The sequence below is a fragment of the Crocuta crocuta genome, unplaced genomic scaffold (assembly GCF_008692635.1).
Source record: "Crocuta crocuta isolate KB4526 unplaced genomic scaffold, BGI_CrCroc_1.0 scaffold64, whole genome shotgun sequence".
Taxonomy (NCBI): domain Eukaryota; kingdom Metazoa; phylum Chordata; class Mammalia; order Carnivora; family Hyaenidae; genus Crocuta; species Crocuta crocuta.
In genome coordinates, this window is record NW_027530640.1 from 13,994,007 (window position 1) to 14,066,095 (window position 72,089).

Sequence of the window (72,089 nt, forward strand, 5' to 3'; positions counted from 1 at the left end):
AAATATTCCAGTGAGAAAGCCCAGTATTTATATTATGTTCATATGCGAGGAGGGTACAGCTATTGAGGGAGAAAGTAATTTAGGAAAGAAGGAGACTGGAAGGGTAGCAACATCTTTTTCCACGAATGTCACCACGCTGTAGACATGCATAAAGATGGCAGCTGTTGCTCCAAAAGCCATATGCGGCAGCACAGACTTCTTTTTTATTCCCTCTTACACGTAAATTGAGATAATCTGGGCAAGGAAATCTGGATTTCTCCTTTTTCTTGGTGAGATTTTAATTCATTTCAAATGAGATGTTTTTTCCTTATATAAGACCACGAGATAGGACATTATGTGTGGAGTGATTCATGGTACCTTATTACATTTAAAGGTTGTTTTTCTGGATTAAAAACAAGGGACAGATTAGGGAGGGTACCACTTTGAGACTCTCAGATTGGCAGGTTGCTGGATTTGTTCACTCCCCCCAGGGTGTAAATATGTGAGGCTAACACTTGGGTATTGGGACAGCCATGCAGGAGTTTGGAAACTGGTAGAGAACTCAAAGTGAGGAAGATAAAAATCTAGAGTTTTTATTGATTACAATCAGCTCGGATATGCAGAACCCTCAGGGTAGGTTCAAACACAGCTATGTTTAAAAGTATGTAGTTAACTCAACTTGAAAATTAGAAGCTAAAACAATGGTCATACTAATGCCAACCCTAGACTACTGACTTGGAAAGGCAATCAAGAAGAAATGGGAATTGCAACAAGCTTCAAAGATGCAGGGTTTTTTTTGTTTTTTGTTTTTTCTGTGTTGGATTCCTGGGTAGAAGGAATTCCAGATGGCTGGGTAGGACAGAAACAGCAGACCTCAAATGCCTGGTATATTGCTATACTGTGGTAGGCGCTATAGGAGATAGAAAAATATTTAAAAGATACAGGGGCGCCTGGGGGGCTCAGTGGCTCAGTCGGTTGAGCAGCCGACTTGGCTCAGGTCATGATCTCACCGTTTGTGGGTTTGAGCCCCACGTCAGGCTCTGTGCTGACAGCCAGCTCAGAGCTTGGAGCCTGTTTCAGATTCTGGGTCTCCCCCTCTCTCTGACCCTCCTCTGCTCACGCTGTCTCTCTCTCTCAGAAATAAATAAAACATTAAAAAAAGAGAGCAAAATATTTAAAAGACACATGCTTTCACCTTCACAGAGTTTATAATTTAGTTGCAGGATAATGGTTAAGAATGCTGGTTTAATGGGTTTACATTCCAGCTTTACCTCTCACTGGCTCTGTGTTCTTGGGTAAGATATTTAAGTTCTTCAAGTCTAATTTCCTCATCTGGAAAACACTGATAATTGTATCTCCTAAATGGCAGTTCTGCCTGCTTCCTTTCAGTTCTTCCACGAGGCAAACTCTTGCTGCCTTCACTGCCTTTGCAAATATAACTGTTACTCGGAAAGCTCTCAGCATGGCTGAATCTTGAGTTTGGCCATTCATGTCACCTCAGAGAGCTCTGGTTCAGAAAAATAGCATGTCTATATCCACAAATGAGGCTGTTACAATACTAAAGGACTCCATAAAAACGAGTATGCTATTATTATTTGTTTAAATGTTTATTCATTATTGACAGAGACAGCACGTGAGTGGGGAGGGGCAGAGAAAGAGGAGACAGAATCCGAGGCAGGCTCCTGGCTCTGGGCTGTCAGCACGGAGCCCCACGTGGGGCTCGAACCCACAGACCTCAAAATCCTGACCTGAGCTCAAGTTGGGCACTTAACCTCCTGAGCCGCCCGGGAGCCCCTAGTACGCTGTTTTTATCTATCCTATCTAGGCTTTGCTTGAAATCTTAAGACGTTCTGGAGGAGGTAGGGTCAGAAAACTTTTCTGTAATGGGCTACAAGCAAGTAATTTAGGGTTTGCAAGGCCGCACTCAACAGATGGGAGCGGCTCTGTTCCAATAAAACTTAATTTATGGGCAATGATATTTGAATTTCTTATACTTTCCACCGCCACTGGATCGGACTTGGCCTCTGCCCGGCGGTTGACAGACCCCTGATCTATGAAAATGGCAGACAAGAAGGGAGCTGGAAAAGAACGGATATTGCACAGCAGGCATCAGGGATCAGATCCCTGCTGCGCCAGACTCTCAACCTCCCTGAGCACCAATGACCTCTTAAAAGGGGCTGTGGCCCCCATGTCGGGGTGTGCGAGGACGGTTAAAGGAGACCACGCAGGCGAAGCTCAGAGCTCACACCAGGTGCTCCTCCGCGGGTAATTCCTTTCCAGCGGCCTCGCGTCGGACGCTTCGGCCCCCGGGGCGCAGGAGCAGGGGCGGACCCCACCCCAGGCGNCGCAGTTCCCGCAGCGGGCGGGTCCCCGAGTCGGAGGCGGCGATCCTCTGGAGGCATCGACCCGGGGGCCTTCAGTGTTCCTTTCTTTTTCCACCTTTGGTTTGATGTCATGAGAAAGGAGGGGGAAAAAAGGCAAGGCTGAGATGGAAAAGGAAACTAGGTGGAGAGAAAAGATTAAAATCGCTGCTATTGCGGCCGACAGCTCCCCGCAGCGAGATGCCATTGCTCAGGGTTTCAGAGCCTCGTCTGTTTGTGGAAACCCATCCCCCTCGGCTCTGGTTTAAGACAAAAGTAAAAAATGAGACGAGAGGCCAGTCCGCAGTTTGCAGTAGATTTGGAAAAAGGCGATGTTTAGCTGGGGCGATGCCCCAAAATGTCGAGCTTCGTTGAACGCTGCAGGGCGTGTGCCCGGGTGTGTGTTTTAAAAGCTTGGAAATGACGTTTAAAGAGATTTAATAGCCTGGCTGGGGAGGAAATGTATAGGGGATGATTGGAGTATTATCTAGGTCATAATTTATAAATTGAGGCCCCAGGGAAAAAAGCTGCTTGTTTTACTCGCCTGTCTCTGTAGTTGGGTTCCCCTCGGAAATTCAGAGACTGTCTGCAGGGTTTTTAGTGGTATTTAACCTAATACCTCGTAATTGTGGGAATTAAGCCAGGTGGTAACTGGTGTTGATTGGAACCTCAGATAACTGCTTGCTCTAGTCGTTTCAGATGTTTTTGGTAGAATTTGCATACAAATGTCAGTCGTGGTTTTGTGAAACTAAAAGTCCTATCACTGATGATCTACAGTTTTGTATTTTAGAAATAAGGAGAACCGGTATGATTAAAACAGAGATTAACCCAGTGGGGCCAGTTACCAGTTTGTTTTGCTGTCATCAGCCCTGTGTTGTAATTTCCTCCCTCCTCCAGTCGGACTCCTGAAATGACTGGTTAAGAATTTAGGTTCTTGGTTTCATAAACACGCCCAAACTGTGGCAGTGCAGCCTAGTCCTTAGATCTCTCACCGTCTGGGGTCTGGCACACGCTTTTTTGTATGACCTTGGGCAAGGCTCTGGGTTCCTCCCAGTTTAATCAAATACAAATGACAGGTGTCACTTAACTGTCATCATAGTGTTCAGAAATCTCATGTGTCCCACAGTGTATTTCTAACTCATTCTTTTCATCCTGCCTTGGGTAAGGCAAACAAGCAAAAAGCTGTGGCTTTTCTTTGTACTGCCATCTTCTTGAGCTATTAGGTAATGCTGACATATTGCTGGAATACAAAAATGTTGCTGGAGTATTAAAACTATGTATGTATTTCTTGGTGTAGTATTTAATATGTATGTATGTATTTCTTGGTATAGTACTTAATAGCTTTAAGTAGGCAGAATTGAAGTATGCCAGGGACAGGCTGTCCCTATTTTTATAAATCATTATTTTACGAAATAACCTCCACAAACAGCATGAAAAAAGAAATAATCTTTATAGAAAAATTGCAAAATATGAAAGCCAGTCTCCTCCAAAAAAAACACACAATGAAAATCTATCACCAGAGTAGCCAGAGTTAATATTTTGATGTGTATCTTTGTAGACTTATAGGTGTGTAAATATACACAGGTATAAATCAGTATACATTTGTACAGATAAGGAAAGCTAATATTGATTGAGCATTTACTATGTGCCAATCACAGTACTAAGTGCTTTACATCCATTATTTCACTAATCCTCAAAAAATTCCTGATGAGGAAAGGTTTGGTATTATTATATAGATGACAAAGTCAAGACTCCCAAGAGACTCATTAACTTGCTCAAGGTCACAGCTTCTAAGTAGTGATTACAAGGATAAAGACACACTCACCTACTTAAAACATAGGCTCCCGCTCCAAATATAGGCATGTGTGTTAGCAGATATATATGTGCATGTGTATTTTCTCATGTACCCATACGTATATGTAGAGGCACATCTTTGCACACATGTACCATTCTATGGGCCCCTGATTATACTTCCACACATTTTGTGCATATGTGCAAATGTGTATATAGCCACTGTGCCCATATGTATCTTGTTCTGAGACACAAGTGCATTCACAAATTTGCATATATGTGTCTGTTCACATGTATGTACAGAGGCACACAATACAGATAAATAAGATGGGTTAATACTTTAATGCCTGCAAAGCACGTAACTACGTTATGCCATCGTTCAAGTCAATTACCTGTTGTTTGTTGGTCACTAAGTACGTTCATAATTTTTTCAGTCACTGAAGTTTCTTTTATATACATCATCTGTTTTCCTTGGTATGCATTTTATTTGTTTTTTATTGTTTTCCTTAGTATACATTTTTAGATGTGGAAATGCTTGGTCAGAGGATATACATATTTAAAAGCCTTTTTGCATTGTAGAATGTTGGAGAATTGTCCAGGCAACCTGAAGGGAGCATGACACTCTGGTTGTCGCAAAAGGCCGCTCTGACTTCTACTTGATCTGGTGAATCAGACTGAGCTGGTCCTCTTGTAAAGTAAATGCAGTGGAAGACGGTGATTCATTACTAAATACAAACACAGTTTTGACTTTATGGTCTCTTTATCGGTAATACACTATGTGCATAACTTGAAGTTAGCGTCATAATGGACTGCATAGAAAATCTTAGCTCATAGTTTCCCTGTGGCTTTTTTTTTTTTTTTTTCCCTTTTTGCATTTTGAAACAGATTGTGTATCCAAACATTCAGAAGCACTGGTTCAGAATGGTTTAGGTAAGGCCCCTGTTGAGAAACTTGTTATATGTTGCTCTCTCTGCAGACTTTGAGAGAGAGCTGTTCATCCATTCCAAGACCTCGTTCCTTCACTGGAGTGGATCTTTGCCTGTATCATGAATTTTGCCAAATACTTTCTGAAATGTTTTGAGATCTTTGAATTTGAATCTAATCTAAGGGGGCGACAGTGACACTGCCATATAGACCTAAAAATAGACTGTAGAATGTTCAGTTTTAGACTTCACTCATTGCCTGCTGCTCTAAGCATCACCAAGAAGTTTGTATCGTAGTCTGATGACACTGTAGATCAGCTTTGGGAATGATACCTTTTTGGATAAATTCTTTCAGTCAGGATTACAGAAGAAGGTTTTGAAAGATCACCGAAAGAATGTCATCTCTTCCAAGCCAAACCATATTTATGCTAAAGTGTTAGATGAAGTTACGATCCTAGAGGAAGGGATGAAAAATGCCCATGTGGTTTTATTTTTTTATTTTCAAAAGTCATAATTATATCTTGGAATGGCCCTTAGAATGTTAGGTCAAGATTTTAAGGTTACTTTGGTGTATTGGTGGCCTGTATGGCCAATGATCAAAGAAAACTTTTCCAAAACCATTGAGAAGATGGGTAGAATTGTTTCCATAGTACCTACACTATATTTTACATTCCCACCAGCAGTTTGTGAGAGTTCCAGATTTTTTTTTTGGAAGTGTTCCAAGTTTTAACATCTTCCTCAACACTTGTTATTTTATTTTTTTGATAAAGCTATCCTAATGGGCATGAAGTTTTAGTTTTTGACTCACATTTCCCTAATCATCAGTGATATTGAGGATTTTGTGCTTACTGGCCCTTTGTATGCCTTTGGAGAAACGTAGATTCCATTTTTGAATTGGGTGGTTTGCTTTTTCTCGAGTTGTAGGAGTAGAGTCATTTCTTAATAATATTTACATTGTCAACTTTTTACTATGAAAATTCCAAACATACTAAAATATGGTATAATAAAACTAATGCACTCGTCACTCAGCTTCAACAGTGAACAGCAAATGGGTAATATTTTTTCATTTATACTCCCCATCATTATTTTGCAGCAAATCCTAGAATGGATGTCATTATACCCATAAATATTTTTTGTGTAACTCTAAAAGATGTTGTAAGCAAATAGCATCCCATGAGAAATATATCATGAGAGCACTTTTGCAATTTATTATGAATATGGAAACTAGATTTGTGAGTGTCAGGAGCTATAGATTACAACTATGATGGGTATTTGACTCCCTCTTGGTAAGCAGTGTTTTTTGTAGCAGTGATGGATTCTTGCTGATCCATTGTTATTTTCTTGGCCGGTCCTACTGGTGACCACTTGTTAGGGGAGATTTAGTTGGTTCAATCAGTCCCTCTTTGCCCTAGAAATAGGGCAGAACTCCTTGGTTTGGGTAGGGACTAAGGCCCAGTTGAGGAAATTCTGGCATCATCTCACCTGATGCCACCCACTGGTTTGGCTGAACATAACTTGACATTACTTTATGCTAGACACCCATGTATCATGTTACCTGACGTAACATTATAAAATAAATCCTATGAGAGTGACTCTTTATTCTCGTTAATTTAAAAAAAAAAAAAAAAAAAGCAAGCCCTGAAGAGGTTCAGGTGACATCTTCTGAGTTATTGGTTCTTAGGGTTTTAAAATAATTGCTTTGGTTTCTTAATAATTTATTCTTACGTTGTCTTTGAACAAGTACAACAGTTTAGTGGAACCATATACTTGTGGTAGTCGACGATGCCTGTTTAGATAAAGCAGCTTCTAACACTTTAATTAGAGGTTGATGCTGATAACCAACCTGCTGATCTTATCTTTGTTCTCAGATCATTTTTGCCAGTATAGGCAATTGGTAAATATCACATATTGAATTTGTTGAGGTTTACATACTCCATGTTTCTGTGTCTAGTGGCTGTCTAGCTAGAAACTCAGTATGTGTTGTTGCCTCACCGAATGTAGTAATAAAGTGAGTGTTATTAGGCATCATGTAGCACATCCTGCTATTAAAATTAGAATGACTCATGTTGTTTCTGAGTAACAGAATTTATGTTAAAAGTTATGAATACTAGGTCTAAATACTGATCAACTTCAGAAGGTTTCTGGTGAAATATTTCTTACTGATTAAAGAAGTTTCTTTCACATGTATTTTTTTAAATTCCCCCGTAGCAATATTGACAGTTTTTCTTTTAAATTCACATATTAGAGTAATATCAGTTACTAGTTAACTGATAGTAACTTGGATTTGGAGGTTTTTCTGGAAATTGGACGGTTTATGAATAGAAATACAAGAGTTTAGGGAATAGCTTCTGTTTAGTAACACTTTGATTTTATTTATTATTCAGTGCTTAAATGTGTCATTTAAAATTAAACATTTGTTGGGGCGCCTTGGTGGCTCAGTCGATTAAGTGTCTGACTTCAAGTCATGATCTCACAGCTGATGGGTTCAGGCCTCGCATCGGATTCTGTGCTCACAGTTCAGAGCCTGGAACCTGCCTGTGTCTCCCTGTCTCGCTGCCCCTCCCCTGCTTGCTCTGTCGCTGTTTGTCAAAAATAAATAAGCATTAAAAAAAATTAAATATTTGTTATTATACAATAGTACACAGATACTCTTCATATACTAGAGCCAGACAGTACATTCGTAAAGGAAAGCTTGATTTCCCTCACGTTCTCTTCTCAGAGCTGTAACTGCCCCTCAGGTTGGTGTGCATTCTTCAGGCTTTACACATTTTTTTCCCCTGGGGCACCTTCATGGCTCAGTTGGTTAAGCATCTAACCTCAGCTCAAGTCATGATGTTATAGCTCATGCATTCGAGCCCCACGATGGGCTCTGCACAAACAGCTCAGAGCCTGGAGCCTGGAGCTTGGTTGGGATTCTCTGTCTCCCTGCCCCTCTCCCACTTGTGTGTGCTCTTTCTCTGAAAAATAAATAAATAAACATTAAAAAAATTTTTTTTAAAATTTTTTAGCGTTTATTTTTGAGAGAGAGATACACAGAGTGTGAGCGGGAGAGGGGCAGAGAGAGAGACAGAATCTGAAGCAGGCTCCAGGCTCTGAGCTAGCTGTCAGCACAGAGCCTGATGCGGGGCTCGAACCCACGAACTGTGAGATCATGACCCAAGCTGAAGTCAGCCGCTTAGCCGACTGAGCCACCCAGGCACCCCTCTTTTTTTTTTTTTTTTTTTTAAAGTAGGCTCCATGCCCAGCATGGGGCTTGAACTCATTACCCTGAGATCAGGACCTGAGCTGAGATTAAGAGTCAGACACTTAACTAAGTCACCCAGGTGCCCTGTCCCTTTACTTTTTAAAATAAGTCTTTAAAAAATTTTTTTAAGTAAATTTAATTTTTGAAACAGTTTTAGATTTTTCAAAAACATTGGGAAGATAATAGTTTCCATGTATCCCAGGACCAGTTTTCCCTATTAACATCATTTATTAGCCTGGTGTGTTTATGACATTTATATGAGCCAGTGCTGAAATATTATTATTAACTGAAATCCATTCTTTATTCAGATTTTCATTTTTTAATCTATTGTTCTTTTTATGTTCCACAGTACCATACAGATTACCACCTTACATTTGGTCATCGTGCTACCTTAGGGTCTTCTTGGCTGTGACTGTTTCTCAAATTTGCTTGTTTTTTTTTGATGACCTTCACAGTTTTGAAGAGTTTGAATCAGGTGTTTGTAGACTGTCCATCAAATGATTTTTTTTTGCAGTTTTATTGATAAATAACTGACATATATCACTGTATAATATAAAGGTGTACAGCATGGTGGTTTTATTTATTTGTATTTTAAAGCAATTATAATAAGTTTACCTAACATCTGTCTGCTTATGTAGTCAGTTGGATTTGTCTAAATCTTTTTTTCTTGATTAAATTGGGGTTGTGGGTTTTGGTCAGAAGACCACAGAGGTAAAGTGCCATGTGCATCACATCATATCAAGAATGCATACAGCCAACATGACATTACATTGTTGATGTTGACCTTGATCACCTGGCTGAAGTGGTGTTTGTCAAGTGTCTCTACTGTAAAATTACTCCCTCACACCCTGCCTTTTCATTAGTGTGCTCTTTGGAAGGAAGTCACTGTCTATATACCAAATGAACCTAAGGATTGAAGAGTTTTGCTCCACCTTGTGGAGGGCAGAGTATCTGCATAAATTATTCAGAATTTCTCTGTGTGCAGCATTTGTCCCTTTGTATTCATTTGGCATTTGTGTCCCTCTGACAGGGCTCCATCATTTTGTTTTTTAAAGCACTTCCTTGCTTTTGGCACCAGCCTCGTTGTGTGGATTTCCTGTGCCATCCTAGAATCAACTGTTTCTTTAGGGAGCCCTGGCTCCTTTTATTGGAGAATGGTGTTAGAAACCAAGGTCTGTGCTCATTGCTAGTGGGGTGTGATTGCTTCCTGGCCTTTTAGGTTGACTGAGTAGAGAAATATATGTGTCTATACCCATCTATATGCATTTTTATAGGTAATCACCTATATCTATGTTAAACTAACCAAGTCTAACCCATTATCTCGTGGATCACTCTAGCCTCCTGCCCTGGCCTGTCTATAAACTCCACTCAGCAGTGAGAAACTTTGCTCCCACCACCTGCCATCCATTTACTTAATTCTTTAATTCTGAGCTATGTGTGGAGTGGTGTCAGAATTGTTGACCTATATCTCTGTGGGCAACAGTGGTATCAACTAGAGGACAGGGCACATGTACAGTTTATTTGCTTTTAGTCTTACAGACCCTGCTCATTTCCAAAGTTGCTTAGGTCAGCACCTTTTCCCTCATCTTCTTTAGTGGGGTTGTTTCATACATTTATAATAGATTGTTAAAAATGATGGGCGTGATTTCTCTTGTTTTCCCAAGTTTTTGTTAATAATCCTGTTTTACTTTTTGTATTAAAATTTTTACAAGTTTTATTTATTTTTTAAAGGTTTTATTATTTACTTACATATTTTTTGATGTTCATTTATTTATGAGAGAGAGAGTGTGAGAGACAGAGGGGCAGAGAGAGAGAAGGAGACACAGAATCTGAAGCAAGCTGTAGGCTCTGAACTGTCAGCACAGAGTCCGACACGGGGCTGGAACTCACGGACTGCAAGATCATGACCTGAGCCGAAGTCAGACGCTTAACCAACTGAGCCATTCAGGGGCCCCTAAATATTTTATTTTTAAGTAGTCTCTGTACCTGATGTGGGACATGACCTTATAACCCTGAGATCACGAGTCACATGCTCCACCAACTGAGCCAGCCAAGCACCTCTGATTAGGTGTTTTAATAAAGTCTTTGTAAAAGTGAGAAACTACTAATTTTAAAAGAGCTAGAGCTTTTTTTTTTTCTTTTTAAAGAAGTTGGCTCTTTGAGGTATAGTATTCTTATTAACTGCTTTTAGTAGTAGCATTTTCAAAAGTTTTGAAGTTGTCATATTACTCTTGAAATAGAATAAGAAGAATGGTCTGAGGGTAATCTGCAGCCTTGAGGACCTTACCATGTTTGGTGGTAAGATTGTTTTCAACAGTTTGTCCTTGTGTGGCTGAATTGTGTTTTCAGGCATAGTATTTTAAGGTGTGCTTAAAATCATTTTTACTCAGTCATGTATGTAGCGGCATTAATTTCTTAAACATGTTGGCCCAGTTTCATTTCAGGTGGCTGAGTTAAGGCAGTCACAGTTATTTGATCTTGTGAGTTTCACAGCCATCTTGCCACCTTTCAGCTGTGACCAAAATGACCAGCTGAGTAGAAGGGGAGAAAGTTTATGGGGGGTGTGAAAGGTAATCGTTGGCTTATTATGTTAGCATCTGCTGTTATTTGAAAGGTTAAAATACCTTCAGGTGTCAGGTTTAATGTAATCCAAATGCCATTTTAAGTTTGACTTCACATTTCAGTGAAAATATTAAAGTAAGAATCTATAGTTGTGTTGAAAAGGACCTCAGCAATTACCAGGCCATAATTGTCCCTGGTTAATGCTGTAGTTAATTCTGAGAAATGAACATTTTTTCCCCTGTAAAAGAATATAAACCAGGTTTCAGATATCACAGTGATATTCTAAAAGGTTATTTAATGATGAAGAAAGATTCCACTATGCAGTGAGTGAAAAGGTTATTCAATTGTTTGTATTTATCCAAGCGACTAGAAGGATATCTGAAAGATGGGATTATGGTGGTTTTTATTTTCTTCTCTATATTTTTGCCTATTGAGTGATTAAAGAGAATGTATTATGGTATTTATATAATATTAATTATATTCAGAGAATGAGATAGCAGATAAAAGACATCATTTTAAGGTAGAAGAGTTCACCTGGTTCCAGGTAGGAAGCTTCTGAGGTGATGAAACTTGAGCCCGGCCTTGAAGGATGAGCAAGATATAGATGGGGGAGACAAGTACTGGGGGGAGTGAAGTCTCATGACTTGTTTCCCCTGGGGAACATGTTTCATGTCTAGAGTGCATCACCCTCTCTGGTCCGGAGGCCTCCTCTTACCTAGCCCCCATCTTAGTTTAGGTAGTCTGTCCAAAGGACGGTTTGAGTATTCCCCCCATTAGGTTAGTTTGTCCTGAGCACAGTGAGAATCCTTTTTTTGTGACACATTTTGTAACCATGTTTTATGTTTTAAAGTTTTTTGTTTTAGTTTTTATATCAAAAGTTATACCGGCATGTAAGTTAGAGTCAAATAGATCTTATATGCTTATTACTAAAACAGTAGTCTTCTGTTTACCTGCCTGCATCCTAGCTCTTTTAGCTGTTTCTTTTGCTGTTTTGCTATTATTCTTGTAGCTAAATAACATTTTATAGTGTGCTACTTTTTGATTTTTCAGTTTTCAATGTTTAAAAAAAAATGGACTTAACCGCTATGGCATGTAAGGATTTCTCTCTCTTCTCCCTCCCATAGCTGCGTGTACTCCTGCTTCCTTTCTTTTCACTTTCTGATACAGTTGTGTCCATTTGTGGTTAGATCAACATTCAGCATTTACAGTAATTGAAAATAATCAACACTGTTCAAGGCTGAGATATGTACTACATTGTGGTTACTTGTCCTTGCCGGAACAGCACTTTATTTTCCCTGAAGTTAGTAATTATTTTGGGAATGGAGGGATGGGTGAAATAGGTGATGGGGATTAAGGGTTGTACTTGTTGGGATGAGCACCCCAGGTCATGCACGGAGGTGTTAAATCACTACATTGTACACCTGAAACGGAAATAACACTGTATGTTAACTATACTAGAATTGAAATAAATTTTAAAAAGTAATTACTTTTTTGTCTGCTCAACTTCCATGTACATATCAGAAATTGCTATTAGCACTAATTAATCCTCATAGTTTGACCTAATATTCTCCATAGGTTTTTTTTTTTTTTAATGTGTTCAAACACATCAGGTGTTTTATTGCTATCATTGAGGGTGGGGAGGGACCTTCCCCGGCTGTTTGACCCATTCTAGAAGGTTGCTCCCAAGGTCCACTGTTTCCTTGTCATCCTGGGGGTTTCCTTTCCCAGGGTTTTTAGTTGAAGCCCCTTTCCTTGATTCACTTCTTTCTCTCCGTTTACTGCCTTGTTTTCCTACAACACAGTGTCCGGTACTTTTCTGAGGAAGAATGCATGGGAAGTTAAGCACTCCCTTGTGTTTTTTGTTTGTTTTGTTTTGTTTTTTGGAGACGTTGCACATCTTAGGCTCTTTTATGTTATTGTCACACTTAGACTTCTGGCCCAGAAACATTTTCCTTTAGAATTTTGAAGGCATTTATTCTAGTGCCTTCTAAGTTCTGTTGCTATTAGGAAGCCAGTTTTGATGTCTGATTCTTCAGATATCGCCTACTTTCTCTGGCTCTATGGTTCTTTTTCTCTGGAAGCTTTTAGGAGTGTCTGTCCCCAGTGGTCTTACATTTCACTGTATTGTACCTTAAGTTCTACTTTTGTCTACTGTGCCAGGCATTCAGAAGGCCCTTTTTTGGTCTGGAAGCTCATGTTTATCAGTTCTAGTAAATTTTAAGAAGTTTTTTAGATTGTAACTCATTGAAACCTTTTTGATTTGTGTTTTTTAAAACAATATTTATTTATTTTGAGGGAGAGAGAGAATCCCAAGCAGGCTCCACACTGTCAGTGCAGAGCCCGATGCGAGGCTCAATCCTTCCCCTCCTCCCCCCAAAAGCTCAGTATGTTTGATGGAGCTTCTTGTTGAATCTGACTAGACTGTTTCTTTGAGTGGCCATCTTTAGGTCTGTTCTTCTGGGCTGCTCCAGAATAGGCCTGGCTGCTAGTAAGAAGGGAGCTGAGGGGCACCCGGGTGGCTCAGTGGGTTAAGCGTCCGACTTCAGCTCAGGTCATGATCTCCAGGTTCGTGGGTTCAAGCCCCATATTGGCCTCTGTGTTGACAGCTCAGGGCCTGGAGCCTGCTTTGAATTCTGTCTCTCCCTCTCTCTCTGCCCCTCCCCGGCTCAAGCTCTGCCTTTCTCAAAAATAAATAAACTATTAAAAAAAAAAAGGGGGGAACTGAGTGGGCAGAAGGCTGGGAGATCTCAACACTTCGTACATAAATCTCTGAATCACTCTTTTCTGATTTGCTACCCTTTCTCCTCAACTCTGTGTCTCTAGCCCAAAACTCTGTGCTTTACACTGGTCAGAGAATAAATCTCTAGGCTCTAGTGAGGATCCTGGGAACTGTGTGTTTTGGGCTAAGTCTATAACCTTTCTTTCTGCTTTTAAATCTCATCTTCATTCCTATTTCTACCAGTACCTGCTGCCACCAATTCTTTAGCCTCTTGAGGGTATCTTGCAAGACATGTTGCTTTTCTGCTTTGTGATTTAGGATTCAGTTCTCTTGGGTCCGCTGTGGTAGTTGTCACCTGTCTTCTTGCTTCTGGCTTTTAGGATTTTATTGCCGCTTCTTCTCCTGGTACTTGTCTCTATAGTTTATTTTGCCTTAAAATTAACAAAACTTTACTGACATTACATTTACTGAAGGGTTATATATGGACTAAATGTTTGTGTTTAATCATTAAGTAGAATATTAAAATTGCAGTTACTTCTTTTGATGGTCTTTTCTTTGATGAACTAGACTTAGGTTAAAAACACCAGTCACGTTCACTGTTGTGTCCTTTGCCCCACATCAGTCACGGCCTGACTTGTTCATTGAGTGGTGTTAAATGAATCTAACAGTTAAACCTTGCATAATGGAACTTTCTGGGATGATGGGGCAGAGGGAAAGATAGGAAATGCTTAATGCATCTCTCTGTCTTGGCTCTCATTGTTCTTGGAGGAGAAGGGAACCTCATGACTAAGCCTAAATTGAGGCAGACTCTGTTGAACCCCTTGTGCCATCCATAGTCTGCACTCTAGTATGCTCTAGGCTGAGCATAACGATAATAATATGGTAAAAAGCAAGCATAGCTTTTGGAACTCAGCCTGAGAGAGCTCTGGTTGCTCCTGAGGCTGGCAGAGCCAGACAGGATGGTCAGAGCAAGTCCATGAGTTCTAGGCTTGTCTGGCACTTTCGGTGTGTGGACGTTTGCCTTTACTCTCTTTTTAATGAAGAATATTCCATTTCTTGTGATATCAGTTGATTGTTTTCTGAAGGAAATACAGTATGATTAAAATACTAAGTTTCCTTCACATGTACCACAAACATTTAGTGAATACCTGTTGGTACCTGGTACACTATACTAGGTGTTATTGGTGGAATACTAAATGTTGTACATTTCTTATTTCTCAGGAGGCGAAGGTTGAAAATGTCAGTTTCTCCTTTGTGTTTCTTATAGTTTTGTTCCCATTTCTTTTTAAAATTGGTAATTATAGAATCATAATTTTCTTTTAATTTTTATTACGAAACACAATACATACAAAAGGGATACATGTAATGCATAAGGTTATAAAGCCTGCAAATAAACACCATTTGTTGGAAATCTAAAGTTTTTGGTGTGTGTGTATGTTGTACCTCCTTGCTTTTAGACTAGCCAGTAACAGAGAATAACTTTTGTCTTTGTTGCTTTATAAAGCCTGGTTTCTCATCAGTTTTCTCCGTGTTTTATGTGCTCCTGGTGTTGAGTAGTGATAGGGATGCTACCTGCTGCTGGTTACTCATGGACCTATCATCCCTGTCTCACAGATAGGGCGCTCATGTGGCTTCATGCCTAGTCTGTACATTTATTTGGTGATTTGTAAAGTAATGTGAGTACTTAAGATAAATGTAAACTGGTAGGTTAAGATGGCATTAATGACCTGCCATTTCTTCAGGTAGATTTATGTTACAACTGCACCTCCGCCCCTGCTTTAGTCAGCATGTGCCAATAAGGTACCCGTGATGTGCCTCTCCCTGCTAAATGCTGCGGTGAACACAGTGATAAACCATGCAGAGGTCCCCGTCTTTGCCACGGATACTTTGCCAGTCTTAATTTTCTCCCCTTCCTGAATTGTTAATGAAGTATAATTTACATTCAGAAAAATGCACAAATCATAAATGCACAGCTTAGTGAATTTTCAGAAGTTGAACATGGACTTTTAAATGGTTCCAGATCAAGAAATGACATCACCAGTGATCAAAAAGCCCCCTTCAGGTGCCCTTCCAGTTATCCTCTCTGCACTGACTGGGATGTTAGGTTTGCTTGGTTTTGATCTTTATATTAATATAATCATACAGTAAATGCTCTTGTTTCCGGCTTCTTTTGCTCAACATTATTTTTGTGAGATTCACCCATGCCTTGTATGTTGTCATAGTTGATTCACGTGGCTTTGTAGTATTCCACTGTATGGAGATCCCACAATTTAGTTACCTGTTCTGCTATTGATGGGCATTTAGACAGTGTCCAGTTTTATGAATAATGTTGTTTTAAACATTCTGGTATGTCTTGTGATGAACATAAGTATTTCTGTTAGATATATAACTAGAGTGGAATTGCTGGGTCATAGAGTATGTTTGAATTCATCTTCAATAGATAATTGCCCGGGGCGCCTGGGTGGCTCAGTCGGTTAAGCATCTGACTTCAGCTCAGGTCATGATCTCATGGTTTGTTGGCTCAAGCCCTGCATTGGGCACTGAGTTGACAGCTCAGAGGCTGGATCCTGCTTCAGATTCTGTGTCTGACTCTCTCTGTGCCCATCTCCTACTTCCACTCTGTCCCACTCTCTCTCTTTGTCTTTCTCTCAAAAAATGAATAAACATTAAAAAAATGTTTTTAAATAGTTGCTGAACAGTTTCCTAAAGTGATTGTACAAATTTACAATCCCAGTTTGAGAGTTCTGGTTGTCATATATCCTCCTCAGTATTTGGTATTTTCTGCTTTTATATTTTATTTATCATCTGTGGTTTTAATTTGCATTTCTGTGATGACTAATGAAATGAAGCACTTTTTAAAATTTTTTTTATTATTTTTTTAATGTTTTATTTATTTCTAGGAGAGAGAGAGAGCATGAGCAGGGGAGGGTCAGAGAGAGAGGGAATCACAGACTCTGAAACAGGCTCCAGGCTCTGAGCTGGCAGTCAGCACAGAGCCTGACACGGGGCTCGAACCCCCGAACCGCGAGATCATGACCTAAGCGAAAGTCGGACGCTTAACTGACAAAGCCACCCAGGCGCCCCTGAAATGAAGCACTTTTTAATAAGTTTATTGGGAATTTGGATAACTTCTTTTTTGAAGTGTCTGTTCATGTTTTTTGACCATTTTTCAGTTGGGTGGTTTCCTTTTTCTTTGTTTTTCCTTTTCCTTACTTGTTTTTTTAGAAGTTCTTTATGTATGCTGATTATCTGTCTTTTGTCTGAAAAATACATCTTATCCCACTCTGGGTTGTCTTCATTCTCTTAGTGGTGTCTTTTGAATGACTAAAAATTAATATGAGAAGTAAATGTGGGTGAACATCTTCATGTCTTTGGACACAGAAAAGCTAACCATAAAGGAAGAAATAGGTAATCTGCTTTTGAAGAACAACAGTAAAATGAATATGTACTACTTCTTTTTTCTTTTTTTAATATTTATTTATTTTTGAAAGACAGAGACAGAGCACGAGCAGGGGAGGGGCAGAGAGAGAGGGAGACACAGAATCTGAAGCAGGCTCCAGGCTCTGAGCTGTCAGCACAGAGCCCAGTGCAGGGCTCAGTTCCACGAACCATGAGATCATGACCTGAGCTGAAGTTGGATGCTCAACAGATTGAGCCACCCAAGTGCCCCAGATGTGTACTACTTCTGTAGGAAATTGCTGATAAAAATATGTCATCCCCTGGGATGACCCAAACACTTAGCTAACCATAGGGTATAGAATATTGACATACACAAAAAAGGTAGAACGCAGAAGAGACCAGTAGCTGTACCTAAGAAAGTACTTCCTTTGGTATTTTATTTTAGTATGATGTTATATAGGAATAGTGCTTCTGTCAGTAGATTTAATGAAAACTTTTTTATATCCTTTTTGACAGATCTTGATCTTCATAGTTGTACATAAAGCATCATTAAGCAAATCTCATCAAATTAACTTTTTAACCTCCAAAGTTATCAGCCTAAATCATATTATTATAGCTTAAACAAATAGTCAATCTTCCTAGTAACTGGAAAAAATGGAAATGTTCTTTCAGGAATTAAGGGAAAAATAATCAAAAATAGATGTGATCCTGGCATGTATTAGTGCTTGGTAAAATTTTATTGAGTGAAATATTTAAATTTCTGATTATCCATGAGGAAGGTTGTTGTGGGCTATGGCAGAAGAAAAAGTAATGGAGAGAATAGAAAGCTTGAATCACAATATGTTTACATTTGATTATACTCTAGGTTTTATATCTACATTAATAGTGTTTGCATTTTATTTTATTTTTTAACTTTGTTAATGTTTTTATTTCTTTCTGAGAGAGAAGGAGACAGCGTGAGCAGGGGAGGGTCAGGGAGAGATGGAGACACAGAATCTGAAGCAGGCTCCAGGCTCTGAGCTGGCTGTCAGCACAGAGCCGGACGCGGGTCTCGAACCCACGAACCGTGAGACCATGACCTGAGCTGAAGTCAGACGCTCAACTGAATGAGCCACCCAAGCGCCCCTATTTTTATTGATTTAAGTAATCCGTACACTCAACATGGGTTCAAGCCCCCTTGAACTCACAGTCCCGAGATCAAGAGCCTTATGCTCTTACTGATTGAGCTGACCAGGTGCCCTAATGGTGTTTACAGTTTCAGTACTCCTGTGAGGTTGAGCTGTTTTTACATTAAAGTTATACAAATCAAACTAATTAAATATATTGTTAGATTTCGTGAGCTTGAGCCCCCTGTTGGGCTCTGCACTGACAGCATGGAGCCTGCTTGGGATTCTCTGTCTCTCTCTCTGTCTCCCCTGCTCATCAATCTCTCTCTCTCTCTATCTCTCTTCTCTCAAAAATAAATAAATAAACATTAAATAAAAAAGCTTACTTAAATAGATGCCACTTGTATGTAGTCCATGTTCTGTTGGGGCAACTTCCTTTTTTTTAAGTATTGCTTAATGTATAATTTTAAGATTGCTTAATGTATAATTTTAAGTGGTGAATAATTAGGGGTTCACTTTTGCTTTCATGTTGGTGTTTTAGAGCTTTAACATATCTTAAATATATACAACATACTTCTTAAAAGATAATGTTCAGAGGCAGAGAGATCTGTTTGCATGGTTGTCCCTCATTTTCTCAGTCTTTATAAAATCATGAAGCATGGGGAGGGTGAGGCTTATCATTAACTTGGAAGGCTCTTGGCTACAGATTTTGTTGAAGTTAAGTGCAAAAAAATACTAGGCGCTATTTACTTGATGCTGTCTTGGTGAAGCTATCAGTGGTGGAAATACATGAATGTAAGACATGGATCCCAGGGGTTGGCAGGTTGATGACAATTTTCTAGTCCCACCCAAAAATCTCACAGTGCCATTATCGGTCATGGTTGGCTAATTTAGTGCCTCTGTGGATGAGGAGTCACTTCTTCCTTCCTTCCTTCCTTCCTTCCTTCCTTCCTTCCTTCCTTCCTTCCTTCCTTCCTTCCTCCCTTCCTTCTTCCCTCCCTCCCTCCCTTCCTTCCTTCCTTCCTGAAAGAGAGAGGGAGGAAGAGAGCTTGAGCAGGGGACGGGGAGAGACAGGGAGAAAGAGAATCCCAGGCAGGCTCTGTGCCTGTAGAGTTGAAAGTGGAGCGGGCCTCAGTCCCTGGAACCATGAGTCAGACACTTAACCAGCTTACCCCCCGCAAGTGCCCTGAAGAATGATTTCTCATAGCACCTAGGCTTCTTAGAAAAGTTGAAGTTGGAGGTGACTGGCTGCTACCTTACCTTCCTCTTTTCTCTCTGGATGGTATTCCTTGTTGCTTGGATATCAAGTGAAGAAAGAAGAAAACACAAGTTGGTAATTATAGTTCATAGCATTTGCTATCATTTCTAAGGACTAACATAAATACAGAGACTATTTCTCTCCTTCAATCCAGTTTATTCATCAATTGTATTTATATATATAACAGTGATCATCACAAAAATATTTATTAAAAAAATTTTAATGTTTTTATTGTTTTTAGAGAGAGATCGGAGATCGAGTGTGAGTGGGGGAGGGGCAGAGAGAGAGAGAGAGAAAGAATCTGAAACAGGCTCCAGTCTCTGAGCTGTCTACACAGAGCCCAGTATGGGGGTTGAATTCGTCAAGCGTGAGATCATGACGTGAGCCAAAGTTGGATGCTTAACCGACTGAACCACCCAGGTGCCCGTATTTATTTATTTTTGAGAAGCAGAGAGAGAGCGAGCCAGATCACAAGCGGGGACCGGTAAATTGAGAGGGAGAGAGAATTCCAGCAATTTCCACACTGCCAGCACACATGTGACATTTGAAATCATGAACTGTGAGATTATGACTTGAGCTGAAACCAAGAATTGGATGCTTAAATGACTGAACTACCCAGGCATCCCCTTCACAAAAATCTTTAAATGAAAAGCTTTTATGAATTGATAGCCTTTCTAAGAGGATTTACTGTGGTATTGGTTTTCTTTTCCTCTGTTACTGCATTGACTTTTTAAGGCATTATTCTGATTACTTTTCTTTTGCTTTGGTGATTTTTTACTTTTAATTGTGTTTTTATTATGGTATTAAGAGGATTTGCATTTATTCTTTCCTTCTGACGTGAGACATACTATTGGGGATAATCTAATTTTGGTGGTTTATTTTTAAAATTATCTTTTGGGAAACTCTTGAAGTAGAAAAAAATAAATTAATGCTATTCATTCTCAGCTCTTAAATAAGTTGTTAGCCAAACTGTAATCTGTACACCCAGTGTGGAGCTTGAACTCATGACCCTGAAATAAAGAATTGCATGCTCTACTGACTGAGCCAGCCAGGTGCCCTAAACTGTTTTGATTTCTTGATGCTAATATTTTTCTTGTCAGGAACAGAGAATATTAAGGATTTTTTTTTTTTTTTTACTACAATGAATTTGTAATTCACTGTTACTTTTCTTTATTTTTGTCTGTTCACAACTTAGTACATGTTCCATGTTAAGAACTGTGGATACTGATAGGATCAGGACCATTGTCTCCTGTTAATGAGCATAGACATTGATGGAGCAAGAGAATGATGATTTGGCGCAGTTAATTTTCAGTTTTCTTCCCCCACTATGAAAATGCTTTAAATGCTTTAATGGTGTTATCTGGGCACATGTGAGGTCATGGCAGGAAAAAGAACAAGAGACATGGTTACACACAGAGCCATGGCTGTCAGAGAACAGGTTATGAATACAGAGTTCACACAGCGTCCATGCTTTATTCGGTATCAGCTCTCGGCCACCATGTGGATGTGGTTAGGTATAGGGATCTGAAGCAGAGGTCACAGAAGCAAGGCCTTGCTATCAATGCAGTAAGTTTCATCTGTGTTTTCTACCAGCCGGTGGACCCAGAGGGTGCTGGTGTAGGGTTCCACCACCTCTCTGACACCTTGGCTGAGGGCGCCGTGCTGAATGTGTTCGTGATCCTGTCGGGGTGCTCCCGGCGTATGGTGCTGATGAGGAGGGTGCCCATCCCCGACCCAGTCCCTCCCCCAGGGAGTGGGTCAGCTGGAAGGCCTGCAGTCAGTCCTAGCTTTCAGCCCCCTTCCTCACCACATCCAGCAGCACCCAGTCGGCCAGCTCTGCCCATTGCATATAGTACCCTGGGCCCAGTTGTTCCCAGCACCTAAGATGAAGTTATCTGGCCTTAAGATTTGCCGGGAGGGCCATGAACACACGCACTCTGCGGTACCTGGCTCCGAGTCAGTGAGCCTAGCACAGGGCACGTACTTACCACCTGTGGCCCTTTTGTAGTGCACACAGATTTGCTCCAGCTGCAAGTCGAGGTCGCTGTGGTAGGTGCTGGGAGGGTCATTGGCAGGCTCATCGCTGATCGCCTCCCAGAACTTGGTGGTGATGCGGTTGCCGCACTGGCCAGCCTGCAAAGTGCAAGGTCTCCCTATTGGCAGGCGTGGTGGTGGTGGTATGGGTAGTATGGGCAGAAGGACCTACGCAGGAGCAAGCCAGTGAGCGTGCAGAGTGCTCTTCAGTCTTATTTTATTTTTTGAAAGAGTTTTTTTTTTTAATGTTTATTTATTTTTGAGAAAGAGAGCACAAGCAGGGGAGGGGCAGGGAGAGAGGGGGACATAGAATCCAAAGCTGGCTCCGTGCTGACAACAGAGAGCCGCCATGTGGGGATCCATCTCAGAAACCGTGAGATCATGACCAGAGCCAAAGTCAAATGCTCAATCGACTGAGCCACCCAGGTACCCCTCAGTTTTGTTTCAAATAAAATTTACATTATGTAAATTTGCCTTTTCACAATTAGAGAATACTTTATTTTGAGAATACTTTATTCTGTGGTTATTCATATACCACAGAATTCACCTTCTTCAAGTGTACAGTTCAGTGACATTGACTATATTCACAAGGTGTGAAAGCATTACCACTGTCTAATTGCAGAACATTTTTATCACCCAAAAAGAAACCTGGATCCATTAGCAGTCAGTTACACCCCCTTCCTTCCTTCCCTAGCCCCTGGCAACTATTCATCTTTCTGTCTCTCTTGGATTTGCTGTTTCTGGACATTTTCTATAAATGGAATCATAAAATACGTGGTCTTTTGTGAGTGGTTTTTTTCACTTAGCATATTGTTTTCAAGGTTCCTCAGCATTCTGGCATGTATCAGTGATGAAATGATGAAGTGGGTTTTGTGAGCAAATGGCTAAAGAATTCTTGAGACTTTTTTTGGTGCAAAAAGGTGATTTTATTATAGCGGGGAGGGGGGGGCAGGACCTGTGGGCAGAAAGAGCTGCACTGGAGTTGTGAGGAGTAAGTGATTAAATATTTTTAAGTTTGTGGAGGGAGATGGGTAGAGATAAAGTAGGTTTCTAAGGAATTTTGGAAGTAGGGCTTTTAAGAACTTGAGAGGCTGGCTGCTGTTAAGATAAAATTACTTTTAGTCTTTAATAAAACAAAAACATTAACGCACTAAGGCAGCCATGAGTTCCTTGATTAAGATCACGGTCTGCATGTTTGAGGTGTCTATCAGTGGGCTGCACGCTGTAAGGAGATTTAATTTAAGCTACATTTCTCTTTTGTTTGTGTCATCAGTATTTTTTTGGGGGGGGATATACCATTCATCAATTGATGAGCATTTTGACTATTAAAAATAATGCTGCCATGAATATTCATGTACAAGTTTTTCTCTGGAACTCTGCTTTTGGTTCTCTTGGGCATATACTTAGGAGTGGAATTGCTGGATCTTTTTATAATTCTGTGTTTAATTTTTTTTTGAGGAACTGCCAAAGTTTTCCACAGTTGCACCGTTTTACATTCCTACTGGCAGTGTATGAGGGTTCCAATTTCTCTACATACTCAACACACTTGTTACTTTCCTTTTTTATTTTTTTATGGCCATACTAGTGGGTTAGAAGTAATATCTCTTGGTATGATTTCACATTTCTCTGTTGACTAATGATATTCAGATTCTTGTGTACACCGCTCATTTGTGTGTCTTCTTCGGAGATATGTGTACTGAAAGTCTTTGCCTGGGGCGCCTGGGTGGCTCTGTTGGTTAAGTGTCCTATTTGGCTGAGATCATGATCTCACGGTTTTAGAGTTCAAGTCCTTAGTTGGACTCTGTGCTGGTAGTACAAAGCCTGCTTGGGATTTTCTCTCTCCTCTCTCTCTCTCTGCCTCTCCCTCGCTTGCATGCTCTCTCTCTCTCTCTCTCTCTCTCAATCAGTATATAAACTTAAAAAGAAATTTTAAAGTCTTTGCCTATTTGTTTATTATTTTAAAGTAATATCTGCACCCAACATGGTGCTCAAACTCACAACCCCAAGATCAAGAGTTGCATGTTCTACTAAGCCACCCAGCTGCCCCTCTGTGCCAGTTTTTAAATTAGATTTTAAGTTTCTCTTTATTAGAAGTATTTATCTTATTTTAAATGTCATCCTCTAATTACTAGCAATATAATAGAGAATTGTTCTTGAATGTAAAGAATTTGTTGATGTTAGAACAGTACAATTTACAGTCAGTATGCAATTAAAAATCTGAGGCTACGTACAATAGAATTTCCAGTCCTCACAAACTTTGGCTATTTCTTTTTTTATAAAGTTTATTTATATTTGAGACAGAAAGAGAGAGAGAGAGAAACAGTGGGAGAGGGGCAGAAGGAGTGGGGGACAGAGGATATGAAGCTGGCTCTGTGCTGACAGCAGGCAGCCTGACACAGAGCCTGAACCTACGAACCTCGAGATCATGACCTGAGCCGAAGTTGGGCACTCAACCGACTAAGCCACCCAGGCACCCCACAAACTTTGGCTATTTCTGAATAACCGAGTAAAATGCACACTCAGTTGTTTACCTCAAGAAAAGTGCTTGTTTATTTTCTGTTAATTATACTGTCTCATTTGGTAGGATTTAGAGTATGCAGAAGTAGTGGGCTGGTAATGAGAGGTTTAAAAATTGCATTTTAAGGTAAAAGATTTAGAATTTAACTCTAAAATTGGAAGTAGTAACATTTAAAGCTAGAGTTTAGGCATTGTTCGAGGGTTTTCTGAGACTTACTGTTAATAACTAAAGAAGGGATTTAAAACATAAAGGAATTTTCTTGCTGTTTATTTTTTTTTCCTTTTTTTTCTTTTTTCTTTTTCTTTTTTTTTTTTCTTGCTGTTTAAATAGGACCCAACCAAGAAGAAAAAATGAATGGTGCAAATATTTGTAACTTTATGGATTTATTGACTAGTTCAGCGTTATTTTCCACACGCTTGTTGTATTTGTGTGAATTATGAGGTATATTTTGGTACCTTTTGTCATGTATAAGACTTTATGGGTCTTTTGTAGGGATTTTTGTTCTCCCATCCTGAGTAATTACAAACCAAGAATGGCTTTTGTTTTAAGTTTTTATTTTTATAATGTTTATTTTTGAAAGATAGGGAGAGAGAGACAGAGCATGAGTGGGGAAGGGGCAGAGAGAGTGGGGAAGGGGCAGAGAGAGGGGGAGACACAGAATCCGAAGCAGGCTCCAGGCTCTGAGCTGTCAGCACAGCACAGGGCTCCAACTCACAAGTGTGAACTCATGACCTGATCTGAAGTCGGATGCTTAACTGACTGACCTACCCGCCCGCCCCCAACAATGACTTTCAAGTGCCTTTAGGTACTTTCATCCAGTACATTCATAAATGTTGACCCTTACTTAGGCCTAATCCTTGCTCTGACTGTGATGTTGCTTAAAAACAATTCATTTCAGGGTGCCTGGGTGGTTCAGTCGGTTAAGTATCAGACTCTTGATTTCATCTCAGGTCATGATCTCACCGTTCCGTGCAGTCAAGCCCCACCTTGGGCTCCACTGCTTGGGATTCTCTCTCTCTCTCTCGCTCTCGCTCTCGCTCTTTCTCTCCCTCTCTGTCCTCCCCCCCCCCAAATAAATAAACAACCCCAGCTCATTTCTCAATGGAAGACCATCTTTAGAACCACTCAGAGGAGAGGGGTGATGAGGCCTTTTTGTTGGGATAGGAACTCAGATAAGAATTTAAACCTTCAGAGTGTAAGTGTCTTTAAAATGCTACCTTCTTTTCCCTACTCATTAGGAATATACACTCTATCTCTTCTGGGAAGCCTTCCCATCTCTCAGGCTCCATAGGTCCCTATCATCTAACTCCCATGGTGCCCTGGGCTTCGCTGCAACCCTCAGTTCACTGGGAAGCCCTTTTATGGTGGGTCTTCCTCACCAGCGTGTGAGCTCCAGGAGGTCCTCATTGCATCTGCCGTGTTTCCCACTCTGCTCCTCGTGGCTGGCACATGTGGAAGCTCAACAAGTGAATAAATGAGTGCCCCAGTCTGTGGACTGTTAGGAACAAGTTTACCCATTAAAATAAGAGGTGGAGAGGGATTCCCAAGTGGCTCAGTTGATTAAATGTCCGACTGTGGCTCAGGTCATGATCTCACAGCTCATGAGTTCCAGCCCTGTGTTGTGCTGTGCTGACAGCTAGGAGCCTGTAGCCTGGTTCACATTCTGTGTCTCCTTTTCTCTGTCCCTCCCCCACTTGCACTCTGCCTCTCTCTCAAACATAAATATACATTAATACAAATTTTTTAAAAATTTTTTGTTAAATTCAAGTTTGCTTCTATTAGAACTAGAGCTAGGGGCGCCTGGGTGGCTCAGTCGGTTAAGCGTCCGACTTCGGCTCAGGTCATGATCTCACAGCTCGTGGGTTCGAGCCCCGCGTCGGGCTCTGTGCTGACAGCTAGTTCAGAGCCTGGAGCCTGTTTCAGGTCTGTGTCTCCCTCCCTCTCTGACCCTCCCCTGCTCATGCTGTCTCTCTCTCTCTCAAAAATAAAACATTGAAAATTAAAAAAAAAAAAAAAAGAACTAGAGCTATATATGATTTCTGTATGGAGATTCCTTAAACTGTTGTTTAGGTAAAATACCATGTATTTCTTTCTGATAGCAACAGTATAGATAGGACACAGTGGAATGTAGTAAGGAGTCACCACAGCCTTTATGGTAGATGTGCTGTATTTCACTGGCTAAACCTGGAGGACAAAAACATTATTAGCATCTATTTGTAGGTACATATTAAAAAATAGAAAGTGATCAAGGCCAAGAGGTACCACAGCAGATTTTAATATGCAAAGTGGGAACACGGAAGAGTTTTAGAGTTCTTTTAGGGAGCCGTAACCGAGTCTGTTTAGAGTATGGAGTGGAACATGGGTAATAAGGAAAGTGGGAGCCAGGGTACAGTTGGGGGTGGTAATGAGAAAGGCCATCCAGATTTTCAGATGATTGGATTATTCCTCTCTCAAGGATGGAGACCTGGGTAGTTTTAGGTAGTTTTGTATTAAACTCAGTATTTTATATGGCATGGATAGGTAATTGTATAATTCTGTTTGGGGGAAAAGTGCCATTTAAGTCTTATTTAGAGATAAGTGAAATTGATCAGAAGAATTGTTAAGACAAGAATCAGTCCCCAACAGGTATCTATTATCTGTCATAGATAAAGAATCAAAGGATCTCTTACCCACCACATGGGGTAGCACAGTAGGGAGAGAGCCGAAGGTGCCACCACTTTCCAACCCTGCCTGCCTTTCACATTGTCCCCTACAACCAGGATTCTGTGACAGGTTGGGCTTAGGTTCCCACTGACCTTGTTCATAAAAGAGACTGGGTATCTTTCCAACACTGGGCCCAAAGTGACAATGACCCTTATTCTCTCAGAGAGTCTCAGTAGGGAGTCTGAAGACCCCTGAGCCTCAAGGATGTGGCAGAGAGGGCTACGCAGGAAGGATTCCCAGGGATAGAAAAGAGGAACATTGAAAATACAGTTTGGAACCAAGTAACCAGCTTGATAGCCTTATAGTTCTGCTGTACTTCTAGCCTGCATCCCAGCCCACCCACCTTGTTAGTGAGTGCCTGATTTGTTTGGCTGGCAGAGCCAAATTAATGGCCATAGATGCCCCCCAATGTAAAAACATATATACTTAGGGATTATGTTGCTTAGCAAGTTATTCTTCACACAGGTGGTGGTCACTAAATACTTGTTGCAGGTGGTTGCCTCTCTTTTTTTCCACCTGGTAGTATTTCAAACACAATTCTTGATGGAGCCTACACTTATGACCAGCAAATAGAAAATAAAAATAAGCCAGTGTTGGGAAGCCTAAACAGTGAGGTCCTGGGATCATCCCAGAGTATGGAGCCTCCATCGTCATGATGTTTTTTGTCATTTTTTATTTTACTTGGAAATGGTATTAGTACATGATTCTAAAGTGGTGAAAATTTTTTTAATTAAAAAATTTTAATGTTTATTTATTTTTGAGAGAAGACAGACACAGAGAGAGCGCAAGCCGGGGAGTGGCAGAGACAGACCAAAGAAACACAGAATATGAAACAGGCTCCAGGCTCTGAGTTGTCAGCACAGAGCCCGATGTGGGGCTCAAACTCATGGACCGTGAGATCATGACCTGATTTGAAGTCGATGCCCAACAAACTGAGCCACCCACGCACCCCTAAAGCAGTGAATTTTAATGAAGCAAAAAACTTTACTTGGAAGTGTTTGGGGTTTTTTCTCACCAAAGAGAAAATGGGAGTTTCTGAGACAGTTGGAGTTTCTTTGCTCTGTTATCTCTTACCCTGGTATGGAATGATCAAATTTCACATCTCTGGGTTGCTAGGAGACAGGCAGCCTATCTCATAGATACTGGCATGTAAGATCTCTTTATTCTTTGGACTTCTGTATTTCTCAGAATTGTCATGTTTCTTTTCTAAACCCTAAATTATGCAGAGGTAACATGATTATATGACCCAGCTCAGGAAATATAAAACGGGTCAAAAATACCAAGCTAAGTTTAAATAAAGAACATTACTGGCTGCAGTATATTAAGGCAACATTCTTGTGAAGTCCATATTTGACTCTGTTTTTGCTGCTGACTCTTTTGTGACATTCTCAGGGCACAAAAGTGGTTATGTGGGAGTAGCCTGAGAATACCCTATCTCGAGGTTCATATGATGTTAATGATGTTAGAAGTATTGCAAGTAGGAGCGCCTATGTGGCTTAGTGGGTTGAGACTCTGAGTTTGACTGAGGTCATGATCTTGCAGTTCATGACTCTGAGCCCCGTGTCGGGCTGGATGCTGTCAGTGCAGAGCCTGGTTTGGATCCTCTGTCCTCCCTCCTCTCTGCCCTTCCCCCACTTGTGTGCTCTCTCTCTCTCAGAAAAAAAAAAACCATAAAAAAAAAAAAAGTATTGCAAGTGAGCCATGGCCCCCAGGAGCTCAATTTATATATTTTTAAAAAATACTATTCCAGTGTCTTTTTTTTTTTTTTTTTTTTTTAATTTGTGTGTGAGAGAGAGCTTGAGCAGGGGAGAAGTAGAAAGAGAGGGAGAGAGAATTCCAGGGGCACTTGGGTGGTTGGTTAAGTGTTCGACTTCAGCTCAGGTCATGATCTCAAGGTTCATGAGTTCAAGTCCCACATCGGGCTCTGCACTGACATTGTGGAGTCTGCTTCAGATTCTCTGTCTCCCTCTCTCTCTGCCCCTTCCCTGGTCTGTCTCTCAAATAAATAAATACATTTTTAAAAAAGAGAGAGAGAGGGAGAGAGAATCCCAAGCAGCTTCTGTGCTATCACTGTGGAGTCTAATGCAGGGCTTCATTCCGTAAACATTGAGCTGAAATCAAGAGTCAGACACTTAAACTGCCTGAGCCACCCAGGTGCTCCCAAGAACTCTAACTAATTTACTGATTTGTTGTCCCAGAATCACATGGCTTTACTATAGCTAAATCGTCCTATATGCTTTCTTTAAAAGGAAAATTTTTTATTTATTCATTTTGAGAGGGAGCAAGCGGGAAGGGGCAGAGAGAGAGGGAGAAAGAGAATCCCAAGCAGGCTCTGCACTGTCAGCATGGAGCCTGATGTGGGGCTCGAACCCATGGAACTCAAAATCATGACCTGAATTGAAACAAAGAATTGGATGCTTAACCGACTGAGCCACCCAGGCGCTCCTGAATACATCGCAGTATTAATCAAATATTTTGTTAGCTTCTGATTTTGAATCACATAACGATTGGAGACTGAGATGGTGAGTTAAAATTTAAGGAATTAGGGAGCTCTACTGCATGTTACCACAGGTCAGGCTCTCTGTTTTCCTGTCTCAAAGATAGAGGTTTTTTGTAACAGTTGGTTTAGAAGGCTGTGTATTTTACGAGCGGCTCTGTTGGTTCTCTACACTGGGCTGGCACATAGCAGGAACCAGGTCAGTTATATCTGTAAATACAGTAATTACTTTCCAGATTGGCCCCCCTTCTCAGCCAGTTCTCTTTTTAAATGATCTGTAGTGTATTGTCACACTGTAAGAATCAAATCAGATGTTGGGGCGCCTGGGTGGCTTAGTCGGTTAAGCGTCCGACTTTCGCTTAGGTCATGATCTCGCGGTTCGTGGGTTCGAGCCCCGCGTCGGGCTCTGTGCTGACTGCCAGCTCAGAGCCTGGAGCCTGTTTCAGTCTGTGACTCCCTCTCTCTCTGACCCTCCCCTGCTCACGCTGTCTCTCTCTCTCTCTCCTAGAAATAAATAAAACATTAAAAAAAAATTAAAAAAAAAAAAGAATCAAATCAGCTGTCTTTGTTTTATGAAGATGAATTTGGGTGGACTGTCCAGATTGGCTGTAAATAACTTACACCTTCAGTGTGAGTTATTTGGAGTAACTGGGGTTGTAGATTTGACCGAGGAGGTCTCTGAGATAGGAAAGAGGGAGATTTACTGATGGAGGTTATATGTAGAAATATGTAGAATTTAATGTTTTCATAAATGTCTCAATTTTTTAAGATTTAATTTCTACATGCAAGCTGAATATAATGGTAAACCTTGGTTTGCTGTAATTTATATTTGTTTCAACAGATGACTATTAGATTTTTTTTCTAACTTAAAAAATTGAATGAGTGGTAAATGTTCATTACAAAAAATTCAAATATATGTATAAACAACAGAAAGGGAAAAAATTCCCTTATGATTGTATCAACTAGAGATAAACAGTGTAAACTGTAGATGTCTATCATTTTAACTTTCTTGTCTTCAGTATCTGTCTTTCAGAACCAAATTATGTTATACCCATTCAAGCCATCAAATTTTATTTTTATGGGTGATTAGTAATCCTTTGTGAGATAAGCTATGATTTATTTAATAAGTCCCCCATGATTGGAATTTTGGTTGTTTCTGTGTTTTGCCACAGTAACATTAATATCTACCTTTTTTTGCCCCTGAGAGAGAGAGACAGAGACAGAGAGACAGAGAGAGAACGAGAGAGAGAGAGCGAGCATGAGTGGGGGAAAGACAGGGGCAGAAAGAGAGAGACAGAGACAGAATCCAAAGCAAGGTTCCAGGCTCTGAGCTGACAGCACAGAGCCAGATGCAGGGCTTGAAGTCACAAGCTGTGAGATCATGACCTGAGCCAAAGTCATTTAACCAACTGAGCCACCTGGGCTCTCTGAGAGTAGAGTACTTTGTAAAGGATTTGTATGTTTTAAGGTTTTTGAAACACATTGCCAGATAGCTTTCCAGAAAGCTATTCCAGAAAGCCTATTCCAGTTTTCCGTTTCTTCTCTAATTTATATTTGGATTAAAATGTGGAATTTTTATTTAGTTGCAGAATGAGGAAGAGCCTGGAGAGCCAGAACAGGCTGTAGGTGATGCTCCTCCACCTTACAGCAGCATCTCTGCAGAGAGTGCAGGTAGGTAACCCGCAAGGTGACTCTTGAACTCTCGAAATGCGCTTAGCCAGAGACTTGTCCAGTATGTGTTTGTCTTTGCCTTCGCTTCAGCTTTCCTTAACAAGTCTTTGACCTTGTTTGTGGTTTGTAGCCGAAAGTGGAAAAAACTCATGTTACCGTTCTGAAAAACACTGAAAACTCCATGTCAGTATGGTTATGGAACTCAATTTCATTCCAGTAGACCCTTCATAAAAAGGAAGTGGAAATTCAGGAACTAGGTGCTCACCTGATTTTTATTCTTTTTGTAGTTTTCTCATTAATTGTTTTGCTCTTTGTGATTTTAGTGCCTATGACCTGGAACATAGTACATTTGGTTGATTTCTTTTGTGCTAGTAAATTCTTAATTAAAAAAAAAGACTAGAAGTCTCTCAGTTCTTTCATAATGTCCCTCATAGTTCAAGCCCTCCTTGAATAATCTTTCATCCTCACATTTTATGCCAGATTATCTCTTCAATTTTCATATATATATATATATATATATATATATATATAGAAGNAAGAGATGGGGAAAAGAAAGAAAATCCCAGTAGTTGACTTTGGTAGTTTAAAGCTTCCTGATAAGCAGTTGTACTTTAATTGCTGAAAACTGATCAGTTTCGATGGAACCTCTTCATTTTCTTTAAAAGAGAAAGGTGGCGTGAAATGGTTCATGGTGCCACCATTGAACCCATCCTACTGCCAGGGTAGATAGGCAAGTTGAAGACAGCAGTTATCCAAACAGCCTCATAATCCTTTTCAATACAGTATTTGGGGCTCTTGTCAGTTGATGTGGGATTAATTTTGTTGGTAGTCTCTGTGGCCCTGAGGCTGCCATTATAATTAAAAAGAACACGGGTCATAAAGCTCCTTACCTCTACTCTGGCTTCAAATTTTGAACCCTGTGTCATTGTATTAATTAAGATTCTTTTATTTGTAAGCATCTAAAAACTAACAATACGGACTTCAGGTTTTTGAAGAATTCTAGGGTGTCTCCTGGAATCAAATTAAGATGCAAACACCAAAGCCACACCGTATTTACTCATTTCTACCCAGACTATAAGTACTGGTTATCCATTAAATACATCCACTGAAAATTTAACTCACTAATAAGTTTGGTTCCTGTTTTATTAATGATAAAAGTCCTTTATATTTAGCTACCCCAAATCATTAAGAGGTAATTTATTTCTGAATATTTGAGTTCGTGCTTTCTGTAATTATAAAAACTTAACAATCATTTTCGATACAGATCTTCTCAAACACTTCCCTCCCTTATTCACTTATATCTCATATTCTTTGTTTAAATCTTTTCTTGTGATTTAGGGATTGCGATCAGAAACATTGTCTGGAAGGTATTCTATTCCATAGTAATGCCTTTATTCACTGAGATTTGTAGAACTTTGATTCAAGAATCAAATTCTCCCTTAGCTGTCAGATAGTATTTCCCATAGCTGTCCTTACAAAGTCCCTTTAATCTTTCTCTTTTGTTTTTGTTAATCTTGCTGTGGGTCTCAACAGCAAATACCAAAGCTTCTTGAGATTGGGGATAAAGTGGAGGTAAACTACTTCTAGAATAGAGCCTGAAGAATAGTGTCATGCATAACTATATAAAGTTAGTCTCTCGTCTAATTACATAGAGGCCTTTAAAACAAACAAATAAAATACATAAATAATATATAATACATAAACATAAAATAAAATAAACAACCAAACTTTTAACTTCCTGAGTCTCTACTGAGCTTTGTGAGTTTCAGATAAGTGAAGTTTCAGGGAAATCTGTTTTTAGGGATCATAAGTTACTCAAGAACATTAATTTTTTATTTATGAACTGGGATTTTCCATTACTTTTTTGAAAAGGAAACCTCAAAAATGGTTTAAATGGCCTTTCCCCCCTTTGTTGTTAAATTAACATTGCTGTGTTTTTTTTAGATAAATGCTGACTGTGTGTACCTGTTAGTCCGTTTATGAGGAAAGCGATTAGAAACAAAATGACGCATGTTGGTAGGGGAAAAAAGAGCACAAATCATTGTTTTGCACACTCTACCTATTTTCATTTGTGGTATATAAATTGAACAGTCTAACAGATACTGGCTGTTTGTTGTTGTGAATTGTACTAGATAAACTTGAAAGATTGTCATTAAACTTTTCTTGGTAACCTAAAATTATAGGAGTATGTGTATTGAAGGAAAATAAACATGTTCTTAATTTTCTTCAACTTAAGGTAGTAGATATCAGTTTTATTCATGTATTCAGAATTACTATGGCAGTGGGCTAATTTAAATTGTACATTTCTGTTTGTAATAACAGTTTGATTTGATGAGAAATAAAAAGAAATTTGATAGAAGATTATGCAGTGTTTTAGAATGTACATATTTATGTATTATACTACTATATATGTTTGTATTACATTAATGTGTGTATTATAACGTATGTGTGTGCTTGTATTTTAAAAAGCAGTTTTAACATGGAAAAAACAACTTGGATTAGGTGGCAGCTTTAGTTTCAGTAACACATTTTCCTATATTCTAAAAGCTTTAATATTTCATTTTTCACATTTAGATTTGTATTCCATCTGATACTGTTTTTTTCTGTTTAGTGTAAGATAGTGGTCAAGGTTAATTTGTTTTTCTGTATGGATAGGCAGTTGGTATAGCACCATTTATTAAAAAGACCGCTTTTTCTCCCCTGTCCTGCAGTGTCACCTTTGTTGTAAATCAGGTGACCATATATGTGTGGATCTGTTTCTGGACTCAGAGAGAGAGAAAGAGAGAGAGAGAGAGAGACAGACAGACAGACATAGCATAAGCAGGGGGGAGGCAGAGAGAGAAGGAGACAAAGAGTCCGAAGCAGGCTCCAGGTTCCAAGCTGTCAGCACAGAGCCCGACATAGGGCTTGAACCCATGAACTGTGAGATCATGACCTGAGTCAAAGTCAGATGCTTAATGGACTGAGCCACCCAGGCGCCCCTGGACTCAGTATTCTGTTCTTTGGTCTGTTTATGATCCTTATGCCCATCCCCTACTGTTTTAATTGTACAGCTTTATAATCTTGATATCTGGTAATATAGGGCCTTCAGACTTAACTACTTGCTTCTTTAAGACTGCTTTGGTTTTTCTTGGCCTTTTGCATTTCCATATACATTTTACAATTAAATAGGCTTGTCAGTTTCCATAAACTGTAACAAAACAAACAGTAATTCTCCTAGAATTGTAGTTGGAATTGCCCTGAATCTGGGGATCAGTGAAGAGCATTAACATTTTTATAATATTGCTTCCAGTCTGTAAACATGATACATCTCTCCATCTAATTAAGCTCTTCTTTAATTTCTCTTAGTAGTATTTCGTAGGTTTCGACATTGAGAACTTGCATATCTATCACTAGATTTACTCCTCCTGTTGTTGTAAAAAATGGTCCATATATAATTTTACTTTCTATTTGTTGCTGGTATATGGAAGTACAATTGATGGTTTCTATCCATTCAGAGACTTTATTTGCAGAAACTTTGCTAAATTCCTATATTAAGTCTAATAGCTTATCTGTAGATGCTCTTGAATTTTCTAGGTCTATAATCATTGTCCATGATTAAGAACAGTTATTTCTTCTCTTCTAATACCTCTGTCTTGTATTTCCTTTTCTTGCCACATTACAGCAACTAGTAGAGTCTTAAAGGTTATGTTTGATTAGTAGTGAGAGTAAGCATTTTGGTCTAATTCTCTAATCTTAGGGGAGAAAGCTTTTAAAAATTTACAGTTAATTATGATATTGACTCTAGGTATTTTGTAGAGGCTAATGATCAAATTAAGCATGTTTTCTTTTATTCCTAATTTGTTAAGTGTTTTTATTATCAGTAGGTGATGAATTGTGTAAAGTGCTTTTTCTAAAATGTCCATGTGAATACAATAAAATTTTACTTCTTTTTTCTGTTAATGAGGTGAATTGTATTGAGTGATGATTTCAGTAATATATTACAGTAAAATTGGAAGTTAGTTACAATTAACCAGAGGAAGGAAAAAAAGAAAAATGATAATCTTGATGAACTATACGACTTTTTTCAAAATGCTTGTTTTTTAAAAAATGGTGTAGAAATTTAATAGTTTTTTAAATAGATCTTTTCTAATAAATATTGAGTTCCTTATAATAGGAGTTAATGAGAATGAAGATACATTAAAAAGAGGAGGTAAAAGATTTAATTTAGATAAATGATGGCTCTGTAACTGAATTGTTTACCTTAGGCACATCATAGAAAACAGTACATGTTCAAACTAATGGGTAAGAATCAAAGTGCCAGAATAAACCTGTAAGAAATGAATTTTAACTTTTTTATTAAGTTGGCTTTCCTCTTTATAAATGGAGGAAATTATGGTACAGCTTACAGACACGCAGGTGATATATTTTTGGCTTAAATGTTGTCTTTATACCACTACTAGTATTGAGTGCCTTTTGTGAACATACCATGTAACAGTTGAAAAGAGTGTTCGGAGGCATTTGGTAGGGAAGGCACAGTGAAGTAAATGAATCTGTCTAAATAATTAAAAGGTGGATAAATTTAAAAATCATCCTCAATCTCTTATATTCTTATATAAACAGTTCGATTCAGTTATTCTATATGTACTCTTAGAGACATGGCAGGTTTTTGTTTCCCAGAGTGAGTGGAAATCATCTTTTTCTGAGTTTAGCTAATGGTCAGGTAATTGTGACTTCCTTTTTATTCTGCAGCGTATTTTGACTACAAAGATGAATCCGGATTTCCAAAGCCTCCATCTTACAATGTGGCAACAACACTGCCCAGTTATGATGAAGCTGAGAGAACCAAGGCTGAAGCTACTATCCCCTTGGTTCCTGGAAGAGTAAGTCTAATTTACCATGTTACTTGCTGGCTGCTTGATGGGAATTAGATTCTCTTCATTACCCACTTTTGATATATTACTTATGATTGTACTAATTCATAAAAGTAGAGTTAATTTTTTATTTAAATTTTAGTTAACATACAATGCAATATTGGTTTCATGTGTACAAGTCAGTGATTTGTCATTAACATATAGCACCCTGTGCTCGTCACAGCAGGTGCTGTCCTTAGTACCCATCACCTATCTAGCCCATCTCCCACCCACCTCCTCTGTCAACCCGTAGTTTGGTCTCTATCATTAAGAGTCTCTTGTGGTTTGTTTCCCTCTTTGTCCCCCACCTATATGTTCATCTGTTTTGTTTCTTAACTTCCACATATGAGTATTTGTCTTTCTCTCATTGACTTACTTTGCTTACATAATACATTCTAGCTCCATCTATGTGGCTAGACACACACCTACCACATCTTGAGTCATTCATCAGTCAGTGGACATTTGGGCTCTCTCCATAGTCTGGCTATTGTTGATAATGCTGCTATAAACATGGGGGTGCATGTGCTCATTTGAATTTGTATTTTTGTATCCTTTGGGAAAATACCTAGGAGTGCAACTCCTGTATTGTATGGTAGTTCTATTTTTAGTTTCTTGTACAGCTATTTTTGAAAAACAAGTACTATTTTCTTTTGAGATAATAAACTCTTACCTCTTCCAGAAAATGATGTAGGAAAAGGTACAAACCAGCAAAAAATCACTAGTCATCCCAGCTTAAATTTTCCCTATATATCTCCTTCTACCACCATTTTCTCAGTTCTCCTGCCCTAACTGAATTGTCTTAGAGCAAGGGCTGATTTAGGAGATACACTGACTTTGCTTTGATCTACACACTTCATATTTTGGTATTAGGTAGATAAGGAGACTTATGGAGAGAACAAGTTGAACTTGATAGAATTAAATGTATAAAACTTATAACAGGGCCCCAGCAATTGTCTAGATGAGCCTCATGCCACCAGCAGTCCAGATCACTCCTCTGTCTGTGAGGACGTAGTGAATTCAGATCCCATAGCTGGGTATGATGAAAGCCAGTGGGAGATTTTGTTCTTGATGTCAGACCTGCAAGTGACTGTGGTTTCATAAATACTCATCCTGGTTCAAGCTGATGCAGGTAGGGCCTTGGGCCACATACTGGGAAAATGCAGAGTAGGGGCAGTCAGGGTTCCAGACTCATCCCAAGAGGAAACTAGAGTGAACAGTAAGAACAAAAGCAGCAGTTTAACCTGGGCAGTGGCCCCAGAAGGTCAGGCCTTAGGGTAGAGGCCTGTTGACAGACTGTACCTACTATGAGGAGTGGGGTTCCTAAAACCACTGCTTGATAGAAATAGTAGTTTATAAGCCTAGTCTAGGCTGACTCCGTATGGTAGTGTGTGCTCAGTTCTTGTAGTTGCCAGGGAGAAACTACCAAGCTTCAAGGGGCTCCTTGTCTAAGGGCAAAACAGTCTTCGTACAATACTGGAAGTGAACCCACATGCTTGGCATGTGCTCAGTTTCTATTATCTTATTTCCAGTCCTCACAGCAGCCTTGCAAGGAAGAGATGATATTATCCCCATTTTACAAATGCAAAAGGTGAGCCCAGAGATGTTAACTAATTTGCCCCGGATCATAATAGGTAATAAGTAGCATAGGTGAGAGTCATACCCAGGAGTTCTAGACTCCAAAGTCCTGTGTGTATTCAGTAGTTCTCTTAGACTATATGGTAACTGTCCCATGGAAATAGACCAGGAGATTAGCTCTAATTAATAACAGAACTCCTTAGAATACTTTCATTTGACAAGTGTACCTATTTAGGAACTCGTTAAACATTATTTAGCAAACATTGACCACTTTTTTTTTCAATATTTATTTTTGAGGGAGAGAGAGAGAGACAGACAGAGCATGAGCAGGGAAAGGGCAGAGAGAGAGAGGGAAACACAGAGTCTGAAGCAGGCTCTAGGCTCTGAGCTGTCAGTCAGCACAGACCCTGATGTGGGGTTCGAACTCACAAACTGTGAGATCATGGCCTGAGCCAAATTCAGATGCTTAATTGACTGACCCACTCAGGCCCCCCTAGACCACTTTTTTATATAGTGTGCTATATATTTTGTAATGGATAGGTAGGAAGCTTTGAATAAAGCAGTACTCTTACTATATAAGAACTTAAAGATAGCTGGGGAAAAGGCCCCCAAATACCAATATCTAAGCAGCACAGGTGTAGTGAGCATTAAGAACTGTGACTTCTTACTGTGTGATTGTGGGGGAGATGGGATTTGAAGTGGGCCCTGAGTTTTGATGGATAAGAACATTCCAGAGGGAAAAGCCCAGAAAGCAGACCTGAATTTAGCCCGGTGTAGGGCAGGGTCTGTGAATGTAGTAATTGATTTTGCTTGGACAAAGAGTGTGTGACCAGACTATAGGTTGGAGAATGTTTTGAATGCTAGGATGAGGCATTTAGACTTACATGTGGGTCACACAGAATCTTTGAAAGCTTTTGAGCAGGGATATAAGACAAGTAATGTGTCTTAGAAACATTAACCCAGCAATAGTTTTTAGGAGGAATCCGATAGTAAAGATACCAAGGACAGGAAAAACAGTTAGAAGGCACCCACAAGGAGCACCTGGGTGGCTCAGTTGGTTAAGCATCAGACTCAAGGCACCTGCAGTATTACTAGAAATTACTTCCATGTCTTTCTGTAGTATATCTTTGAGTATTTATGCAAAAAAAACCCAATTAGTTTCTAGTTAGGCACAGTTTTATTTTTCCTAATATGAAGTCAGAAACTGGTAGTCAGTATTTTAAAAAACAAAACAAACACATTCTTGTAAAGATTTCCTTCCTTCCTTCCTTCCTTCCTTCCTTCCTTCCTTCCTTCCTTCCTTCCGAGAGGGTGCAAGTGAGCGAGAGAGAAAGAGAGAGAGAGAGAGAGAGAGAGAGAAGCAGGGCTTACCTGAAACAGGGCTTGAACTCACCATGAGAAGATGACCTGAGCCGAAGTCAGATTCTGAGCCACCCAGGTGCCATTCCTTTTTTTTTTTTAAGTTTGTTTTTTAAGTTTGTTTATTTTGAGAGAGAAAGCACTAGCAGGGTAGCAGCAGAGAGAGAGGGAGGGGGAGAATTACAAGCAGGTTCCATGCTGTCATCAGCACAGAGCCAGATGCAGGGCTCAAACCCATGAACTGTGAGATAATGACCTCAGTCAAAGTCAGATGCTTAACCAACTGAGCCACCCAGGTGCCCCTCTTGTAAAAATTTCTAATAGGGAGGAAATGTGTTAAGTTTGAAATGGAAACTGCCTCTGACATTTCCGTTTCTCCAGTACACCCTCCCTTGGTGAACCATAGTTTGTTACGGATTTCCCAGCCCCATTCTGTCTGTGTAGGATGAGTTTGGATTGTCCCTAAAGTTTTTTTTTTTTGTTTTTTTCATTTGAGGAACCTTCATTGGACTGTGTACAAATGTAGCTTTTACTTTTAAGTGTATATTCATATATTTTTCAATATTTCAACACATAAGGTACATCATTTGAAAAGGTGGGGCACATGGTTCATGTTGGTGAGGATCCTGTTCCTCCTAGACTTGGATTAATATGTTTTCAAGGTAGGATGGAGAGGATCCTGTCTGCTGGTAAGTGTGGGAGTGAGGTTGTTTCAGACCTATATGCCAATGCGAACAAAATGGTTATGGAGGGGAACACTGGGCAACCCCATAGCCTCTTCGTGTGTGATCATGCTACCCTTTTTCTCCCATGTCTCAAAAAAGCATTTGAACTCCTTAATTGGGTCCTGGGTTACTAATATCTAGGTCCTTAGCAGGTACTGGATCACTCATTCTAGAATGTAAGCCAAATATATATCTTATCTTTAGATATATTTGAATGAATACTTCTCTTTGAACTTTATAATTTTTGAAGTGTATTCTTAAAGAATTTGGGTTATAAAATGAACAATTCATTTAGAAAGGTATAGAGATAAAAGAAAGATTTGCTTCTTCTCTAATTTTACTTAAAAGACAAAATGAAATTTTTAACACATACTGAACCTTAATGCCCATCGTTTTAAATTGAGCCAAAGCAGTAAATTTTCTCCTTGGTACTCACTTTTATCCCTTTCCTTATTTTTCCTGATGCCTTTCATTTGCCTACAAAGAATGCATTTTGAATTTACTTTGCTCTTTTCGTTTAGGATGAAGACTTTGTGGGTCGGGATGACTTTGATGATGCTGACCAGCTGAGGATAGGAAATGATGGGATTTTCATGTTAACTTTTTTCAGTAAGTAAATACACATAGCAGAACCACCTCTTACCAGCCAGAGCGCTTTGCAGTATGGCTGTATCTGACTGAATTAAAATGACTAGTTGAACTAATATTTTTAATACATTGTATGTATTTGATGCCTTTTACTCAGGCATTTTTCTTAATACATTTTTCTTAATATTCCTTCTGTCTGTCTTATATCTATAGAAAATATAATTGAAGTAGTTATTGGGATGCTGTATTTTTACATGAGTGAAATAAGCCTCATCTTTTAGGTCTGCAAGGATCCTTAGCATTACTCCTACTCAGACCTGACCTGTAGAGTAGGAATTAAAGGCCTTAGTCTGATGGATTTTTTCCTCTTTTGGCAAGCTTCTAATTTCTGACAGATCAAAGTTAGCTGATTTTTTTTCCCCTCCTTGATATTATTTTGCATTCATCTCTCCATGAGTGTCACTTTGAAGTGAGCAACCATTTTTTTAATTTGCTGTATTAAAAAGGTAACATATAAAGGAAATATTTAGAGGTGGCGTTATGTAGCTGTCAAGATTCATAGAAGTAGGACGATGAATAACTTGAATCAGATCATTTTACTTACTGAAGTGTAACACATAAAAGGGCACAAGTCATATGTATACAGTTTGGTGACTATTAAGGCATTTTTGAAAGTGAATAGCAATAGACAGAATAGTGTAACACCTGGTATTGAGAGAAGATGTTTTCTTGTTTGCATTTGGGAGGAAGACAGAGAATGGATGTTTTCTGGAGGTAGGGGAAGTGTTATGGTAGGTGGGCTGGGCTATCTTTTATCCTTGGAAAAGCCCGTTAAGCAAAATCAAGTGTAGAAGGCACTCTGGCCACAATAACAGGACCTGTCTGACATGTTTTTTTTTTTTCCTTCTCTGCCTGTACAGTGGCATTCCTCTTTAACTGGATTGGATTTTTCCTATCTTTTTGCCTGACCACCTCAGCTGCAGGAAGGTATGGGGCCATTTCAGGATTTGGTCTCTCTCTAATTAAGTGGATCCTGATTGTCAGGGTAAGTTGTCTACCAGAAAAGATAGACTCTGAAGAGAAACAAGAAGTAGAGTAACTTTGAATATTTGATTTTTTTTCATGTGTTGTTGCTTTGCATTATCTGTACATTTAAAATGATTTTAGGTTTGTCTTTATTCTGGTTTCATGAAGTTGAACCTAAATCATTTGCAGTTGGCTGTTCATGCAAGTTTTACACTTAAATCTAGTGAATATTGGTGATCCCAAGACATCTATCTTACAGGTTGTTCACAGGTTATTTTCTCTGCTTTTAATGTTTATAATAGGATAATATATGTGTTTGTTCTGAAATGAGCTATTTTATGATAAAAAGGTAACACTTCTTTGGTGTCTCATTAAAAACGGGCATTCCTCTCATTCTACTAAAGCTTTGGTTTACCTTTCTTCTTCCCTCTTGCCTTCGCTTTGTTTCTCCCCCCTTCCTCCCTCTCTTCGGCACTCTCTTCCTCCTTCCCCTCTGGGGTTTATCAGTAGCATCAGTGGTTATGCCAAAATGTCTAGGAGCTGAAACTGTTTAACAAGTGCTCCTCCCTTAGGGCATGTTACTTATCTCTACAGTATATTAGAGAGAAATCCTCAATGATTTGGGAGTTGTCAGGTAGTCACAATTGCCGAAGTAATTTTACTTTAAAAGATCTAGTGTCTTAAAGTATACTGTGATTTCAGGGTAAGTTTATTGCTTTTGTCAGCTTCATAGAGAAAATCAATGTATCTATCATAAATTGGCATTATGAGCTATTTAATAGGTGTTGAGTAATGACTGGAGGTTTTCAAATCTGTTTATTCTAATGAGTTGTTAACATTTTTAGGATTCCAAGTTCCTTTGAGAGCCTGGTAAAAGTTAAGGACTTTTCCTCGAGATGACTAATATATATTCATCTGAGTCACGGCCTTCAGGTTGAGAGCCTGAGCCCTAAAGAGGTTTCTCATTCCTTCTAAGTCTTAAATTGTGATTCTATTAGAAAATAAAATGCTATATTTTAATGCTGAGACAGTCTTAAATTCTTGGACATGGAAGCCCCCTGTAGAAAACAGGGATAAAATTAGTTACGGATCTTTTTTTAACTAAAATTTTCAGAGTTAACTAAATTTTAAAACTGAATTAACTGAATCAGCTTGTATCAGGATGGCTTGGTCTGTGAGTAACCGAAAACGGAGCTCAAAATGGCTAAGAAACAGTGGAACAAATTTAGTTCCCATGAAAACAAGTCCTGACGCGGAGGATAGTTAGATCAGTGTGTCATTGACATCCTAAGGGATGATAGTTAGTACAGCTGCTCCTCCCTCAGGGTGAAAACGGCCATCGCAGTTGCAGGCATCACAGCAGCAGCCCAGCAGTGCTCAGCAGAAGACAGACAGCTGTTTTTTCTCTGGCTTTGCTCTCCTTGTGCAAGGAGACCGTACCACTCCTCATTTCCCATTGGCTAGAATGGGCCAATATTTGCCAAAGGAATCAGATTATTGTGATGTACATAATAAAGCTTGCAAGGTGAAGGCACAGCTGAAAGAATAGGAGCAAAATAATTGGTTTTGGCACTGGCTAAGCAAAGTCAAAAGGTCATCAAAACATATTTCTAGAAGGATAGATAATATGTGGGCCAAAAAAAACACCCCAATCTTTTAAAAAATAAACAGACTTGAGCACTTTAACATAAAGAGTCTATAAAGCCAAAATCATATCTCAAGATTGCCTTTCCATAAAAGGAAATGTATCTGCATATATCATAACCATTTCAGGTCATGATATATGTATCATATAAAATATTTTCACTTAAAAAAATTACAGGAGCTAAATGATAGCATTAGTATGCAGAAGTCTTGTGTTTTGTGTGCCCTTATGTTAAAATGTATAATTATATTTGCTAAGCTATTGTAATATTAATTTGCTTTATTTTTTAGTTTTCCACCTATTTCCCTGGGTATTTTGATGGTCAGTACTGGCTCTGGTGGGTGTTCCTGGTTTTAGGTAAGTGCTTTTAATATAGACAAAGGAGAGAAAAGATATTGTTAAATTTTAGAAGTAAAATTGCTTTTAGTAAACCCTCATCTTGCTCACAATATAGTAGTATACTAGCAATAGTGAGTATGATTTTAAAATATTTCTTAAAGATTTGGTTGTTGTCAACATCAGAGTAACAAGCATGTTAATAAAAGATCTCTAGGTGGTGGGTTTTTCCTAACCCATTCACACCTACATCTCAGGTTTCCCCTGGGTGACCAGTGACTTTATAGTCTGTGAGTATTTTTCCCCTTGAGAGTAATCATGACAAAGGGGTTCCACATGACACTACCCCTTGACCTGAGTGGGGTTGTAAGTATCCACTCCATGGTAGCCACTCGTTTCCACCAGGATTCTGCATCCCGGCCCGTGATGGGGTAACCTCCATCTCTGGTCGCTTACTACTTTTGGTGCCAAACAGAATGGGAATGAGGAGTGGTTGCTGAATGGGTACAGATTTTTTTTAGGGGTCATAAAAACGTTCTGAAGTGAAGATAATAGTTTTGGTTGTACAGCTCTATATCTATACTAAAATTAAAGCCAGTGAACAGTATACATTAAACCAATGCACTTTATGATACGTGAATTATATCACCGTAAACGTGTTTTTAAAATGTCTCTTAAGACTCAGAGATGAGGGGCGCCTGGGTGACTCAGTCAGTTAAGCATCCGACTTCGGCTCAGGTCATGATCTCACGGTCCGTGAGTTCGAGCCCCGCGTTGGGCTCTGTGCTGACAGCTCAGAGGCTGGAGCCTGTTTTAGATTCTGTGTCTCCCTCTCTCTGCCCCTCCCTCGCTCACTCTCTGTCTCTGTCTTTCAAAATAAAATAAAGACATTAAAAAAAAAAAAAANGTAAATAGCTTCTGGTATAGACATACAAAATCCGCCTCACTCCTTCGGTGCCTGGTAAATAAAGGGCAGAGTGAACCCTACTTGTATATGTATTTTTTAAGAATATAGAGAAGTTGAGTTTAGAGTTGAGAATAGAAAAATTGCTGTATAAAACAAAAACAAAAAATATATAAAAAGAATTGCTGTAATAGGTAAGGGGATTCTGACACCTAGTGGACAGAGCGTATGTACAGTTGACAGAAAAAAAATATGACAAAGAATGGGTGTTTTTGTTTTGTTTTTTTGAGAAAAATATTTTATAACTTGTCTTCTTATTTTGGAGTTAATTTTGTTCAAATACTTTTTTGGAACCCAGAAGGTAGGTTTTCATAATGCCTTTCAGTGAGGTTATCAAATGTATATGTTTAGCTCTATCTTATTTTTTATTTCTCTTTTAGACCAATTAGATTCTTTTTTTGTTTTTAATTTTATTAAAAAAAATTTTTTTTAATGTGTTGTTTCTGAGACAGAGAGAAACAGCATGAGCAGGGGAGGGTCAAAGAGAGAGAAGGAGACACAGAATCAAAAACAGGTTCCAGGCTCTGAGCTAGCTGTCAGCACAGAGCCTGACGCGGGGTTCAAACCCACGAACTGTGAGATCATGACCTGAGCTGAAGTCGGACGCTTAACCAACTGAGCCACCCAGGCTCCCCTAGACCAATTAGATTCTGAATGTACAAAAAGACTTTCATTTGAGCTCTCAAGATTTATGTCTTCTCAATAACAAATGGAAAGTGCTGTATGGAAATCCTTTGGAAATTGCTCATGTTTTGATAACTTTTAGCAGAAAAATGATGAAATTGTGCTATCAAGAGGGATATTTCTGTGGGGAGGGGGTACTTAATACAGAAATTATAAATTCATTCTTGATTTTTCTTTTTTAAATCAGGTTTTCTCCTGTTTCTCAGAGGATTTATCAATTATGCAAAAGTTCGGAAGATGCCAGAAACTTTCTCAAATCTTCCTAGGACCAGAGTTCTCTTTATTTATTAAAGGTATTAAACAAAACTTTATTCTAGTCCCAGTATAATCATGTGATACATTTCCACTTTTTCTCCACATTCAGAGTATAGTATGCCCCCTGTAGTAGGAAACATAGAGAAAGTAAGGAAGCCATAGTCCTTGCCTTTTTGGCAGTTTCTAGTTTAGTAAGGAGTGTTTTCATTAAAAGCTGTTGAAAAGGGCAAGTTAGAAAAACTACCATCGGAGGAAACAGTATCTCATGTACTGATGGTATAAAAGAGGCAGGGGTCTTCGTGGTCATTGGGAAGCGAGGATATTTGGCTGTGACTGCGGGGTCCAAGATCTTTGACTCTTGAATCCAGAAGCCACTGCTTATTGTTGCACCAGATCCAGAGGATGGTATTGAGAAGGAGCCTTTCAGGTTAATCACTTGGTTCTAATTACATAGGTCCCCCAAACCCCAGAGGTCCAATGGAAAGAAACCATTGTCTGCTTTAGGAACTCCTTTCACCTAGGCCACTTACAAGTCCACCAAGGCTTCCATCTCTTAAAATTAGTCAGGGAGACTTTCCTGGTGCCCTTCCTCAGGTTCACACTGTGATATCACCACTCTGGTGGTAAGGAGGGTTAAACCCAAGGAAAGGAAGGGGAAAAGGGCCTTTTCTCCTCCCTAGATCAGGAGGACTAAGCCCTGCTGAGGCTCCTCTCTGATTCCCATTAGGTTTTTTCCAGAGCTGAGTTCCATCTTCCATCATTAGCTGCAAAAAGGAAGAGCTATGGAATCTTGGGAAAGAGTATGCCAAAGAGAGAGTCCCCCTGGTAGCAAGATCTAATAGAACTTTTTGGACTTCCGTTTGTTCCTTTAAGTTTGGGATGGGTGGGTTGCGGAGGGGAAATTTTGAACTACCCTAGCGGCTAGGTTAATTGAAGATCAGACAAGGCTTTGGGTTTTTTGGAGGGTTTTTTGTTTTTTAAACATTTTATTTGAAAGTAATCTCTACACCCAGCATAGCGTTTGAACTCCCAACCCTGAGACCAAGAGTCACATGCTCTTCTGACTGGGCCAACCGGGCACCTCCTGAAGATCAAGCAAGGCTTTGTAAAGGGTGTACTAGTAGAGATCAGTCTTAAGTGATACGTAGAATTTCTACTAGTGGAAATTGGATAGGGTGAGGTAGATTTCAGAATCACCTAAAAACAGTGTGAAGAGTGTAAATAGAGGCAAGGAAATACGGAGCTTGCTCGAGGGACATCAAAGGAGTGTTGAAGGTCAAGACTTCAAAGCCAAGTTGAAACAATGTTTTCAAATATCTTGAATACTAAGCCCATTTGCAGAGGAACTGTAGAATTCGTAGAGCAGCCCTTAAAATCCAATGACATGTTGGTTCAGTGCAAGCTAACCCTTTGGGAACAGTAATTTGTTCTCTATTTGCTGTTGGATAGTCATAGTTAACAGAGGTAATTAGATGCTAAGAGTGGAGTTCTCAGTTTTGAAGATTCATGATAGTATCAGGATGTGTGCCTCTCTAGAAAAGAAAGTAGCCACCATAATTAATTTGCCAGGTGATGTGAGGCAGCATTAAAATTTTTTAAGCAACAGGATGCCCGGCTGACTCCATCAGAAGAGCATGCCACTCCTGATCCTGAGGTTGTGGGTTTGAGCCCCATGTTAGGTGTAGAGATTCCTTCAAAACAAAATCTTCTAAAAAAAATAAGCAATAGAATAATATGATGAACATTTCTTGAATATGATCAATTTTTAGACTATGGTATGGTAATAACATTTTTCAGCTTTTTTTGGTATCAGATACTGCATTAAGCACGTCATATGTATAATTAAATGCATTGATGTAAATAACAAAGTTACAGTGGTAGATAAGCTCAGATACCTGTGTGGTGGAGTATATTCATAAGGCACTTTTTGCAAAAGTTAAAGCATACAAAGAACTTAGGCTTATGTTGGTTAAAGTAAATTTCTTCAAGGTAGTATGTACTTTGATTTGAAAGAAAATTTTAGTCCCTAAGGGTGCAACATGTGCTGCCTTTTTTCTGTTTTTTAAAGAAATAAAACATTTAAAGAATATTTTATTCCATGTTTAAAAGTGTGTGTCATATCCTGAATTTGAATTAGGTTACAAAGTCTGGACACAGATTGATTAGCATTGACATTGCTGGCCAAGGCCCTAATGCCCATGATGTGTCTTTGTGTCTAGGACATCCTAACTTTAAGAGACTTACCAGGTGTTTTGTGCAGTTTTATGCAGTTACTATTGTCCTCTTTTTTCTTTCCTTTCCATATCCATACCTGTATAATTGGTAACTATTCCTAAGCCTCATGTTTAACGCTTACCTGCCAAAGATTCTTTTGGGTTGCCATGGTTCTCCTTCTTGCAGAGGGTGCCCAAATCACCCATAGATTTTCCCTAATCTATTGATGCCCGCAATACCCTGAGGGAATAGATTTCTGTCTCTGTCTCTCTCTTCCTCCCTCCCTCCCTTTTAATTATTTTTAAGTGATCTCGATACCCAATGTGAGGCTCGAATTTATAACTCTGAAATCAAGAGTTGCATGTTCTACTGACTGAGCCAGCCAGGCGCCCCCTTATTTCTCTTTTTTAGAAACAATAGAGTCTGTATGTAGGTCTAGGCAAACGGTAGGTTTGAATTTCTGAATGGACCAAGATCACACCTCTGTCTCTTCTCTTCATTCTTCAGTCAAAAGGAAATTTCAGTGTTTCTTAGGGGATTTCACACCTTCCTCATCTTGTTTCTAACACATAGCCAGGAGCAGGCAGGTTAGGAGAAAGCCTGAACTTATCAGTTTTCTATATTGTTAGAGACTGTATTGAGTGGCTTTTGTTCATAAAATTGGTATTGTTTTGTTTGGGTTTTTTAAAATTTGTGAAGTGTTTTATAGGAGTATTCTAAATGTAAAGCAAAGCATCTTTATTTGGGGTTATGATTTGCAGTAGGCAGTCCTTAGTACTAATGCTCATGGAGCTGTGAGGGACATTCTTGGCCTGCAGTACTCCATATTGTGGGGTCAGAAGCCTTATTGTGCTTTAGGAGTTGTCAGAAACTTAGAGCATCCCCCAGTGAAGGACATCTTCAGTTTCTTTCCTTTTCTATCTGACTTTGCTAGTTCAGTGGGTTTGAAATCATTTCTGACATGCCCAGAGGATTCAGAGCTCTAAATTAGGGGTTTAGAGACTTAGAGCAGTGTTTAGAATTCTAATGACTTCCTTACTAATTGTCAGTATCCCCAGAGTGAATCTGAAAAGCCATAATATCCCGTGGGACTGAATTTCCTTTGTCCATCGACAGGGATAAGAACTGTTCATCTAGATCCAAATGTAGAATGGTTCTCTAGTTGAGAGGAAATTTAATTTAATTTCAAGTTGTGCTAGCAAACCATCATATAAGGTATGAAGATTTTATTTTCTTTCACTGAGATTTCTTAACTTCCTTTGATATAGGTGTCACTAGTTAAAAGCTAGCCATAGGCTTACTTTTTGCCAGAAAGACACAGGTACGTACTTTTAAAAATAGCTTTGCCATAACAGAAAAATAACTTAATTCCCATGCTGTAGTAAGATGTGGCATTTTATTGGAAAAGGGTACAAGATTAGTGACTTTTCTCTTCACGTGACCCAAAATATAGGACACACAAACAAAACAAACCTTGAAATGACCCCAGAAGTCCTCTTTCTAATCAGCCAAAGTAGATGTTACAAAAGCCGAACAGTAAAGCCCATGTACTACTGTCGTAGGGGCAGCTCTCAGGTTCCCTTTTGGACCTCATTTAAGCCTAAAAAGGAAATCTGGTCTCTTGCCCCGCAGCAAGAAAAGCCTAAAGGAACTGCTAAGTGTAAGCCCAGTGGCCTCAAGAAGCATGTGACCATGAGGAAGCAGAAAAACAAAACGTTCCTTCTGTATTGTTTATTTTTATTTATTTATACTTACTTATTTTTGAGAGACAGAAAGAGACAGAGCATGAGCAGGGGAGGGGCAGAGAGAGAGGGAGACACAGAATCTGAAGCAGGCTCCAGGCTCTGAGCTGTCAGCACAGAGCCTGGTGTGGGGCTCAAACTCATGAACTGTGAGATCATGACCTGAGCCGAAGTCGAACACTTAACCGACTGAACCACCCAGGCGCCCCTTCTTCTGTGTTGTTTAAAAAGAAACAGATACCTTTCAGAAGCCTTTATCCAAAGTGATCACAAATATTGTGTTCATAGTTTCTCTTATTTACCAGTTTACTGGAAATACATTTTTATGGTGTACCACTTCCTCGTGCTGCCAAGGAACCAAGCATTTAGCTGCAGTAGCTGGAACGTGGTAGCACAGTTACTTGGTATCAAACACTGCTCCGAAAGCACTTGTGCCTGTGACACACAAGAGATTTTAAATTGTTATTTTAACCACATATAAAACAGGAGGAAAAAGTTTGTAAGCACTGGCATTAATGAGATAGGACCCTTTACAGTTAGGTAATGATTCCTGTGTCCTATACCTATTAGACACCAGGTATGTAAAATTCCCCCCATATGATGGTATTTTTTCTTTTCTATGATTTTTGCCTTTCTATAGTCTTCCCCCCTGCTCCTTAATACTTCTCTTAATTTATTAAAGGAAGTTCACCCCAAGTTAAAGTTAGATTTATTGGACTATGTTATCAAGTAGCAAGACAGAAGTGTTTTTAGTGGAATTAAAAAAATTTTTATTTTATTTTATTTTATTTATTTTATGTTTTATTTTATTTTTGAGAGAGAGAGAAATCACAGGAGCAGGGAAGGGGCAGAGAGAGAGGGAGACACAGAATCCGAAGAAGGCTTTCTGCATAGAGCCTGATGCGGTGCCCGAACTCACAAACTGCGAGATCATGACCTGAGCTGATGTTGGACGCTTAGCTGACTGAGCCACCCAGGTGCTCAGTGGAATTTTTGCTAAAAAAAATTCACATAACATTCAAGAAGAAATAGTGGTTTTCCTCTTGAGATTAAATGATCTGTAGGCTGTTGGTCCCTTTTGTTTCTGCAGAGATCTGATCTACAGTTTAGTAATGATGTCCACAGTCCCTAAAGGCCTTCTGTCCTCCACTTGTGTTCCGCCATTGTTTCTGTAACAACTAGTGAGTCAGGTCCATCTGGAGAACAGGCCTCCAGGTCTTAGAGAGCAGCAGTCATTTTCATTTGGAGCTTGTATCGTGATTGAGAACACCCATTACTATGCTATCGATACTCTTTAAGTGGAATTTTATTGTTTGTTGGGTGGCTCTGACTTTGAGGGATCTGTTAAAGCTAATCGACGTCTGTAGAAGCAGCGTGATCTAAGGCAAGTGACCAGATAGTTACCTGGACTGTATCATATGTTGCTGCAAATTCAAGTGTTTTTATGAATAAGAACTGTTAGATCAGTTTTCATCTGTTAATGGGAATTAATAAAGCTGAAGTTACTTAAGTTTGTAGTAAGTCTAGCCTCATGGCAAAACCCTCCATTTGACATAGGTCTGCGGGTACACTCTTTTTGCTTCTGCTTGCTTTTTGGAGTTCCTTATGTTCACATGTCTGTCACGGTACATTCTGAGGTCTCTCAATCTAAAGAAAAGTTGCTCCTTGTCAGTATTACTGGTTTACTTGAATACCAACTGAATTTGGAATTTGGGAAAATATGAAGCTTAAAGAAGCATATGTTGATTTCCTCCCATGTAACTTCTCCGCATTTTGTCAGCCTTTTAAAGATTTATGGAATAGTCTAGTCAGAAAAGATAGGAAAGAAAGGGCTGGTGATAGCTTTTACAGTAACCTGGAAAGGTAGAAAAGTAAGCTAAAGGCTTAGGTATTAGCCATCCAACTCTCCCTTGGTGCATGATACCACAAAGTCGTTTCTCAAATATTTATGAAGTGTTGTATGTATCTCTTTGGTGTTTTTTTGTTTTTTTTTCTTTTAGCATTTACATAGGGAGTTACTTGTACCTTTTTCTGTTATTTCCTTGAAAACCAAAATGATTAATTATGCCAATACAGAAATGCCTTAAAGTATTGGATGAAAACTGCAATTAAAATACAGAATATAGGGGCTCCTGGGTGGCTCAGTCGGTTAAGCGTCCAACTTCCGCTCAGATAATGATCTCACGGTTCGTGGGTTCGAACCGTGCTCGAACCCACCTGTGCTGACACCTAGCTCTGTGCTGACACCTAGCTCAGAGCCTGAAGCCTGATTCAGGTTCTTTATCTCCCTCTCTCTCTGACCCTCCCCTGTTCACGGTGTCTCTCTCAGAAATAAATAAAACATTTAAAGAAAGTTAAAAAAAATACAGAATATATAGGGCACCTGGGTGGCTCAGTTGGTTAAACATCTGACTCAGATTTCAGCTCAGGTCAAGAGCCCTGAGTCGGACTCTGTGTGGACAGCACAGAGTCTGCTTGGGTTTCTCTCTCTTCCTCCCTCTCTGCCCCTCTTTCATGCTCTCCCTATCACTTTCTCTTTCTCTCAAAATAAATACATAAACTTAAAAATAATATACAATAGGGGCGCCTGGGTGGCTTAGTCGGTTAAGCGTCCAACTTTCGCTTAGGTCATGATCTCGCGGTTCGTGGGTTCGAGCCCCGCGTTGGGCTCTGTGCTGACTGCCAGCTCAGAGCCTGGAGCCTGTTTCAGAGTCTGTGTCTCCCTCTCTCTCTGACCCTCCCCTGCTCACGCTGTCTCTCTCTCTCTCTCTCCTAGAAATAATAATAATAATAATAATAATAATAATATACAATATATGGGCATTGTTTTGAGAGTGTTTATTTCAGTCACGTATATTCCTTTTTAAAAATTACTTTTCTGGGGCTCCTGGGTGGCTGAGTTCGTTAAGCGTTTGACTTCATTCAGCTCAGGTAATGATCTTGTGGTTGAGTTTGAGCCCGCATCAGGCTCTGTGCTGATAGCTCAGAGCCTGGAGCCTACTTCAGATCCTGTGTCTCCCTCTCTGTCTGCCCCTCCCCACCTCATGCTGTGTCTGTCTCTCTCAAAAGTAAATAAACATTTTTAAAAATTAGGTTTTTTTAATCAATTTTTTTTCAGAGATATATACCCAAAAATACATTGACTTTTTTTTTCCTGATTGATTGAAAGAAGTATCTGTGACACCTGTGAGTTTACAGTTATTCTTTAACTTTGCGGTGCTCTAAGCACAGCATGACTTTATTGGCGTCCTTATTAGAAATCTTTCTTGTGTGAGATCTGGCCGAATTGGCAGGGCAAACAGGAGCTTCAGGTGTATTGGAAAAATTACCTGTGCACTTGGATTCTACTGTCTCTTAGTCCCCACGTTTCCATCACTGCTGTGGAGGTTAAGTGTAGGATGAAGGAAGGGTTACTTGCATTTCATTATTTTGTTAGGAAGTTTGGGGAGAGAGAGAGAGAGAGAGAGCGCGCCCTGGTTTTGTGGGCTTTAGAGAAAGTATTCAAGTTCTTCCTAGTTCGAGAGTCCTTGGTAACTTTAAGAACTGAAATGGTAATGTTTGTTGAACAGTATGATGTCAGTGTAGAGTAATCTTAAAGCTATGTTAAAATGCACTTGTGTCTCCAAACATCCTGCCTTCTTTTGTGACTACATCCTTCTCTTGGCCAAAATAACAAGCTAACTAGAGTTTCAATATTCAATATCCTTCTCTGGCAGATGTTTTCTGGCAAAGGCCTTCCTGCGTTTATGAATTCTCTCTCAAGAAGCAAGAGAACACCTGCAGGAAGTGAATCAAGATTCAGAACACAGAGGAATAATCACCTGCTTTAAAAAAATAAAAGTACTGTTGAAAAAGATCATTTCTCTTTATTTGTTCCTAGGTGTAAAATTTTAATAGTTAATGCAAAATTCCGTAATCTTTGAATCATTAGTGGTTAATGTTTGAAAAAGCTCTCGCAATCAAGTATGTGATGTATTAATAATGCCTTATCTATTGTTTGTAGTTATTTTAAACAGCATGAGCCTTGTCCCTGTAGTCAGTAGGGGGCAATCTTGCTTTATTCATCCTCCATCTCAAAATGAACTTGGAATTAAGTATTTTAGTGTAAGATATATGTATAATGCTGGCCATTTTAAAGGGATTTTCTCAAAAGTTCACGTTTGTGTTATGACTGCATTTCTGCACATAATTCATACTTGGTGTTAAAATTAATCTAGAAATTTATGCATTTGTACTGTGAACACCTGGAAGCAAAATCATAGTGCAAAATACATTTAAGATGTGGTCAAGATTATGTTCTTCATTGGTTAATAATAAGCATTAATTTTTTATAGTCTGTATTCTAAATTTTGCAGTACCTTACTGTTCTGTGTTACATACCTAAGAAATTGTAAAGGTGTTGTCACTGTATAAAATAAAAAGGACAAGGACAGTTACAGCTTAATTACTAAAATACAGTTGACATTTTCTGTATTATTCGAGTCCCTGCCCTTTTTTTCTTTCTTTCTTTCTTTTTTTTTTTTTGGTCTCTTTATGATGAGGCCAGAGGCTAGATTAGGGAGGTTATTAGATACTAAGGAGCAAAGAAAGAATTAGTTTGGAACTTTTGAGATGATCCCTAACATACTGTAGTACTACTCGCTTTTACAATGTGTTTGCAGAAACAGAGGAGTTATAAATGTAGAATGATGTGCTTTCTGCCAAGTGGTAATTCACCTTGGTTTGCTATGTTAAAATTGTAAATACAACAGAACATTAATAAACGTCTCTTGTGTAGCAACTTTTGCTGTAGATTAGCGTTTAATTTCTTGGTTTGCATTTGTTCATTGCCAAGGCAATTTTTTTCTAATCTTTAATCATACAGATTCATGCAGAATCATTCATTACATTACAAAAAATTGGTTTGGAGCCAATTTTTTTCTTTTTTCTTTTTTTTTCAGCACTAGAAGTTCCCTTCTCTTACACTCAGTACATTCCTAAAGATGTATATGAAAATTGGTTCTGCAAAAGATAACAGACTAAATAAGGGAGGAGTTGTAGAGATCTTCAGTTACTCCAGAACTCCCAATTATGCTTCGTATTTTAGACCTAATCCTAGATAATTTATTTCCACAATTTTCTGCATGTTTCTTGCTTTTGCTCGTTTTCTCATTTGACAACTCTCCAGTGGTTTAAGCCCTATGAGAACCCAGCTGAGACGAACGACTCCTCATTCCTCTTGCTTTCTATTCTTGTCCCAGTTGCATTAAATTTAAAGTCCTATGGTTCTTCTAATGTCAGCCCTCTTTCCCCCCTTCTTCCACCTACTAAATAAAATAAAGAACAACTGCAGCATGCAGCAAGATGGTCATGTACTACACAAACCACCGGTGTGGGTGGCAGCTCCAAATGTTGTTTTTATCTGCGGCATGTGGATATCTGGGATCAGCCTAGGACGTCCGTTTAGGGGTGTCAGTATGTAATGCATAGACGTGTAGGTTGTGTGAAAGCCAGATAGGAATATCGAGGGCCTCCTGGATGGACATTTCAATGATCATTCTAACTTGTTTATTATTTGTAATAGTTACATATTCTTGTTCAAAAGTTGTATTTTGCAGTAGATAAGCAGGGGTTTCTAATGAAAGTCTCTTTGAATGTCTTTGAAGATTTTTACATTTTGAATTAGATAATGCCAACAATAGAATTTGGAAAATTTTATAGCCTGTCACGTTCTAAGTTTCAGAATGAATAGATCTCTAGCAATTATAATAAATCTGGACACATGCAAGAGAGAACTATCTAAATTATCTTACAGGACAAAATAGAAGGGCCCTAAGTCACATAAGCTGAAACAATATAAGTTGGCTTTGCGTTTAATCTTTAGGTTCTTGTGCCTTATTTGGTTTTGTATATTTGAAGGACTGAAATATTTAGAATTCCCATTTCTACATATTTGGTGGTCCTTGAGACTTTGTCACGTATAAATCTGTAGTTTGACATGCTTTCAAAGTACTTAGAAGGATGATTTCTCTTTTTTCTTTTAAATGTTCTAAATATTAAGGTCTTTTCAGACTTGTCTAGTTGGTACCATTTGTTACCTAGAGTCCTTAACTGTTAGGATGGAAATGTTTATACTGTACTATTACTTCTCCTTTTTCTCTCTCATTCCTTTCTGTCTCCCTTTGGAAGGTTCAATATTAGGAATAACCCTTTCAAATAAAGTCTTTGCAAGGGGACACTGAGGAACCATTTATTTGGCTAAGGTGATGGAATAAACTGGCCTTGACCCTGAGCTAAGGGACAACTAGGGCTTAGCCATGACCACACAGGTCCCTCATGCCTCTTACTTTTGTTCATTTGGAATTACACAAACTATGTTTAAAGGATCCTGTGTAGCAATTTCTTTTTTCAGAAAATTAGATTGCTTTGTGTGGGAATAAAAAGTTATTAAAATTTACTTGTTAAAAAATTATGAGTGAATATCTTTACTATTGGGGTCAGTTTTGTTTACAGTTTTAAAGAAATAAGATTTTTAATGAAGTAAATGATAATATTTAAAATTTTTTGTTTGCTTGCTTTCTTGCTAAGTATGACTTGGGCTCTGGCCCACCACGAGTCATTGGTGGCACTTAGGAAACTTCTTTCGACCGTCACTATATTCTTACACTAGAATATATTTCACTTAGCTGTAAATTATTTATATGTAAAGGAAGAAATAACTACTGAAAGGGAGTTTCAGTTATCAATAGAAGTGATAATTCAGTTTAAGTGGTTGCTGAGGTGGCAAGATTCTGAGGTCAGAATCAACAGAAATGTACCCCACAAATGGCGTGTTCTTTAATTTGAATCCAACCCTACTACCTCTTCTCTGTGTCTGACCTTGAAGGTTCACATGGTAGATACTGGAAAAGCTCTTGGCCCTGATTCCATTATATCCTGATAATCAAATTTTAACTTCAGACATACCACGGCTAGACATAGACTTGTACATTCATGTAACGTTTGTGGGAGGGAGTATCTTATGAACAGGAATCTGTGGCCCCTGTGCCCTACCTGACAGTGTTCTTGGTGAAATCTCAGTGATGGATCCAGGTGAGTTGTGTATAAGATGAAATCAATAATTTTCAGAATCTGCTGTTGTTTCTCAGTTATTTAGATTTTCACCTTTTTAGGCTTTGAGAGATGATGAGAGGCATGACAAAGTGCACATAAGCCCCCATAGATGGTTGGTGCATTCTTAAGATCGTGTTTTGCATATTTTTAATGCCTAAATATTACTTGTGGTCTGTGAGGTAGGTGAGGCAAGTTGAGCGAGAGTGTTAAACTAATCCTGAAGTACTCGTGGTGTAACTTTTCCTTTTGCATATACCTGTATACTTTTGTATATGTGTATGGTTGTAGTCATTTAGAGCACCCACAAAGGGAGAAAAAGTGCTCTTTGACAGATAGCCTCTTAGTAATAATGGTTTTCTGCTACTAAAGTGGAGAACATCTCAAAGGCATACACCAGGAATTCCTGAAGGGAAGAGTAGGTTTAGGTTGAGAGTAAAAGATTTTCAGGAGGAAAAGAGTTCTAGAAATGTATTTTAGATCATCTCTATTCTAAAAAGAGGCTGTTTTATAACCCAGTTCATTGTATCACCTACAACTTGATGGCCCATACAGAGATCTGCTCTTATGGGAAGTCTGTGAATGGAGAGTTGATCTCCTGAGGACAGCGTCCCTATCTCTAAATTCAAAATAATCCGACTAACATAGGCCATTTTGATCCTCCTAGCCCTCCTGTTATTTTTAGAATTTGAAACTTGTAGAATATATCATTCAAGTTTTGGGTTGAACTCTGTTTTTACTTAAAAGTCTTTCTTTACCAAAAAGCATTTTTTTTCTGATTGTGAGAGTTTTAAGTTGGTGAATTAGTAAATGTGAACTGAAAGGCAAATCTATTAAACCTGAATATAGACTATATGAAATACAGGGAATTCTCTGGGATTTTGCCGATTTCATCCCAGTCAGAAACCGAGATGCGTTTGTGTGAGACCAGCCGCTCCCAATCCTGCTTCGAATGTTGTTCTGAAAGTGATGAGTTTTTACCATTTATATGGGAAATGAAATGTACAAACTTCCCCATCCATAAGTGATTGCAGGTTAATAGATACCAAAGTGGTATCCTTTAAGTCTTACAAAGATGAATGCTGAGGCTCCGAGGAGACAGGAGTCATTGTTCATTAATTGTCTGGGAGGTTCAGGAGTGGGAGAGAAAGCGTGGGAAACAAGAAAATGGGTCAGAAACCTAAGACAGATCTCAAGTAGAAAAGGTGATTTCTACTTGACACAAAGCATTATCAGCTAACCTGTACAACTAAGCACAGGCTGCCCTCTGACCATGAAACAGCCTGATTCTTCTCTGAAATTCATCCAGAGCTGCAGTGATTTTCCACCTTGCAGACTTAGGGTTTGCATTCATGTCCCCTACTGAGAGCCGCTTCCCCCATTTAAGCCACTCACTTCCTGAGCCAAGTAGAGGATTGGAGCAACCTATTATCATAACTTGGCTAGAGTTACACTTGATGAAACATCCTTCTTTTGCACAACAGTTAGAAATGCCTTGAATGTCCCCGTATGTGAGATTTTAGAATTTTGCAATCGGCTTGCTGATTGCACATCTTTATTTTGATGCGACATTTCACAGGCTGTGTTTGGCAGTCACTGAGTTTAGATGTCACTCTGGTCATTTGGGCATGTTCATTTCTCCTCTGATTATCAACTTGAGCAATGTTTACATCAATGATTTTTTTTTTCCAGTTTGTATTTTAACTGGAATTCCAGATATTAAATAGGTAAGTGAGCCACTTGGTTTCTTGGATCGGTATTTTCACAAACCCTTTTATAACGCATCATTTGGTAGCATGTAGTTTTTAAAGAGTGGAGACTGGTGGCCGAAAGAAGCAAAATTAGCAGTCCATGTTTTCCAGGTTTGGCTCAGCGACTCTCATACACTGGATCTGTGTATCTGTTATGTGAGAAAAACCTCTTTTTGGGTTGTTCCATATGTTTTCCCTGAGGCTGTATGTGTGAAATAGGAGTTAACCTGTATGTAGGTCTCTGGTCCACTTTTGGCCACAAGCCCACCTGTAATTTAGCAGTTTCCGAGTTTTAGTATTGAAACAAAACTTGCTGTTTCTCTAATACTGGTCCTGGAGAATTATAAATAGACTTGGTTTCTGCCACAGTGCCACAGGGCTTCCAAATAAGGGTAATGGTGGCTAAGTACTCCTCTTGAGTCTTCATTTTCTGTAGAAAGTTGAATAGAAGAAATGTGCAGGGCTGTATACCTACACTTAAAAGTAAGAGTTATTTTTCATTAGGATATTTTCAGGGCATTGTTTGCTGGGTAAGATCAAGAATTATTTTGTCTTCAGAATAGGTCTGTAGATGTTCTCAAAGCTCATGGCTATAGTACTTCCTCCGTTTTATAGCAGGACTATGGGAAGGAGTGTGTTTGCAGAAACGGGAAAGCTACAGGGAAATTAATCGCAAAAATTAATTTGGCTAAGAATGATTGTGGACTCTTCCTTGGAGGTCCTTAAAAATAGAGTGGATTCTCGTCTGTTTGAAATGGTCTAAGGGTAAAGGAAAAGGAATGGACTAGCAAGCCCCTTAAAATACCCAAAAGCTCTAGAGGTTTGTATGTGGCCCATGTCAGTGACAGATGGAGTAGTAAGTTGGACAGATGTCACATCTGCCGTTCCCAAGGCCATGCTTATTTTTAATGTGGTGACCTTATGGGAGCACTGTCCTGAGGCAAGAGGGAAAAGAGTGTGTCTAAACTTCTGGTAAACCTAACTTGGGAGGCATATTATCTACTACTACATAGGTTTTAGGATCCAGTGGTCGAAAAAGTTACACTTTGCTCAGAATCCCAAAGGGAGAAAACAAGAAAGCAGCCTCAAGTTTCTACAGCCATTTTCAAACCTTTGTATATTTGAGGGAATTTTGTTTAGGAGGCGTTAGCTAATGTTACCTTCACGAATCCTTCCCTTAAGGGACTACGGGAGGAAGAAAGAAAGCAGATTAGGTGGGTAAGGAGGGCCCTAGAGGAAATGAAGTCTGACTTGTTAAGAAAGGACTGATAGAAGAGGGTAGCAAATCGGTTCCTTTTGTTCTTTGCTCCTGCTTTAATCCTTTAGACTCACAGGATAAAATTGCCAGCTAATTGCTAGGAGCCTCCTATAAAAGAGGATTGGCCTAAATTGAAGAATAAACTTAGAGAGTGACTAAGGATTTTTTTTTTTTAATTCCTCCTTTATTCGGGTCACTTTTCTTTACATACGATTATGTCTCCAAGGAGTGGTTGGATACCCTCTTGAGAGGTTTTCTTTACAGAAAAGAAAGAAAAAAGTCCCTGAAATTCCAAAGACTCTCTTCCCCTTCACTGTGGCCTTTTTGTTAAGAGTATGATGAACTGAATTCACTAGACAGTAGGTTAAATTAAAAACAAAGACAACTGTGTTGCATGGTGGCATTTTTATACAAGTGACTCATTGGTAGAAGTATATTGACCATTGTAAAGTGCAATCTGATCTTTCAGGGGGAGATATAATTGAAATGTCAGAGAATTTAATCTGTGCAGACATTGAGGGCAAATGATTGTGTTTGTATCTTGGTGCCAGTCTCCATTTCCTCATTGGGTAATTATTTTCAAATAATACCTGATCCATCCAAAAGCAGTGTACTAAAAATTGTCATTAAAACGTATCAAGTTTTAATTGCAAGCCATGGATACTTTTACTGCCCTTTATTTATTGCCAGGTGTATTTTCTTAGAAGGAAAGGTAAATAAATGTGTTCTGGAGAAAATACGTAGTATAAGTCAGTCCCAGTAGTGGTTAAGCTATTATTTTTTAACTAGATGGTGAAGCATTTACACACTTAGTTTATTAGTGACCTTCCCATAAAGTTTTTAGGAACACAGGGCCAAGCAGAGGTCACAAGTTTATCCAGGCTGGCCTTGGAGAGCACTGCTTTGGGTGACATCAGACAGCTGAAGAGAAGCCAAGGCACCTTCCCTATATCTTCACATTCCAAGCGGCCTTGACTTTACCTCCATCTATTTTAGATGTTTAGATGTGTTTTATTCCCTTCAGAAAGACTTATGGGTGAAATTTAGACAATCACCTGTGTCCAAAGTGATAAAACTTCTACTTTTGAAAACAAAGTTCTACTTTTATATATTATAAATCCTTGTGCCCTGGCTTTTTTGTTTTAAATCACTTAACTGAGATATGATTGGCATATAAAAAGCTGTATATATTTAATATATACAACATGAGTTTAGAGATAGGTCAGTCTCCACCATAAACATCCAACACCTCCAAAAGTTTCTTCTTGCTCTCTTTATTATCATTTTTTTCCGCTTCTTTCTTTTTTGCTGATAACACTTAAGATCTGCCTTCTTTTAAAATTTTTTTCTTTAAGTTTACTTGTTTATTTTGAGAAAGACAGAGACAGCACAAGTTGGGGAAGAGTAGAGAGAGAGGAAGAGAGAGAATCCCAAGCAGGCTCTGCACTGCCAGCGCAGAGCCCGATGCAGGGCTCGAACCCACGAAGCTGCAGATCATGAACTGAGCCAAAACCGAGTCAGACTCTTAACTGACTCGGTTACCCGGGTACCCCAAGATCTGCCTTCTTAGCAAAATTTTAAGTGCACAACTCTGGGTTGTTCACTCTGGGCATTGTGCTATAGAGTAGATTGCTAGGACTTAGCCATCTTGCATAGCTGAAGCTCTCTGACTTCTTGGGTACAGATGCTTAGGCCTTTATTTGATACACATTTATGAGCTGATTATGAGTACAAGGTGTGTGACCTTGTACTGGCTATAGCATATGCAGGCGTTGTAGAACAGAGCCCCTGGCTGCAAGAAGGTTCTGGTCGAGGGTGAGGGCTGGGCAGGACACCAGACTGGTTCCTGTCCAGGGATCTGAATACACCCTAATTTTCTCTGCCTTACTTGCATAGTGGTGGAAGAAACTGTTTATACGTTACCCGCCTCTAATTTCGTTTTCACCAGAAGGGCACCAAAAATGTTCACAAAACCAAATACCCTTCAAGGAAAGAGGGATTATTGCCATCTGGGGAAGCCACCACTGCCCTAGGAGCCAATAAGAATGGAGGAGGGTGCCTCTCAGGCTGCTGGGAGTCTGGGACTCGCAAAACCGGCTGCAAAGGGAGGTGCAGGCCTGAATCCACCAAGCCGGGCCTTGAACCCTCACTCCCTGCTTCCTAGCTGTGCAATCTAGGTCATTCGCTTGCCTTAGACAAGATTTGTTTTCCTAACCTGTGTTCCAGAATATTTTCTCACAGGGCTGTTTTTAGTTCTAAATAGGATAATGTAGGTAAAGTGCCCGGCACAGAAGACAGCTCTTCACAGCTCCAACCAGCTACAGCACTGGATCCAAGGACGGGACATTAAAAACCCAAACCTATAATCCAAACCGAGGGCATTCATTTCCTTCTCAGGACCACGTGGCTTCCATAAGTTCTGCCTTTCCTCATTCTTTCTTTCCTAAAGGCTGTCATTAGCCCCTCCCTGATAAATCAGACCACTCTTTCCCTCCTAAATTCCTGCTGCCCAAATGAGAATATGACTTACCCTTGCTTTTCTGGTAATACCATCATGTGTTTATGGAGGAGCTTATATTTGTGTACATGTTCATTTGATCCTCACAGATTACCATAAAAGGGATTATTGAGCGTTCTTTACCACCAACCAACCAACCAAAACCTCCCTCCTCCTGGCAAATAATCTTTCAACACTCAGGCACATCAAAACACTCTATAAATCCAATAAACTCTAATTCTCATTTCCTTTCCTGAGTTCTACAGGCTGAGATTCTGGCCTCCTTTTTTCTTTGGCCATTTGTGTTTCAAGATTTCCCACACACTCTCTCTGTGTAGATTTCGGTCTTCAAAGCGTCCTTTGAACCTCTTATCCTTTTCCTTGTTTCTTTCTGCACTTGCCTTAAATTCTTTGCTGCTTTCTCCACTCTTCACATATCTTCTTTGCCTGCTTCCCTGCACCTCCCCCAACAAGCTTTCCAGTACTTCTTAGATGACTCTACTTCTCTTGGCCTTTTCAGGTCCTAAATTCCTACACATCTCTTTTGTACCACCATAGATAGGGCCAATTTCTCCAGAGCCACCTTTCCCCTCCTTTTCTCTGCAATCTGGCCTGGGCCACATCAGCCTAGTTACTCTCTGCCTTCCTGACCATCCAGGGCACTGCCCCCAACAAGAAAGTCATATGCTGTTTTTCTTCCTCCCCCCAGCCCTCGTAGTGGCTCCTGACTGTGTGTCTGTGCCTCCCCAACTCCGCCCCGTAAACCCAGGCCTGCCCACGTACAACCTGCCTGTCTTTTATTTGGGATCTGGAGAGCTTCTCACAGATGCGGCCCTGGTCACAGGATCCATGGGCTCACGTCTCCATGTCCCTTCTGTGTGAGTTTGGTTTGTCTTTACATAGAAGACATTGAGGTGTCATCTGTACATTGTTCTTCCTCACTTTACAGGGACAGAAGTGACTTCTACAGGAATGTGTGGTGAGCAGGTAGGTCTGTGTGGAAAAGCACCTTGCAGTTGGCTAGCCCCAATCGCAGAATCCGATTCATGTTTCTGAACTACCTTCCAGGAAACACTGGGATCCTACAAGCTTCTAATGGGAATTTTAGCTTCTAAAAATATCTTTAGTCATTAAGAAGTACAATACAATGTGTTATTCAAATGTGTATTCAACCTATGTAGATATCTGTGCTCTTATTTACAGACTTAAGTGGAGCAAGGATTAAAATTGAACATATAAATGAATAAAAGCACTATTTTGTCTGCTTCATAGATTGGGTATCAATAAGACTTTACAAAAGATTCTCCAAGAGGAAGAAAAGGCTGGAAAACCACTGTCCTAGGTGAATACCCCAACTCCTCTCTCACTTTGCCTGAAAGTTGTGGACCATCGTATAGTTTTTTTCTCTTTTGATCTTACAGGGCTTTCAAAAAATAACCCTGATTTTGAGTCACCTGGATGGCTCAGTCGGTTAAGTGTCCGACACTTGATCATGGCTCAGGTCATGATCTCACGGTTCTTGAGACTGAGCCCTACTTCAGGCTCTGCACTGACAGCGTGAGCTTGCTAGAAATTCTCTCTCTGCCCCTGTCTTGTTCACGTATACTAGTGCGCTCCCTCTCAAAATAAACTTTAAAAAATAAATTTTACAAAAGATAGCCAACAAATCTAAAAGTCATCTCTACTCCACTACCTCCCAAATCAACTATTTGTTCTCTTTCACTTGTTTGTGCAGTTTTATCACTGTAGCATAGTGTATAGTACAGCCTAGTGACATGAGGTCGCTTATGAAGCCATTCTGCTTAGGTCAGACATTACGGTTTTTTACAGTCTTTTTGCTGTCCTGGAGATCCTCTTGCCTTTTCCTGCTTTTCAGTGAGTTCTAATGAATCCTAAATGATTGTGTTTTTTCATGTGTGTGTGTTTCAAGTTTGTTTATTTTGAGAGAGAAAGAGAGGGAGCTCACATGTGTATATGAGCAGGGGAGGGGCAGAAGGAGAGGGATCGAGAGAATCCCAATAAGGCACCGTGCTGTTACTGCAGAGCCCGACGTGGGGCTTGATCTCATGAACTGTGAGATCATGACCTGAGCTGAAATCAAATCAAGAATCAGAGGGGCGCCTGGGTGGCTCAATCAGTTAAGCGTCTGACTTTGGCACAGGTCATGATCTCAAGGTTTGTGAGTTTGAGCCCCGCATCGGGCTCTGTGCTGACAGCTCAGAGCCTGGAGCCTGCTCCAGATTCTGTGTCTCCCTCTCTCTCTCTATCTGTCCCTCCTCTGCTCATCATCTGTCTCTCTGTCTCAAAAATAAATAAATGTTAAAAAAAAAAAGAAAAGAAAAAAGAGTCAGCCACTTAACTGACTGAGCCACTGATGTGCCCCAGTGATGGTTTTTAAGGCAACTAACTTCTAATACTTCTTTCTACTGTTTCATTGATAAGGAGAATAACTAGGCTTTTGCAACAATTATAGTAAAGGCTTCCTATACATTTATTGTCTTTCATTCATAGCGTGTCTAAAAGAGATCAAGTTCTGCATACAGCTAAAGTTCACATCAAATTCTTTGCCTCTGGGGATTAAACCTACAGTAAATATGTACATCATTGTGCTGCAGATGTGTATCTCAGATAGACAGTAATGAGTCTATCTATGTATTGTAACCATGTGTTGAGCATTTACCTTGTGCCAAATATGCTGCTTCATTCTTTGTGCACATTACCCCATTTAATTGCCATCCTTAACCTTTGAGGTAGATAGTACTATTATCCTTATTTTATACTTTATTTTTTAATGTTTATTTATTTATTTTTGAGAGAAAGCATGAACAGGGTAGGGGCAGAGAGAGGGGGAGACACAGAATCCAAAGCAGGCTCCAGGCTATGAGCTGTCAGCACAGAGCCCAACGTGGGGCTCGAACCCATGAACTATGAGATCATGACCTGAGCTGCAGTCAGATGTTTAACGGACTGAGCCATCCCAGGCACCCTTTTATTTTGTACTTTAAAAAAGGGAGCCTCCGAGAGGTTAGCTGGCTTGTACCTTAGGGCTCTTAAGTGGGGAGACTGAGATTAATTTGGTTTATGTTGTTGGAGCATGGACTCCAAACGGTGTTGTGATACCTGCCCCGGCTGTGAGTGCCCCTGCTTCTCTTCCATTTTTATTCTCCTACTCCTTTTTTTTTTTTTAATTTTTATTTTAATGTTTTATTTGTTTCTGAGAGAGAGAGACAGCATGAGCAGGGGAGGGTCAGAGAGACAGGGAGATAACAGAATCAGAAGCAGGCTCCAGGCTCTGAGCTAGCTGTCAGCACAGAGCCCGACACGGGGCTCGAACCCACGAACCGTGAGATCGTGACCTGAGCCAAAGTCGGACGCTCAACCGACTGAGCCACCCAGGCACCCCTCTCCTGCTCGTTCTTGATGCACTCCTTCACACCATTCCTTTCCCCCCACCTACCCACCACCAGCTCCTAGCCCCCAGCTCCTAGCCCTCCATCTCCACTTCATTGGAGGTGGCAGTGGGGGGTTCTGGCCTGGAGGCGTGGAACATCTACCCCTCCACAGCTGACTGAAATGTCCTTTGGTCCTTGCATGTTGACCTCAGACTCCCCATCTTGGACCACAGAGCTTTGTATTCTCCAACTAAGCCAAGGGGGCAGGCCTGGCTGATGATATGAATCTTTCTAGCCATGGCTCAAATGAAATGATTTTTCAGGCTCTTAGAGCTAGTGCTAGACAGAGACAAGACAAGATCCAGGGGTCTTCGCTCTCTCCAACTATGCAAAATTACCTCTTGAGACAATATTTAAATACTAATTTCCTATTAACAGCTTACATTTATTCAGCACTTCAGTGCTCAAATGCTATTATAGTGCTTTTCATACATTATATCTTATTTTAAATATTTATTTTTGAGAGGAGAGAAAGAGACAGAGCCAGAGAGAGAGAGAGAGTTGGGGAGGGGCAGAAAGCGAGGGAGACAGAATCTGAAGCAGGCTACAAGCTCTGAACTGTCAGCACAGAGCCGGATGCAGGGCTTGAACTCACAGACCATCAGATCATGACCTGAGCCGAAGTTGGATGCTCAACCGACGGAGCCACCCTAGCACCCCTGTATCTCCCCCGCACTTTTTTTTTTTTAATGTTTATTTATTTTGGAGAGAGCGAGTATACAAGCAGGAGAGGGAGGGAGGGGCAGAGAGAGAGAGGGACACAGAAGATCTGAAGCAGACTTTACACTGTCAGTGTAGATCCCAGTGCAGGGCTTGAACCCATGAACCATAAGATCATGATCTAACCTGAAGTTGGACACCCAGACACCCTGCATTGTATATTTTTAATACTGTGTATATTCACAACAAAATTATCCCCATTTTATTATCCTCATTTTACACTGAGGGAGCTGGCTCAGAGAGATCCAGTAACTTGGGTAATGTCACACAGCAGATAGAGGAAGACACTCTTGACCCCTAATTGATACTTCTTCCTTCTTCTCCCTTTCCTCCCCCAAAGGTAATCCATGTTCATTGTGGAACTATTTCAAGGCTGATTTTTAAAAATTGCCTTCTGTCAATATGGCTAAATCTGGAGTACTTTAACCTCTTAAAACATCACTAATTCTCATGTGTACGGCTGTGAACCTTCATGGGAAGAGTAGTGTCCCATGAATTTTTTGAATTTTATTTTTTTATACTTTATATTTAGGTTAAGATCCACTGCAAATATGAAAGGAAACAACCTTGATCTTTGACTATCCTCTAATAGATCTTTATAATACTCTATCCAGTGCCTCTCAAATTGTAACATGCATATGAATTCCTAGGAATCTTGTTAAAAATGCAGATTCTGTTTTCAGAAGTCTAGCCTGGGGCTCAAGATTTTGCATTTCTAACAAGCTTCCAGGTGATGCTCAAACTGCTGGGCCAGGAGAACACACTTCTAGAAGCGGGAGCAGTGTTCTAATACTACTTAACTTTCAAGAAACAAATTCAAATTCAACTATTACTTTACAAACTGTTTGCTAAATAGCCCAAGCCTCAAATGATTGTTAGAAACAACCCCTGTCCTCAGGGTCCATAGCATTCTGATTTTCATGAAGTTTTTTGGGCTTGACCTTGACTCCCTTCTTGGTTTATATTAGTGCACACAGGTAAACCCTCCAATTTCCCCATCATTGCTTCTTTGTAAGCTGAGTCATTCCTCTCTCACTTATTAGTATGATGTATGTGGGTAATGGCTTGAAACAGCCCATGTGTCCTGTTTGAAGCTTCTGCAGTAAATTTTCTAGAAAAAAAAATGTTGTCGATATCACTTTTTGAGAGATCTCTGTAAGGTGGGGCAGGGGGCAGGGAGAAAGATTTGGAAGTCCAGGATTATGTGGTCTTGCCTATGTGCATTTATCTGATAAAGTGCAGCAAAAGTTTACCTCTTTCCTACCCCCATTCTGCCTACTCTGAGCCTTGGCCATGTCCAGAATGGACTCCGGATGGCAGTTGTGGATGCTCAGAGCACAAAAGGTTTCTTGTTTGCTAAAGGGTCTATCAGTGTTTAAATAGAACCGGCGGAAGGAAGCACAGGCACACCGTATCAGCAGCTTATCGGGGCCCATGGTTTTCCATGTACATTTGCTAGTCACTTGAGTTTACCCAGCTCCATCAGCACGGAGTTAAAATTTGCAAGGCCAGGCTGTACAAGAAGGAGAACAAGAATGGGCCAGTTACTGAATATAGGGGTTTGTGTGGGTCCTTGGGACTTTATTTGCATTCTGCCCATGGAGAGAATGAAGCTGTGGTGGTCTGTGTATTGAGAGGCACCAGAGGGGCACCTGGGTGGCTCAGTTGGTCAAGCATCTGACTCTTGACCTCAGCTCAGGTCATCTCACGGTTTGTGGGTTCAAACCCTGCATTGGGCTCTGCATGGACAGTGTGGAGCCTGCTTGGGATCTTCTCTCCCCACGCTCCTCGCCCCTCTCAAAATAAATAAATAAACTAAAAAAAAAATTCGCACTAGAGAGAACCGAAGTTGGCTTTCAAGAGCTGGGATGACTCCGGAAGCCAGGATCCCTCCAGGCCTTCCTGGGGCAGAAGGAGTGGAGATACATCTTGTGACCCAGGCTCTCCATCTTAGCCTCTCAGGTCTGGAGTCATGTCAGGAAGTGGTTAAAGAAGGTGTCATCTATGAATACCTAAAATTGTATGCAGTTTTGGCATTTGCAAGCGTGCGTGCACATTTATCTGGGAGTGGGTCCATGACTCAAAGGGCTAAATGTTCCTGTACTATTTGGGCTGCATTTTCTTGGAAGGCAATCGTCAGGACAGATAGCTGGGCAGCCTGCTTTAGAAGCGAGTCCTTTCCACTTAGAATCATTCCTCCCAGGAACTCGTTCTATGCCAAGTGCTTTGCAAGCCGCTTTATAAGTATTACCTCATTTAATTCTCCGAACAATCTCCTGAAATAAGAATTGTCGTTTCTATTTTACAGATGAAGAAACTGAGGCTTAAAGAGTTGCGATGTGTCCAAGGTCACAGAGCTAACTTAAAGATACAGCTAGCATCTGAACCTGGGCTCCCCGGTTCCAGAGCTCTTAGCACTGTGGACAGCTATCTCTAATGTCTTAATACACCTGTCTCAGCTCTTCGCATACATTGGTTAACTCTAACTGGCAAGAATTATCCCAAATGTCAGCCATCTGAAAATCAGCTTCATGCATTTTGCCCTATTTATATATCCTCTGTATTATGAAATTACTATTTAATTCAACATTTTTATTCAGTGTTATTAAATGTGTCATTACTTAGTCTCAGCCTGAACAATATCCAGGAAATAACCATCGACTGTGCCAATCTCATTTTTCTTGAGGTCACACTACAGAAAGTACCCAACCATTAATAGGAATAATTTTACGTCCCACCCAGCATCATCTACAGCTCCGTCATTGGTTTGGTACCGGATCTGGAATAGTCCCCCTGTCAGATGTAAAGGCTGCATGTCTCTACTGCCCCAGAATTGTGGGCAAACTAAAATCGCCTCGACACCCCCACCCAAGGCAGCACTCCCGCCTAGGCCCCACGGCCCCCCTCATGGGAAGTGGTGCAGGAGGGGGCTGGGCAACCCCAGGGAAGGCACTCTTCTGGTGGAGACCACACTCCGTCTTTCAGGGCTCTGATGAGACAGCAACAGGGCCAAGAACAAGACTATTTCGTAGGTAGCCTGGCCGGGGTTGAAGGGGTCCAGGGACTGGGGCAGGAATCTGGCCGCCATCGCTGTGTGCTCCTGCTGAAGGGACGTGGAGGGATACTGGGGGTTATGGAAGACACAGGCTTGCCACGGGCAGAGTTTGCGTGGCAAAGGGTTCCGGCGGACGATGAAAGAGGCCTCTAACTAAACTCCAGCTGTTCCTATTTCCAGCCTAACCAACTGTTCCTCCCTAAATTCTATCGCCTCTGGGGCATAAATTAAAGGGAGATTTGGAGTCTTATCGCCTGAAATTGTATGCATTTGACCTACATTGCTGTGTCTTTAATACAAACAGCTCAAGAATGATCCCGAATCTCCTGAATTCACTGTTTATACCAAAAATGGGCTAAGACCCTAAGTAACCGAGCACCCACAATTTTTTGCCGCAGTAAAGTTGCACTTTCTGTGCTAAACTTCCCAGTCTTTGACTTTTAGCAATCTCATAATTTGGCAATCTCTCTAACCAGCAAGTAAGACAAAGGATGGCAGTCTGCTCATTGTCCGAGGGGGAAGGGAGTCTGTTTTCTTTCGGTGGCCTGGAGACATCAGTGGGAAAGGACCAGCTGGTCCTCAGACCTCTGTGATAAGACCCACCTGTAGCGGTAAAGCGACATTGGTCTGTCCCACAGCTGATCTGCTATCTTGATCACCCCAGACACAGCGATTGCCTGCCCATGGTGATTCCAGCTGTTAATATTTCAGTACCAATATGTGGGGAAAGTCATGTACATGCAAGCAAGAAAAGTCTGCTCTTGCACGGGGCTGGGCATCTAGCATTGTGACTGTCCTCATCCTTGTGGTTCAGCAATAGCTGACCCTGGACACTTCTGTGGGAGCTGCTGTAGTTCTGGGCCCCCAAACAAAGTTCTAGCTCCCCGGCGGTGCAGTTCCTAGTCTTCCTTTACTGTCTGTTCCCCCAAATGGCATGGCCAGACCAAGGACTCCCAGGTAGAGTACTTTCGAAAATGTCTCTAGCCAGCTTTCAACTTCATATCCCATTCTCCACCCCCGCCCCTCCTCCCACCAGGAGCTTGTGGCTTGAGTTTACAGAACACCAGGCACAAATGGAATGCTGCCAGTCGCAGGAGATTCCAAGGGAGATAAAAAGCACATCTTTGACCACTTCTTTACCAAACAGACCCGAGATGTGTAATTAAAGGCCCCGGGACTCTGCTGGAAATAGGTTTAAACTTGAGGTAATCCCTTCTGGCACTTCCTCTTCCTAATAACCATCAACAAAAATCAAACAAATCCACCTGGCTCCAGCCAGTAAGCCTGTAAACCAGCAAAGGTCACTGGAGGAGCGATAAGAGAAAAAAGCGGCCACAAACAGCATTACTGGAAACACATGTCGGGACGTGTTGGAAAGCGACTCCTGCCAGGGCCATCCTGGCCCTGCGACAGGCCTGCTCTGCTGTCGAGAAACACATTCTGCCACCGAGAAGGAGGGTTAGTGGAACGCACACGGCACGCACACGCGCACGCCCACTCCCCGCGCACGCCCACACACGCGCACACCCCCCCNGCCGCCTGCCTTCGTTTCTTCTCAGCCGGGAAGACTAGAGAGGAGGCCGTTCTTAACGTTTACTTCCCTCCTCTTTCCAAATGTAATGCATGGCCGTTGTTGAGGATACTGTTGATAAGAAACACCGAGAACAAGGTACGGTACTTCCCCCCACACAGGGTTTGCCCCTGCCAACATCTTGGCGCATCTTTTTCCAGTCCGTTTTTGGTGCATGCAGGTGTCTGTAAGTGTCGGATATAGAAACACATATGCATGGGAAAGGATTTTTTAAACCTTTCAAACCACGTTACACGATGCAAACTATTTTTTGAGACTGGTTTTTGTTTCAGTCTGTCTTGAGCATCTTTTTTCATCGTTGTGTGGGTTACATCATTTTAAGTGGCTGAATCGTTTTCCATCACCTGACAGCACCCCTCGTTAATCATCTCCTATTAATGAATGTTTGGGCTGTGTCCCAGTTCCCGTCACTCCCCTCCCCCCATTAAGCTGTGTCGTGGAAGCATCCTGACTGTTGGTTCTGGAGTTGAAAGGGCGGATGTGTCAGCTGGTTTGAGCCTGACCAGGTGAGCTCAGCAGCACCTACCTCTGCTTCAGAATAGGGGGTGGGGGGGGGGCAAGTCCTGGCAGTATCCTTGGCAGCGTAGTTTTATCTGAATTTGTCACAACAGAAAGTAGGACTGAGGGGCCTACCTTGAGGATCTGTATCTTGGGGTGGTAGGCAGTTTCAGATGTGTGCTATTTTGAGTATCTTGAGTGAGTGTAAATACGTCACCTTCAATCAAAAACTTGAGTATGCATTCTAAAAAGTTGGCATACAGCTTTAGAACCACCCAAGGATGAGATTCCAGTGTTGTGCTTTTCAGAATTTTTCCAGCCTTCCAATTTTGCCTAATCATTTTGATTGGATTGACCAACATGAGAAAAGGCTTTGGAAAGCACGATGTACTTGGCAGAAGGTGCATGTTGTAGGATCTAAAAACTGTGTCAGTGAGTGGCATACAGTGAAGAAAACTGTGGAGTCATTACAGTCACGTTGAAGCCTGGAAATCATGCGTTTTCAGTGCCATCTTTGGGAAAGAGGGAGGCAAATGTGGCGGCCTGCCCGTATTGAAAATGCCCCAGCCCACAGAGACACGGGCATTGGGGTGGATATTTCCTTGGCAGCAGCTGCTACTGCTAAGGCTCCGGTTGGCCCACCCACCTACCAGGGACACTTAGGGAAACCCATGTCCTTGGGACCTGAATACCAAGAAAGCGACCCAGCTTTGTGCCACACTCCTGTCTTGCCAGGGCCCAGAGGACTTGCTGAGGGAGCAGGCTTGACCCAGGAGGTGCTGTTCTGCGCACAAAGCTTTGTCCTGCCTTGGGGAGCATCCTAGTGCTCTCGTTGTCCCCTTGCTCAGGTCTTAGGGCTGAACTGTAGGCAGTGGGTCCCTTCTGCCTGGCGAGTCCCCATCACCCACGAAGAAAATTGTGGTTCAAATTGGTTCAAAGCCAGGGACTGGGGAACATAGGGACTGGCATTGACAAGGTACCCACCTTCCTAAGGCTAGAGCAGCTAGGCAGGCCAGGAGCTGGAGGTGGCCTTCGGTCAGAGAAGATTCCAGCAGAGCCCTTAGCGTCTGTGTGCATGGCTCCATCAGGAGTGCCAGGACCCCCTCCCACAGCCTGGGAGAATTTGGAGGGAACTGAGGCCACCCGGAGGGATTCTAGAATGACTGGGGTACAGGGAGGGCAGGGAGGGAAGAGTCGGCCTGGGCAGATAAGGTGGGGATTGGGACGATTTCCTCTGCGCACCTAGTCATTCTCTTCCCTGGCTGCATTTTGCATGGCCCACACCCTCTGTGTGCCTGGCAGCTCGGTAGGTGATTAGTGTATAAAAGCAAGATCTTGAGCTTCAAGAGCCTGCAGTCACTAAACTGCAGAGGTAGAGAAGCCTCTTTAAATTTTTTTTTTACATGTTT

At 40.3% G+C, this 72,089-nt stretch overlaps 1 protein-coding gene across 1 annotated transcript; it reads left to right on the forward strand.

Annotated features, from left to right (window-relative positions):
• The first annotated feature begins 20,808 nt into the window (after nt 1-20,808).
• On the forward strand, nt 20,809-53,560 carry NDFIP1 (Nedd4 family interacting protein 1). Its single transcript, XM_077768905.1, has 10 exons — nt 20,809-21,040; nt 21,350-21,488; nt 27,989-28,073; nt 30,677-30,764; nt 35,496-35,626; nt 39,837-39,924; nt 40,824-40,948; nt 42,865-42,931; nt 44,746-44,851; nt 52,486-53,560. Exons 1-9 carry the CDS (start codon nt 20,809-20,811, stop codon nt 44,847-44,849), a joined length of 1,059 nt encoding a protein of 352 aa, XP_077625031.1. The 3' UTR covers nt 44,850-44,851; nt 52,486-53,560.
• Nucleotides 53,561-72,089: the final 18,529 nt, after the last annotated feature.

What these genes read in the sequence shown, in the direction of transcription:
- NDFIP1 (XM_077768905.1), top strand. Translation starts at nt 20,809, where the DNA reads ATGCTTTATTCGGTATCAGCTCTCGGCCACCATGTGGATGTGGTTAGG. An exon ending in CCTGTCGGGGTGCTCCCGGC is followed by an intron (nt 21,041 to 21,349) that starts GTATGGTGCTGA and finishes GCCCTTTTGTAG; the next exon opens with TGCACACAGATTTGCTCCAG. An exon ending in TGATGTTAGAAGTATTGCAA is followed by an intron (nt 28,074 to 30,676) that starts GTAGGAGCGCCT and finishes ATTTTTATTTAG; the next exon opens with TTGCAGAATGAGGAAGAGCC.